We start from the raw sequence: 72089 nt of genomic DNA on the forward strand, positions 1-72089 counted from the left end.
TCCGAATGAGCGAACGGAAGAAGTCACCGTCCACGAGGCCTTGTGTAAATGCATTCATCATTGTCTCTGAGGTGGCCGTTGGAATGTCCATGGCCACCTGGTTGAATCGCTGAATATAAGCTCTGAGCGGCTCTCTGGGCTCTTGCTTGATGGCGAACAGGCTGACACTTGTCTTCTGATAACGCTGACTGCTTGCAAAGTGGTAGAGGAAGGTCGTGCGGAAGTCTTTGAAACTTGTGATGGATCCGTCCGGCAGCCTCTGAAACCACCGTTGAGCCGATCCCGAGAGGGTGGTAAGGAAAACCCGACACTTCACTCCATCTGTGTATTGATGAAGGGTAGCTGTGTTTTCGAACTTACCCAAATGATCGTCCGGGTCGGTGGTTCCGTTGTATTCACCGATCGCCGGGGGCACATAGTGCTTTGGCAGAGGGCCCCGCAGGATGACCTCTGAGAATTGACGGTTGATCCGCTCAGGGGAGGCGTCCGCTCGGGGGGCCTTGCCTTTTCTGTTGTCTCGTATTGGTATTTCATCTGATGAAAATCCTCGATCACGATTCACTACTGCGGCTTCAGGAGGCGTGCGGAATAGGGCCCGATGAAATGGAATCGTGGCATGCGGTGCTTCCGCTCGGCCCCCTGATGCTGATGTCGCTTGCTGCTCAATCCGCTCGGCTTGCGACTTCTGCCTTTGTTGTTCCACAAGCTTAGCTACTCGTGTCTCGATCAGAGCGTCAAGCTCCTCTGTGGAGAGCATCACCGAGTGCGGTCGTCCAGCTTCGTCTATTGTTCCACTTGGATGCAGGTGCGTTCCCACAGACGGCGCCAAATTGATCCTGTCCGAACGCTGAATCAACGAACGCTGGGCATGTGGCGCTCTCCGAATTACTGACGTGGATCTCCGACCGGTCGTACAGACCTTCGGCGAACCTACAAGGAAGTCGGGTCGGGAAAGGGTTCCCGGCGACGACCCTCCGACGCTCAAGTCAGGCAAGTGGACAACAAAGAAGTGACTCTCAATCTCAGAGAATGCGTACCTCAGGCGAAGTGTGAGGCCCCTTATATAGAGCTGTGAAGAGGCTCACGCACACATACCAAGGTGAATACGTGTCCTCTAACCATACCTCAGTATGGGCTTGTCAGAAGAGCTTACCTGACACCATACTGCTACAGTCCGAGCACATCTCTGATGGGACAGCGGAACCCTCTATCATAAGATCCTGCGTATGGCCTGATCGTCGAACATATCCACTGTCAGAAGATGTTTCCTTGTCCTTTTGTCTCTTCTTACCCCATGCCGAGCGTCAGGCTGGTCGACAGTCTCCTTCGTCCGGCTGGTCGTATATGCTGGTCCGCTCGGGAGATTCCCCGTTGGGTAGCTCTGTGGACTGTTCACAGTATTGCTACTTTATGTCTTCGGCCGACCGGGCTCCCCGATCGGCTCGGCGACCCTGTTCCCCATGAGCATCGGAGACCCGACTCCCCGTCGGGTTGTTTTCGATTCCGCTGAGACCCCGTTCGGCCGACCGGTCCCCCCTTCTCCGGTCAGCCATTTGACCTTTTGACTTCCACATGGCGTTGACTCTGCTTAAAATGGGGGTCCCCCCTCCTTACTGCCGGATCAAGTTTCATGATCATCTCGTTGAGTGTGGGATCATATCTCAACTCAGTCCACCTGAAACACCACAATGGAATGATGTATCAGAAAGGGGAAATTGTATTCTATTAGGTATGGTACGATCGATGATGAGTCATACATATCTAACTACTTCCTTCTGGGGACATGCTCTAGAGATGACCTCTTTCAGACTTAACCGAGTTCCATCCAAGGTCGTCATAAAGACACCATATATGATATGGACAGGGAAGAGCCCCAAGATGTCTTTTATGAAGATTTAGGGTTGTGAGGCTTATATTCAATGACAAATATCAGATAAACTAAGACCCAAATCAGACAAGTTCTACTTTGTTGGATATCCCAAGGAAACAAAGGGATATTACTTCTATAATCCCACACAAGGTAAGGTGTTTGTTGCCAGAACTGGTGTATTTCTAGAAAGGGAATTTATTTCTATAAAAACTAGTGGGAGTGAAGTTGATCTTGAAGAAATTCAAGATATACAAACTAGCACTGACACTTTGATGGAAATTGAATAGGTACCACAAGAAGTTGTGGAACAACAACCTGTTCAAGTAGCACATGCTCTACGTAAATCTAATAGGACTCGTCGTCAACCTGAGATATATTCATTTCTCTTGTCTGATCACGGTGATGTAGTGTTTATTGGTCTTGATGAGCCTGCATCTCATTAGGAAGCTGTACAGGGTCCAGATTCTGAGAAACGGCTAAAGGCCATGAGATCCGAAATGGAATCCATGTACACTAACCAAGTATGGACTTTGGTTGATCCACCTGAAGGGATCAAACCCATTGGGTGTAAGTGGGTCTTCAAAGTGAAGACTGACATGGATGGGCATAAGCATACTGATGGATCGAAAGCGCTAGAGGGGGGGGGGGTGAATAGCGCTCGTGGTTATTTTATCGATTTAAAACACAGAGTAGAAACACAGCGGAAAGTAAAAGCAAACACACAGAGACGCAAGTGTTTTACTTTGTTCGGAGCCTATAGCGACTCCTACTCGAAGGCCCGCGGTCCTTAACCGCTTTCGGTGGGAAACAACTATAATATCGGAATTATTACAAGCTAGAAGCAATTACAGTTAAGTACAAATAAGAAAGTTATACCAACGAACAGGAAGATGAAAGAGCTTTGGAGTTTCGGTTCGTTGTAGCAGCAGGGCGTTGTTGAAGCGTACGGAGCACACAAGAGCGCAAAACTTCTGTTCGAAATTTGATGATCTGGGTTGCACCTCGAGGCCTCCTTTTATAGCTCTGCAAGGTATGATCCAGATCCCCAAGTCTCAGGATCAGTTTTGACCTGAAGCGGATCGGTCGATCGATCCTCACGTTCGGTCGACCGATCAGATGACCTCCACCGCATCTGATCCGTTGATCTGTCGCTCCGCTTCGATCTGGTCAAACTCTATCCCTGCGTTCGGTCGACCGATCCCAGGGTCCGGTCGACCGATCAGTCTCCTCTAACCTGCACACCTCGGCTTGATCCAGTCGACACCTATCCCAGGTTCGGTCGACTGATCCCGAGGTCCGGTCGACCGATCCCTGGTCGAGCCCGGTCCGGCTTATGGAGATCTGATCTGGTAGCTTTGAGGTTCGGTCGACCGAATCCAAGGTTCGGTCGATCGATCCCGGTCAGTTCTAACCCTGCACGAAAATATTAGTTTCCTGCAAAATAGAGTTAGAACACAAAAAGATAATACGATAAATAAAATTGTCAGTCATCGGACTGACCGAGTCTGACTTCAAGTTTCCGACCGGAAATCCTAGGTTGACCCGACGCCTACTGTTCCCTCTACGGGGAACGCGTCCTCACCTACTCCACTTAGAAAATTTAGCTGTTGCCAGTACGATCCTCCAGATCGACTGGACTTTTGCTCAGCGTCCGATGCTTCCGGTCTTCATGCTGGATGTCCGGTCCTCAACACATCCAGACTTCCACCCTGTTCCCGACACCAGGATTTTAACCTAGGGTTACCACCCCCTAGGATTTTTGCCCGAAGCGTCGACCCGCCAAGACTTCCCGCATAGGGTTACCACCCCCTATGACCTAGGGTTACCACCCCCTAGGGTTTTTCCTTGCCTAACTGTAGCTAGGACTTTTCTCCACCTAGGATTACCACCCCCTAGGACCTAGGGTTACCACCCCCTAGGGTTTTCACCTGCCTAACCATAGTTAGGACTTTCCTGACACACTCAATCATACACATCAGATAACAATTAAACTTAACTTTGAATCCCTTTGCCATTATCAAAACTAAGGTTCGATCGTCGGATGCTTTCCGCACCAACACATACCTATAAAGGTAGATTGGTAGCTAAAGGTTTCAAGCAAATTCATGGTATAGACTATGATAAAACTTTTTCGTCAGTTACGATGCTTAAGTTCATTCGAATTTAACTTGCTATTACAACTTACTATGATTATGAGATCTGCCAGATGGATGTCAAAATCGTATTTCTTAACGGAAATCTACTCGAGGATGTGTATATGACACTGTTGGAGGGTATACTGAAAGCCTAAGCTTTGTAAACATTCATTATGAATAAAGAATCACATTTGGTCAAATTGTCTACATTTAGTTGTAGTTGTTCAATTAATTTATACTGTAGATAACATAGTATGTGGTGCCACATGCAGAAGATGATGTTATTAGTACCTTATAAATTATAAACAGTAGCTCCCGACCAAAATGGAAAGGAACAAACCATTAGAAGGTCGTAGTGTAATTAGGTATCAGTTTATCTTGACTGTATAATTACACTAGTACACTTAGAGTGTATTGAGTAGGACCATTTGAGGTCGTTTCTTTTATACTGACTTTATAAAGAAACAAAGACCTCGGTTATTATGGAAGTGTGTGCTCTTAATCCTAATATAATAACAAGCACATATATTTAATATTTATTTCTTTAATTTATCAATGGGTGAGATTTAGTTCGATGAATCAATAAGCCCGATAAGTTGGGAATGATATCACTTATAGTGTGTGTTGTTGATTATAGAAGGAAACTGTGTCCTAGAGATACTAGGTTGATAATGTCCTCAAGAGGAGCTCATAAGGATTGTCATGTTAAACCCTGCAGGTGGACCTAGTTCGACATGATGATAAGGTTGAGTGGTACTACTCTTGGACTAAGATATTAATTAAATGAGTTGTCAGTAACTCACTTAATTAGTGGACATTCGATATCTTAAACATAGGGAGACTAACACACTCATAATAAGAAGGAGCCCAAAAATGTAATTTGGGATTGGTGCGGTAGTTCAATAATAGTTCTCTAGTGGAATGAATTATTATTGATAAAATTAAGTTGTGTGTTCGGGGCGAACACGGGATGCTTAATTTTATCAGGAGACCAAAACTAATTCCTCCTCTCGGTCCCTATCGTAGCCTCTTATTTATAGAGTACTATACCCACCTATACCCACCTTTTATACCCACCTAAAGGGGGCCGGCCAAGCTAGCTTGGGAACCAAGCTAGGGCCGGCCAAGCTAGCTTGGGAACCAAGCTAGTGCCGGCCGGGGTATAGATTGGGTTGGCCGGCCCTAATTTTAATTTTTATTATGTGGAAGATATAATTTATTAAAGAGAATTAAAATTAAATTATCTCTCTTGTAAAAGATCTACAAAAGATTAAAGAAAGAGATTAGATCTCTTTCCTTATTTGTAGATTGGTGAGATATTTTATTTTCTATTTAAAAATTATTCACATGTTGTAAAATTAAAATTATGGAAATTTCTTTTTATCAACTATGAAGAGATTTTGAAGAGAAATTTTAATTTTAAAATTTCCGGAAACAAATTAGGAAGTTTTAATTGTTGATTGAAACTTGTCTAATTTGATTTCATGATGTGGCCGGCCATTAGAATTTAATTGGGGAAATTTTATTTTATTTTTTTCAATTAAATCATGCCAAGGAAATTAAGGAAATTTTATTGTAATTAAATTTCCTAATTTGCTTAGGCCAAGGAATATAAAAGAAGGGGTGAGGGTGCCTTCATGAGATATAACCTCTATTATTTCTCTCCCTCTTTTGTTCCTTGGTGTGGCCGGCCATCATCATCATCCTCTCCCTCTCTTCCTCTTGTGGTGGCCGAACCTCTCTCTCCCCTTGGAGCTCTTGCGGTGGCCGGATACTACTTGGAGAAGAAGAAGAAGAAGGAGAGAAAGCTTGCATCTCTTGGAGCTTGGTTGGTGTTTTGTTCTTCATCCTTGGTAAAACTTCTTTGTGGCCGAACCTAGCTAGGAGGAGAAGAAGGTGTTTGGTGGTTTCTCATCTCAGAAGATCGTTGCCCACACAACGTCCGAGGTTAGAAGAAGAATACGGTAGAAGATCAAGAGGTCTTTCTAGAAGGTATAACTAGTTGTTTTTCCTTTTCCGCATCATACTAGTTATTTATGAAAATAATACCAAATACAAGAGGCTTACGATTCTAGTATTTCGAATACGTTTTTCGATGTTGTGTTCTTTTGTTTTATTTTTCCTTGTGATTTGATTGTTCTTTTCGGTTAACCTAAAGTTATTTTAGGAAATTAAATATTAGCTTTCTATAAAAGGTTTTGTCTAGTCGATGATGGTTGCTCCCATATCCAAGAAGGTCATGTGCCTCACCACGTCAGTACTGGGAACTAATTATGGAAATTAATATTTAATGGAATTAATAATTTAAGGTGATTTGGGTCGAACGTGTTAAGTTCCGCAGGAGACCCAAGTCAAAACCTAAAAGAACGAATAGATTAAGTTTTAGATCAAACGTGTTAAGTTCCGCAGGCGATCCAAAATTTAATTTAAAAGAACACATGGTAGCTAGGAAAAGGTTCAGACCTTTGTACAAAATTTTTGTATAGTGGAACCTCTAGGTTTTCCGAGTAGCAACCAACAATTGGTATTAGAGCTAGGGTTTTGCCTCTGTGTATTTGGTATTAGTTTAATTATGCACATGTCATACACAATTTAGGCAGGTTAATAGTAGGATGTGCTAACTTTGTGGATGCAGGATCCAACTATTATGACTTTTAGTTATTATGTGTGTGATTGGACCCTTGGACATGTCAGGGCATTTATATGTGTGTGCATGATTGTATTAAAATACAGCAGGAGCTGTATTTAGTTTTATTAGGATTTTATTTTTGATCTAGATACATGTACATTCCTTTTATGGAATATAGGATCAAAAATGTAAAATTCTATTTATGTCGTGGATCAAATCTTGCAAAGCGTGGAACCTTCTAAGGACCAGAGGCGCAGCGGAACTAGGAGCAAGATGGATGCGACAGTTAGACCCGGTGGCGGTGGCCAAATATGGCAGCAGCTTGGGATGACAACACACGGAGGACAACTAGAGATAAAAGCCATAATAGTTGAAAATTAGATTTTCTATTTATTGCTTTTATATTGTGATGTGTGTGTATGTTAGTTTACATGTTTAGTAGGCTAGCATAGTTAAAATTCCTCATTTATAAATAACTAAGTGGGAGAGGGATTTTTAAGTAAATCTCATGGTCTCCATTACTGGTTTGTAAGTGATGCAAACAAGCTTACGCGTTGGCTCTGAGTGCCTTCCTCCATAATGGATGAGCTTGTTTGTGGATCACTAGAACAGACTTCCATTTTTGGATGACTATAGGAAGTTAATTAAGAGCGTGTGATCTTCCCCAACGAAAGGGACATAATCTTATTAATGGACTTAGTGTCAAGTAATGGTATACACATAGACACATCTAATAGTATCCTCCCCATCGGAGTCACTGCTATTATTTGTGTGACCAAAAGACACCAACTATTAATTTTATTTGTCAAAAAGTTAGGTTGACAAGATAATAAAATTAATGGGTTAAAACCCTCCTTTTACAAATGTTGAATTTGTATACGTCCACACTAACGTGGCATACAAAATTCACGGTGTTTTGAGGTGTTGGTTAATTTAAAATAGTATTGTTTGAGGAATCAATATTATTCTAAATTTAGAGTTCTGACCAAAAGTTATTTGTGATTCTTAGGATGACTTTCAACCCACTGTCCATCATACTTCAACAGAATAGACTTACTGGACCAAATTACATAGATTGGAAAAGAAACCTGGACATTGTTCTTACTGCTGAGGGCTATAAATTTGTACTGACTGAGGCTTGCCCTGAAGCACCTACTGGTGAATCAACCCAAGAGGAGATTGAATATCATAGGAAATGGGTAAAAGCTGATGAGATGGCACGGTGTTACATTTTGGCTTCAATGTCAAATGTATTGCAACATCATCATCAAGATTTACCGACAGCTTATGATATTATGAACAATCTCAAAGAACTCTTTGGTCATCAGGATAGGGCTTCTAGGAAAGAAGCCATGAGAAAGATAATGACAGCCACCATGCAAGAGGGTACTCCTGTGAGGGATCATATCCTAAAGATGATGGCTTATCTGAACGAAATACAGATCCTAGGAGGAGAAATTAATGGGGAAACCCAGATCGATATGATCCTCCAAACGCTACCTAGAAGTTTTGAGCAGTTCCGCCTGAACTATAATATGAATAAGAGGATTTATTCATTAGCAGAACTACTGACAGAACTTCAAGCAGCAGAAGGATTATTTCATCACAATGCTCAAATTCACTATGCTGAAAATGGTTCTACTTCTAAACCGAGAGGAAAGAAGAAGAAGAAACAAGCTGGTTCAGCAAAAAAAGTGAATAAATCTCAGAGTACGGGATTTAAAGCTGGAGTGAAGAAGCAGAAGGGCAAGTGCTTCATCTATAAGCAGAAGGCGGACTGTCCTCGTAGGAACCAAAACAAAGGTATATCTCATGCTCTAGTTGTTGAAACATGTTTAGCGGAGTTATCTACCAGCACCTGGTGTGTAGATACGGGAGCCACTGATCATGTCTGCAATTCCTTGCAGGGATTCCAGGAAACCCGACGACTATCTGAAGGAGAGATTACCGTCTACATGGGCAATTCTACTAAGGTGGCAGCTGTTGCAGTGGGAGACGTCTACTTATCTTTTAGTAGAAATAGAAATTTGGTTTTAAGAAATTGTCTTTATGTACCCAATTTTAGAAAGAATTTAATTTTAGTTTCTAAACTGCTTTTAGATGGATATTCAGTTTCTTTCAGTAACGATGTAGTTATTAAAAGAAATAAAGTGATTATCTGTTCTGATGCATTGGTTGGTAATTTGTATACTTTAAACCCAATTTCTTCTACAAAGCAAAACATGAAAATTTATAACTTATCTTCTAACTCTAATAAGAGAAAAGAACCTTCGGAAATGAACCAAGCATATCTTTGGCATCTAAGGCTTGGTCATATTAACTTAAGTAGGATTCAGAGGCTTATAGCTGATGGACTTTTGAGTTCGGTAGAGTTGGAAAATTTTCCAACTTGTGAATCTTGCTTGGAAGGTAAAATGACCAAGAGGCCATTCAAGGCCAAGGGGTATAGAGCCAAAGAAGTGTTGGAATTGGTTCATTCTGATTTGTGTGGTCCTATGTCTGTCCAAGCAAGAGGTGGTTTTGAATATTTTGTCTCTTTTATAGACGATTATTCAAGATACGGATATATTTACCTAATGCGCCGCAAGTCCGAGTGCTTTGATAAGTTCAAAGAGTACAAGGCTGATGTGGAGAAACGATTAGGTAAAAGTATCAAGACACTACGATCTGATCGTGGTGGTGAATACCTCTTAGGAGAGTTTAGGAATTACTTATCAGAGGCCGGGATTCAATCCCAATTGTCTGCACCTGGAACGCCCCAACAGAATGGTGTAGCAGAACGAAGGAATAGGACTCTTATGGAGATGGTTAGATCGATGATGAGTTATTCAGAATTACCAAATTCGTTTTGGGGATATGCTCTGGAAACAGCAGTGTATGTTCTGAACTTAGTACCTTCTAAATCAATTTCTTCTACTCCTATAGAATTGTGGAATGGGTGAAAACCCAGTCTAAGACATATTCGGATTTGCGGTAGTCCAGCACATGTGATGAAACCAGATGCTGATAAGTTAGAATCCCGTACAGAAGTTCGCGTGTTTGTAGGATATCCCAAAGGAACGAAAGGTGGTTTATTTTATAGTCCTAAAGACCAGAAGGTTATTGTTAGCACCAATGCCCAGTTTTTAGAAGAAGACTATATAATGGATCACAAGCCCAGTAGTAAAGTTGTTTTAGAAGAATTAAGAGAGGACACGTCTACTTTAGTACCAACAGTACAAGATGAAGTACCACAAGAGACTGCAACACGTGTCACACATGATACACAACCACAAACAGTGCCTCGTCGTAGTGGGAGGGTTGTAAGGCAACCTGAGAGATTCATGTTTTTGGGAGAGTCTTCGGACTTGATCCCAGGTAAACATGAACCTGATCCCCGGACATATGACGAAGCACTCCAAGATAAAGATGCAGTATCTTGGCAAAAGGCGATAAATTCAGAAATAGAGTCTATGTACTTTAATAAGGTCTGGGAGCTTGTAGAACCACCTGATGGTGTAAAAGCCGTTGGATGTAAGTGGATCTACAAAAGGAAAAGAGGGACAGACGGGAAGGTAGAAACCTTCAAAGCTAGGCTTGTTGCGAAAGAGTATACTTAGAAAGAGGGAATCGATTATGAGGAAACCTTTTCACCGGTAGCCATGCTTAAGTCTATCTGGATACTCTTATCCATTGCTGCTCATATGGATTATGAGATTTGGCAAATGGATGTCAAGACAGCTTTCCTTAATGGAAGTCTTGAAGAAAACATCCATATGAAGCAACCAGAAGGGTTCATTGAAAAAGGCAAAGAGCATCTAGTGTGCAAGCTCAATCGGTCCATTTATGGACTGAAGCAAGCTTCAAGATCTTGGAACATCCGGTTTAATGAAGTAATCCAGTCATATGGATTTATTCAAAGTCCGGATGAGTCTTGTGTATATAAGAAGTGTAACAGAAACGTGGTGGTATTTCTTGTACTATACGTAGATGATATTTTGTTAATTGGCAACAATGTCAAGGTATTATCAGACGTAAGGGTATGGTTGTCCAAACAATTTGATATGAAGGACTTAGGAGAATGTGCACACATTATTGGGATCAAAGTTATAAGGGATCGCAAGAAAAGAATGTTGTGTCTATCCCAAGCTTCATATATAGATACAATCCTTGCTCGTTTTAGCATGCAGGATTCCAAGAAAGCTTTCTTACCTTTTAGGCATGGAATAACTCTATCTAAAGAGATGTCTCCAAAGACATCAAAGGAGATAGAAGACATGAAAGCAGTTCCTTATGCTTCGGCTGTAGGAAGCCTTATGTATGCAATGCTATGTACGAGACCTGATATCTGCTTTGCCGTGGGCATGGTCAATAGATATCAGAGTAACCCTAGACAAGGACATTGGACTGCAGTAAAGCATATATTAAAGTACCTGAGAAGGACTAGAGATTATATGCTAGTTTACCAAGCAGACGATTTACTCCCTGTGAGTTACACGGATTCAGATTTCCAATCAGATAAGGACAGTAGTAAGTCTACATCAGGCTATGTGTTTACTTTAGGAGGTGGAGCCATTTCATGGAGGAGTGTTAAGCAGAAATGTGTTTCGGACTCAACCATGGAAGCTGAGTATGTAGCAGCTTTTGAAGCAGCTAAAGAAGCAGTATGGCTCAGGAACTTTCTAATGGACTTAGATGTGATTCCTGGTTTGCCCAAAATCATCACAATTTATTGTGATAATAGCGGTGCAGTTGCAAACTCGAAGGAACCACGAGCTCATAAGGCAAGTAAACATATAGAGCGCAAGTACCACCTGATACGAGATATTGTGAAGCGAGGAGAAGTTGTCATCGCCAAGATTGCATCAGCGGATAACCTGGCAGATCCTTTCACTAAGGCCCTTCCGGCGAAAGCTTTCGATCGGCATGTGGAGGGAATGGGAATCAGATGTATGGTAGAAGATATGACAGCTTAGTCATTAGTATAAGTGGGAGATTGTTGGAGTGTATACTGAAAGCCTAAGCTTTGTAAACATTCATTATGAATAAAGAATCACATTTAGTCAAATTGTCTACATTTAGTTGTAGTTGTTCAATTAATTTATACTGTAGATAACATAGTATGTGGTGCCACATGCAGAAGATGATGTTATCAGTACCTTATAAATTATAAACAGTAGCTCACGACCAAAATGGAAAGGAACAAACCATTAGAAGGTCGTAGTGTAATTAGGTATCAGTTTATCTTGACTGTATAATTACACTAGTACACTTAGAGTGTATTGAGTAGGACCATTTGAGGTCGTTTCTTTTATACTGACTTTATAAAGAAACAAAGACCTCGGTTATTATGGAAGTGTATGCTCTTAATCCTAATATAATAACAAGCACATATATTTGATATTTATTTCTTTAATTTATCAATGGGTGAGATTTAGTTCGATGAATCAATAAGCCCGAAAAGTTGAGAAATGATATCACTTATAGTGTGTGTTGTTGATTATAGAAGGAAACTGTGTCCTAGAGATGCTAGGTTGATAATGTCCTCAAGAGGAGCTCATAAGGATTGTCATGTTAAACCCTACAGGTGGACCTAGTCCGACATGATGATAAGGTTGAGTGGTACTACTCATGGACTAAGATATTAATTAAATGAGTTGTCAGTAACTCACTTAATTAGTGGACATTCGATATCTTAAACACAGGGAAACTAACACACTCATAATAAGAAGGAGCCCAAAAATATAATTTGGGATTGGTGCGGTAGTTCAATAATAGTTCTCTAGTGGAATGAATTATTATTGATAAAATTAAGTTGTGTGTTCGGGGCGAACACGGGATGCTTAATTTTATCGGGAGACCAAAACCAATTCCTCCTCTCGGTCCCTATCGTAGCCTCTTATTTATAGAGTACTATACCCACCTATACCCACCTTTTATACCCACCTAAAGGGGGTCGGCCAAGCTAGCTTGGGAACCAAGCTAGGGTCGGCCTAGGTATAAATTGGGGTGGCCGACCCTAGCTTGAACCCAAGCTAGAGGGGCCGGCCAAATTAAATTAAAAAGAATTTTAATTTTAATTTTTATTATGTGGAAGATATAATTTATTAAAGAGAATTAAAATTAAATTATCTCTCTTGTAAAAGATCTACAAAAGATTAAAGAAAGAGATTAGATCTCTTTCCTTATTTGTAGATTGGTGAGATATTTTATTTTCTATTTAAAAATTATTCACATGTTGTAAAATTAAAATTATGGAAATTTCTTTTTATCAACCATGAAGAGATTTTGAAGAGAAATTTTAATTTTAAAATTTCCGGAAACAAATTAGGAAGTTTAATTGTTGATTGAAACTTGTTTAATTTGATTTCATGATGTGGCCGGCCATTAGAATTTAATTGGGGAAATTTTATTTTATTTTTCTCAATTAAATCATGTCAAGGAAATTAAGGAAATTTTATTGTAATTAAATTTCCTAATTTGCTTAGGCCAAGGAATATAAAAGAAGGGGTGAGGGTGCCTTCATGAGATACAACCTCTATTATTTCTCTCCCTCTTTTGTTCCTTGGTGTGGCCGGCCATCATCATCATCCTCTCCCTCTCTTCCTCTTGTGGTGGCCGAACCTCTCTCTCCCCTTGGAGCTCTTGCAGTGGCCGGATACTACTTGGAGAAGAAGAAGAAGAAGGAGAGAAAGCTTGCATCTCTTGGAGCTTGGTTGGTGTTTTGTTCTTCATCCTTGGTAAAACTTCTTTGTGGCCGAACCTAGCTAGGAGGAGAAGAAGGTGGTTGGTGGTTTCTCATCTCCGAAGATCGTTGCCCACACAACGTCCGAAGTTAGAAGAGGAATACGGTAGAAGATGAAGAGGTCTTTCTAGAAGGTATAACTAGTTATTTTTCCTTTACCGCATCATACTAGTTATTTATAGAAATAATACCAAATACAAGAGGCTTACGATTCTAGTATTTCGAATATGTTTTTCGATGTTGTGTTCTTTTGTTTTATTTTTTCTTGTGATTTGATTGTTCTTTTCGGTTAACCTAAAGTTATTTTAGGAAATTAAATATTAGCTTTCTATAAAAGGTTTTGTCTAGTCGGTGGTGGTTGCTCCCATATCCAAGAAGGTCATGTGCCTCGCCACGTCAGTACTGGGAACCAATTATGGAAATTAATATTTAATGGAATTAATAACTTAAGGTGATTTGGGTCGAACGTGTTAAGTTCCGCAGGAGACCCAAGTCAAAACCTAAAAGAACGAATAGATTAAGTTTTGGATCAAACGTGTTAAGTTCCGTAGGCGATCCAAAATTTAATTTAAAAGAACACATGGTAGCTAGGAAAAGGTTCAGACCTTTGTACAAAATTTTTGTACAGTGGAACCTCTAGGTTTTCCGAGTAGCAACCAACAGACACAACCTGAGGGTTTTGTAAATCCAAAGCATGATGGAAAGGTTTATAAGTTGCAAAGATCCATTTATGGATTAAAGCAAGCTTCTAGAAGCTGGAATCTTCAATTTGATGATGCGATCAAAATGTTTGGTTTCATTAAGAATGAAGATGAACCTTGTGTCTACAAGAAGGTTAGTGGGAGCACAGTCATCTTTCTCATATTGTATGTAGATGATATACTACTCATTAGAAATGATATCCCTACTCTTTAGTCAGTGAAGACTTGGCTTGAGAATTATTTTTCAATGAAAGACTTATGTGAAACAACCTATATTTTAGGCCTTAAGATCTATAGAGATAGATCTAAAAGACTGCTTGGCCTAAGCCAGAGTACATACATTGACTAGGTGCTTAAACATTTTGCCATGGAGAATTTCAAGAAGGGATTCTTGCCTATGTTATATGGTGTGAGTCTTTCGAAGACTCAATGTCCCTCTTCTAAGGAAGAAAGGGACCGCATGGATCAGATTCCTTATACATCTACAATAGGATCTATCATGTACATCATGCTTTGTACTCACCCAGATGTCTCGTATGCGTTAAGCATGACGAACAGATACCAGTCAGATCCAGGTGAAGGTCACTGGACAACAGTCAAGAATATTCTTAAGTACTTGAGAAGGACTCGAGATTATTTCTTGATCTTTGGAGGCGATGAAGAGCTTGTTGTAAAGGGTTACACCGATGCTAGCTTCCAAACATATATGGATGATTACAGATCGCAGTTAGGGTATGTGTTTTGTTTAAATGGTGGTGTTGTGAGCTGGAAGAGTTCAAAGTAGGACACAATGGCTGATTCTACAACAGAGGCTGAGTACATTACTGTTTTAGCTGTAGCAAAGGAGACTGTTTGGATTAGGAAGTTCATTATAGAGCTTGGTGTTGTTTCTAGCATAGCGAGTCCAATAGACCTATATTGTGATAACAATGGAGCTATTACACAAGCTAAGGAACCTCGCTCTCATCAGAGATCTAAACACATATTACGGCGATTCCATCTCATTCGAGAGATCATCGATAGAGGAGATGTGAGAATATGCAGAATACCAACCGATGCTAACATTATGGATCCTTTGATAAGACTTTGGCACAGAGAAAGCATGATGGTCACACTAGGTCATTGGGTATTCGATATCTCAGTGATTGGCACTAGTGCTAGTAGGAGATTGTTAGTATTAGCCCTCATACCAATTATGAGATGATTGTAAATGACTCATTTTGTATCATATATCATTATTAATAAAAAACAAAGTTGGTTATTATATTTATTTCAGTTCAGTGCCAACTGAATAAGTATAATAATATCCTTGGATAGTAGGTTCTTATCTACAGTATATCAATTGGTTGAATTGATAGCGAGATATTGTAGAGAACACTACTCTTAACTGTTCCTAGTCGAGCATTAATATACAAGGACAATATTAATGCATTGAGACCATCATGTAGGTCGATGGATGACTTGATCTCACAAGTCATGGACATGAGATATCAGGTTGATACATGGGTATATATTAGAGAATATATACTGAATGATCCACCATGAGAATGTTTCATGGATCATTATATGAGTGTCATAAACATTCTCATGTGATTATTGGTATGAATAGTCCTTAGACCTGAAGTCGCTACAGTTCCCTACATGAGGAGTTATGTACTTTGGTATCGGCAAACGTCACCTATAATAAGGTGGACAATAAAGTCGATCACTGGGTATGAAATGAATTATGCGGAGGGATGTGAGTGATGTAAATGAGATCTATCCCTGACCCCTTGATTAGTAGGACACAAGAAAGCATGGTCATGCACAAATGAGTCAATATGAGATATTGAGCTTATTTGATTGAGTGTGCCTACTTAGAGATCAAGAAACACAAAGGTTGATAAGAGGATGACACGGTCTATGCCTCATTGATCAACCTAGATATCAAGGATAGAGGGACAAAGTCATACAAGATAATAACCACGGATATGTTAGGTCGGATCTCGACTTTCTCGTCACTTGGGTAGCAATGATGCCTTGCTAGATGTCACTCATTACTTATGTATCTAAATGTTGATTTGGGTACATTGCCAACGTTACGAGAACCTATTGGGTCACACACAAAGAATAAGTAGATTTGAAGATAGGTTCATATGATGAATCATTAGATTAAGTCTTATCTGAATTGGACTTATTGAGTTAGACTCAATTGGATCTAATTGTTGGATTAAGTCCAATTCAAACTAGACTTAAGGAGTCAATTCAAATTAATGAAATGTGAAGTCTATTAGACTTGAGTTAGACTCAAGTGAGGAGACTTGAGTTAGACTCAAGTGAGGCTTAATGGAGAAATTCATTGAATTTCGAATTCAATGAACCATGTAATTTAATTTTCAAAATTTAAAATGAGAGATTTTCAAATGTGTCCTTAATGGAGAGTGAATGATCATTAAGGCTCATTAATAGAATTAATGCACATTAAGTGTTTTCATTAAATGAAAATACTTAAGCCATTTTTCCTCTCATTTTTTGTAACTTCTTCATTGTCTTCTTCCTCTCCTCTCCTCTTGGTCGAACCCCTCTCTAGGTTGCTAGCACAACCTTAGGTGGTTTCATCCCCACTTTGTGAGTTTGTGAGACAAATAAACACTTATTCGTGTGGATACCGTAGAGGCGTGAACGTGAGATCGTGCTATGATCCGAGTTGTCAGGAGTCTGTGAGCATGCTACAACGGTATAATACTATCATGGTAGAAAACTTAGTATATGTAGTAATTCCTCTTTCCCTTTGCATGGATCTTCTGGAGGAACTAGTGTTTTTCGCTGCGCGTTTACGTGTTTAGCACATCTAGTTCCTTACAATATTGTCATATTTTGACATACATATTCTTGGCTATAGGGATAGATATGACGCAGGGTATGCCCACTCCCCTTAACGCATATGACGAGATTGGTCAGCATCAGTTTGTATTAGTGCATATAGACATCACTACTCAGGGGGAGCTAGCTTGGAGAGCGGGACCACAGCTAAATATGCCAGGTGAGGCCGAGGACGATTTCCCACCTATCATTCAGGCCGAGGGGGAGGAGTTGCTGACATTCACCAAGGAGGAGCTCTTTGGACAACCTCTGACTCTGACCCAGTCCTCGACCTCGACCCAACCCTCGACCTCATTATCTGTCGAGGACCTACTAGCATGACTTGAGGAGTCTTCCACATAGCTTCGACAGTCAGTTTCGGACAATTTCAACACTTTTTGAGGAGAGATGACCACCAGACTTCAGCAGATTCTTCGAGTCATGCGAGTATCTGAGCAGTCCCCACCCCCTCCAGCTGATGAGGATCAGACTTGATCATCTTAGGATACTATCGTACTTTGTATATTTTGGTTGACTTGATCTATATAGTTATCTGCTTTTTGTCATCGTATTTGGATAAGTTTGGATAAGCTAGGAATATGTTTCTAGACTAGGTCGGCTATTTTCAAAATATTTTCCAACTAATTTGCAAATTCTAGGAAAAATTTCTTACTTTTATTTTTCTAAAATTTCCCAATTCCTTAGATTTTCAAAAATTGGTTTTAGCCTTAGTCTAGATCAAATCTATAGAAAGCATTATCCTATAGATCTAGGACTCGAGTATCTCATAAACACACTAGGATTCCCTTGATTATGTATTTAAAAATTTGGAATGGTGTGAGATGTGTAGGCAAATTGCCTGGACTTATGATGCTTATTTCAATGCATCAACACAAGTCTAGACGAGAAATATCAAACAGTATAATGATCAGATTAAGTAATTTATTTTTAGTCATACACTAACTGGATGCATTTACTTAATCTGACTAACTAAGTGAACACTACTATCTTCTGGTAGTTAGTCAGTAACTAACGATTAAACATTTAAGGACGATTTTCTAGATGAATATTTTTAAATAAATACCAAGCCCAGAGGGAGGTAATTTGGAACCAACTTTTCAACCTTTCCTTAAAATAAAACAAAAATATCCATTTTGATTTTTTTTAAAAAAAAAGTTTTAAAATATCCTATATATTAAATTGCTTTATTAAATTAATAGTTGAAAATTTTGAAAAATTAATAGTTAAAATATTTTGAAAATTGTGTTTGAAAAACATTGCGAAAATATTTCTAAGCTTTTAGCATTCCAAAAATATTTCTAAGTTAAAAATTCTTAGCATTTCAAAAATATTTTTAAACATTTCAAAAATATCTCTAAGTTAAAAATTCTTAGCATTTCAAAAAAAAAAATTTCTTAGCATTTCGAAAATATTTTGAAGCATTCCAAAAATATTTGTATGTTAAAAACTCTTAGCATTTCGAAAATATTTTTAAGCATTTCAAAAATATTTCTAAGTTAAAAATTCTTAGCATTTCAAAAATAATTTATACACTCTTTGAAAATTTTATTTTGCAAAATCCCGCTTTGTGAAATTTAGCTTTGAAAATATCTTTGTTGTGCTTATAGCTTTGCAAGTGAAATTGGTTACACTGACCACTTCCTCCTATAAGCCTTGAAAGTCTTCATATTGGCAAAATTTTATTACTTTCCATGCCTCATTTGATGAATATCACTTTTCTTCACTTGACTAATTTCTCTGCGCAATTTTTTGCTGAATGTTAAATGGAGAGGGTAAGGGTTTAAGTTAGAGAACCAAAGAGAAAAGTTAGAGAACCAAAAAAAATTTGAAAAACTTAACCCTAAAAATGATCAAGAAACTAACTTAGACTACTCTTAAATCATTTTTCATTTTATCATATTTGTTTTGCATATATTTTCCTAACTTTAACCTAAGTTGTCATTGCATTAAAAAGGGAGAGATTGTTGGTACAGTTTGCACTAACGAACTCTGGTTTTGATAAATGACGAGTTAAGTTATGTGTGTTTGTGATCTGATTACTTTACCAAGTGTGCAGGAATGAATGATCTAAAGGACCTGACACCAGGCAAAAATACAGCTAGTTTCGCGAGACCGGATAGTTGGTGTGAAGTCTAGATGGGTCAACAGATCGACATGAGATCTGGCAGAAAGTCCGGTTGGGTCCACGAGACCTGACAGCCGGTAAAAGTCCAGTTGTTTCTGCGGACCGAACAGTTGGCATGAAGATCTGGTGGGTCAAGAGGCTAGTCAACCGACTGCAAGTTAATAAGTAAAGATAAGTCACTAGAGGAGAGTGACTGAATGAAGACGCCTCCCAATTGAGGAATAGTAGGCGTCGATCTAATTTAGATCAATTTCTGATTTCTAATCCGAGACCTTAACTAGATCCTGGTCTCAGAGGAGACAGGGTCTAATTACTACTCATATTATTATGCTAACACTTGTTTTGTAGGTTATTATTTGGTTTATTGGACTAACACGCTTTGCAAGATAAGAAGGGCACAAAAAACCTCAGGTGAATAGTACTTGAGGCACCTTCAGCAAGATAAAAGTTGACCTCTTTGGTGATAAGCACCAGCAATTCTCAGGATCAAATTTTACACGTTGGAGGCACCTTCAACCCTATGAAAGGCGCCTTCCACGACTTATAAAAGAAGTATCCACCCAAAGCTTTCAAAACAACTTCTGTACGAGCTTCCACATGATCCTTTGGGCTTCCGAGTGCTGCTATTTCATTCTCCTGTTGTGTTGCGAAGTTGTTGTGCTCGACAACCATTCTGAGGACTTCTGATCACAAATGATAGACTGACATCGACAAACAAGCATTCGGACTTCAATTCTAACTTGTCGATAATGAAGCTATTTTGTTTTACTTAATTTTGCATAAAGGAAAATGTAGCCTATTACATTTTTTTCTATTTCTTTTCTTTGTACTCGATTCCCTCTTTCGGAGGTACCGGAAGAGGTATTTTAGTGGATTACCCATCGATAGGTCCGTAGGGCTTGGGTATTAGAGTAGAAGTCGCTGAAAGCTCCGAACTAAGTAAAATCGAACGCATGCTTTCTTGCCTACTTTTCTACTTTACTTTCTAAATTCTTTTTTCGCTGCGTACTTCACTTTAGTTTTTAAAAGTAAAAATAAGTTTTCAAAAACCACATGATTCACCCCCACCCCCTCCTCTATCTCTCGTGCGTCTCAATCCAACAACAAGTACAAGTCCAAAAAAAAGGACACCATAAGGCTAAATCCATGAATGAAACAAAGTGTAAATACAAACAACAAGACACAGCGGGAAAAATATGATCTAGACTAGTGTGATGTGGGACTAGCAGCCATGATCTATGAACGACGCACACATTCTCTATTTACTAACTTGGAAGGTCAAAGAAAACAATGGATAGTGAGTATAAAATACTCATCATGTATAAGAAGATAGTGCATGATACTAAAATATAAGGAGATCAAAGGATGCAGTCTCAGGAAGGTTACTCACTATAAAAGTAAGAGTGTCACTATAATCATCTATTAGTCAAATCATAAACAATATCATAACCCTTTAACTTGCTCAACTAGATGTAACCCATAATCGGGAGTATATACTGTATATCTAAACATGCATGAATAAATAGGTAACCAGAATATAACAAGCATATAACAAGTCTTGATTAGCACATGTGCTAACATGAATAAGTATCATGGGTAGTCAGGATATATAACTAGTTACTATCACAGGATAACACTCTACTATGGATGGTTCCATGGGCGGATAGGATGAGATAGATATCTAACTCTCTGGCAATTGACTATAGGAGAACGCTCTACCACAGATGGTCCCATGAGTAGTCCGAGTATGTAAACATTCACTATCTGTAGGAGAACACTCTATCATAGATGGTCTCGTGGACATACGAGATATATAAATAGTCCTTGTCTACAGGAGAATGCTCAACCACGGATGGTCTAATGGGCAGACAGGATATATAAGTGTACAACGAAAAAATGATAAGTAAGCAGTGACAATCACATTCAAGAGTGAACTCTACTAGCTATCCTATGGTATGGTCTCACTAGCATATAACAAGTATAACAGCCGCAAGCAAAATAATCAACCAATCTTATTAAGAGAAGACTAGTCATATAGTCGTAATATCTCAGCTAACTCTATGGTAATCTGTAAGTACGCCAAAGTAGTTTTGATGTGATCAACTAAGTCAGGTTAGGTCCTATTGATATTTAACCCCTATGTCTAAGTGTGCAGGAACTTAAGAGCATAAGAAGTCGAGTGAAAGACACATCTAGCAAGAAGGACGGCACGGAAGAGAACCGACGAGCTGGATGCGTCTGAGAGACAAGGTGTTGCAAAAGAGTATGTCGGCGGACGAGAAGGAGGCGTGGGGTGTTTCTGAGAGACGAGAAGCCAGAGCGAAAGATTGCTCGAAGGCTAGAAGTTAGATTCGGATGAACCCTATTCCGAATAGTCGAGATCACCCAAGCGAGCAAAGCCGGAGCGGAAGATCCAGACTAGTGCGAGCGAAAATGGAGCGGAAGATCGGGACCAAAAATCAACAAAATTTTGATTTTTTGGTTTGAGACAACCTGAGCTGGTTCAGGGCGCTTGGACCTGTTCGGGGCGCCCGGAACCCTTCTGAGTGCCCGAAGCAGGATTTTATCCGGAATGTGACATGACACGTTTCGTTGCAACGGGGATAAAAGTTTATCCCCTCAGGCGCCTGGAACCCTTTCAAGCACCCCGACCAGAGCTATAAATACAGTCTTGGTCCCAAAAGGTCAGAACATCACTTGTGATTGATTCCTATTCAGTTCTGTTATGTAACCTAGTGCTTTAATTGTTGTAAAGAGGCTTCTTCGCTTGAAAGAGAGTTTAGTGAGCGCTCAACTTCCTTAGATTAACAATCTCCCCGGTTATAACCAAGTAAATCGTTTGTGCCTTTTCCTTTCTTTATTTAAGTCTCTTAATTCTTTTATGCAAGTGTTAATTTATTAAGCTGTAAAGTTCAAGTAAGGTTCGTTTTATTTTATAGGGTTATTCATCTCCCTCTAGCCGGCCGCCAAGGGTCTAAAATCATCATTAACACACTAAAACAATGAGGTCATGATCAAATAGTCCCAGATGGTAGTCCGAACCAGATAAATTAATAGAATACTCCACCACTTACTACAGAATAATATTTAACACATATAGCACGAGCCTAAGTATATAACCATATTGTACAGTATGAATGCACAAGCATATGTCCACAAATACACTATGGTATGGTAATATCTTATATGTATAACCAACCCAAGCAGGAATAACAATTTAGACTGCATAGATATCAAAATAGATCAACATACAAGATCAAGCAATAAAAGGTAAGCTCAAGAAGTAACATAGAGTAGATGTCAAGATAAATAACTACTACACAATCAATGCAAATAACAAGATCATGCACTAGGGTCAAAGACTAAAAGAAGGCAAGCAGGAACTACCCACCTTTAATTGTAGATCATCCTGAGTTGTCTTCACATTGGAATGCTTGCCTCGTGTCAGAGTATTGTAACACAGCGTACATATCAACACCTAGATCTAACATAGATTGAATAACGCAAAACAACCCCTAAACTTGATTAGGAATACTAATGTCTCACAATTACCTAATTGAAACAACCTAATCATCTCACACACCTTTCACAGCTATACCTTCTCCTTCATCATGTTTTAATTTAACCCAAGAAGCTTTAATTCCATAACTAGTTAACCTTACAATCCAATTATTAACACATTACAATAAACCCTAACTCCAATTACCTCTTCTCTCCAAGGTGGTTTCTAGGGGTTGGCGATGGCACTAGTCAAGGCTACGGTGGCTAGAGGTGACCCCAACCATGGCGGCAATAGCAAGGCATGCAACTGTGCCCGACAATGTCCCGTGGAGGTCGTCGGTTGCTCGTAGCCGAAAAGGGGTTGGCAGAGGTGACTCGTGCTTGCAATAGGAGCTAATTGGAATGAACGACTAGTGGTGGTGCAGGAGCCTCTGAACTGTGGCATCATCGAAGGGTAGTGGCATCATCGGAGATAGAATAAGGATCATCGGTGATGCCAAGATGTGACCGCGACAGTCGACGCAATGGCAACAAAGGTGGTGGCTAGCAGCACAAGGCGCCGACGTCTGTCTTGCTATCGGACCAACACGATGACTAGACAGTTGCTACTTGCTGCGATCGGGATAGCGGTGGCCATGGGCTGGTCGCGCCTAACTACGATGGCCTAACCGGAGGTGAGGCAATGATGGCACAGGGCGACAGGATCGGCCAGCGACAGTGGATCGAGGAAGAAAGAAGTGCGCAAGAGGGGGAAAGAGGGAATTGACAAACTTTTAAGGTTAAGGAAAATAAAAATATTTTTGGAAAATAAACATTTCCTAAAACAAGCTTCCCTTCTATTCGGTTTATCACTGTAAAATATAAAGACTCCTACAAATTCTAAAAAGAAAATTTGAAAATTCTATAAGGTAATTTCTTAATCAACCTTAATTTTATTTAATTGGCGTATCTCACATAGGCAAAGGAAAGTCCAAGTGAGTCAAGGAGGACCGTATGTTGGCAAGAGGAAAGCCCTTACTGCGGTTAGGCAAGAGAAAAATCTAAGTGGATCAAGGCAAACTGCACTTGGTGATCGGAAGTCCAACAGGAAATTAGCAAAGAGAAAATCCAAGTGGATTATAAGAGAAAGTTCAAGTGGGTCAAAAAGTTAATCGGACACTTAGTGGGAAAGACCCAATAGGTATGATTGACCCGATGTTGGCCATGTTAAACCCTAGACTCGAATCAAGTGAGTTAGGGTTGGTCAATCGATTAGTCAATCAATTAAGGGACATTTCAAATAAATTGTTTTGTATGTGTTGTGTTTGAAATTAATTCTTATTTTTTCCATGGAAAAGGATTTTATATTCTACCTGTAACAAAAATTTTGAAATTTTTTGACTGATAGATTATTTTTTATGAATATTTTAACAAAATTCATATATTTTAATTTAAAATTATTTTATAGAGTTATTTTTGAAAAAAATTCTATGATAAAATCTTATGTTCTTTATCAAAGAAAATATTTTTAAAATTTTTTAACCATTATTAAATTTTCTATGAATTATTTATAAAAATATTAATTTTTAATTCTCAAACAGTCCATCTTTAAAATTTAATTTTTCTAAAGATATAACTTATATTTTACATATTGAGAAAAAATTGCAAGAATTTTTGAGCTCAAAATCTATTTGTTAATCATTTTTTTTTAAAATACATCTTTCTATAGAAAATAATTTATTACTATTTATATTAATTTTTTTTATTCATAAAAATTTTATCACTATTTTAGATATGTCTTCTTAACCGTTACAAAATTTTTTAGAATTTTTCAACAATTAAATATAATTTTAAAATTATTTTTTTCTAAAACTGGTTTATAAATTGCAAAAATTTAGATTTTCGAAATATAAACTTGATAATCTCTCTAAATGTTAGTCACTATTTTTGTATCCCTTATAATTTATTTCAAATTTATTTTCAGAGAATACCTCTATTTTTAATATTATCAAAGGAGGAGAATTATAGATTAAGTCTAGGGGGAGATACAATTTTTTTTACATTGCATAATATGTTTATTAATTACAATTTATTAATCTATTATTCTACGATTTTTTGTTTTATTTTTCCCTAACTAAACTTGGGTTACTCACATCTGGGTTACTCCCATCAAATAGGGAAAGATTGTAAGTACCCCGTAGTAGTTTTGGTATGATCAACCAAATTAAATTAGGTCCTATTATGTTTGAGTCTTGTGTCTAAGTATGCAGGAGCTTAGAAACACAAGAAGTCGAGTGAAAGACACAGCTAGTGAGAAGGGTGGTATGGGAAGGAAGTCGATGGGCTCGGTGCATCCGAGTGACGAGGTGTTGCAGAACAGTACACCTTGACCTGGTGGATAAGAAGGATGTACACGACATTCGAGGGACGAGAAGCTGGGAAGGAAGTTTACTCGAGGAGAAGGTCGAAGTAGGGTTTGGGTGGACTAACTCCGATTAACCGGAGCATCACCCACGCGAAGAAAATCAGCTAAGAAGTCGATGTGCCTTAGGGAATGCGCTTTCCATGAATAGTGTCGAAGGCCCCTTCCAGTGACCATTAGTCGAAGATAAAGTTTTATCTTTGACGATAAAACTTCTTTGATTGAAGGCACCTTGAACCCTATTGAAGGTGTCTTCCAGCTTCAGGTAGAGTTTTCCAAAGGCTACAAAAAAACCCTTGGAGTTAAGAAATAAATAACAACTCAAGTATTCATTTCTTAGTTTATTTCTAAGCTTTCAAAAAGTGTAAGAGGCTTCTTCGTCTTCAACGAAGGTAATTTTTTTAATGCTTTAATCTTCCTTAGACTAACAACCATCTAAGTTGTAACTAAGTAAATTTTGACCTTCTTACTTATTTCTTTTTAAGTTGTTCAGTTTATTTCTGCTTTAATTTAATTATGCTTTCTAACGAAGTTAAAAGATCAAGAAAGGGGGTTATTTTTATTTTACAAGCAATTCACCCCCCCCCCTCCCTCCCTCCTGCTGGCTGCATCAGGACCAACACTAAGATATTGAAAACCGAGTCCCGAGAGATTCAATCAGTACTTTAAGTCGATCGTACATATGCTTGAGACTTGCCCCTGAAGTGAGAACCTGAGATCTAGAAGTTTGGCTAAGTTTATAAGAAGAATTACTTTTCTATATGTACAAGCGGTTGCCATGCTGAGCTGTATAAACCTGACTAGAGTTATTACCAACCGACTATGTGAAGGAGGACTGACATGTGAGAAAGCCCATAGGATCGACCGGTAATCGAGTCAACCGGTCATATGCTGAAAGACTTGTACTGAGTGGGAAGCTGAGTCCCCTTACTCCGGCTAGACGTATGACCGGCCAGATCTGTGGTAGGTCAAATATCCTTTAATCTTGATCAGTTATCGAACGATTGGATATATGATAGATGTCTTAACATAGGAATGGAGCACTAAGTACCCTAGGTCCGACTGGCTCATAGGTCAATCATCCTTGTAGTAAAGGTCTTAACGCTGGGTGACAAGCAAAGCCCCGTGGAGAATGACACACTAGCTACCACGCCTCCTTAACTTTGACTGTCACACCACCTTTACTTTGACTGGCACGTCATACATGGGTCCGCCCTTAACATCCCGTATCATTACTAAAACTTAAGTGTCATAAAAAATAAACTATAAGGGCATTTATGTATGCCCTTAAAGACCATTATTCTTGTAGTGAGTGTTGTCTTTGACAAAAAAATACTAATAGATAACGGTTATTTGAAAAAATATTGTCTTTTATAAGAAAAATAACATAGACAACGATTTTCACTAAAAGTGTTGTAAAAAAAAAGACAACGCTTTTTAGAAAAAAACATTGTCTTTTAAGTATTGTGTATGAGTTTTTTTTTTCTTGTAGTGGTTTAAGTTTAGCATGGTTTATTTTTTATGAACTTGAACTTGGTTCAAACTTGGCTTGAGCTTGGTTCATTTAGATATTATCGAGCTCTCAATTCAAGTTTAGCTTGAGCTTAGTTTGTTTAAACGTTATTAAGCTCTCAATTCAAAATTATTTGATTATTTAAAACTTTTACTTGTTTGGTTGGTTATTGAGTTTGATAATTTAAACTTATTTATTCATTTTAAAAGTTTTTTTTATTGATTTAGTATTTTGATAAAAGTTTTATTAACGACATGGTTTACAAATATTGTTCATGAACGTTGTTCACGAATATTGTTCATGAACATCATATATGTGTCCAAACTTATTTATTTAGCTTAATGAGTTGTTTAACCTTGTTAATTTAATTTAATTGATATTGTGTGTATTGAACGAACATAAATAAATTTTCTTACCAAGTCGAACATCAAATTTATTCACGAACGTACAGTTCATTTACAACCCTATTTTCAAGTAGTCTTTTAAGAATTTTACTAAACTCTAGAAGATTGTAGAAAGATCTAGCAAGTTCTAGAGAATTCTAGATCCTTCCATAGGCATATGCACTCCATGTGTTTTTGTTTTGGCATGAAACACTAAATACTAGCTGAATTGCTGCCGATTAGTTATCGCAAAAATTCCACTGGCTACTCACGTGGCTTGATCAAGTCTTCCATTAGTTGCATTATTCAAGTGGTTTCTTGGGCTGCCGCACTCTACTTTCTAGTGGATATAAGGACTTACGGGTTGTCTCTCGTTGCACCACAATATTATTCCTGATATAAGTTAAAGATTAGATCACCTCGTGTCATGATCACCAACGTAACATAATCGACATTACTAGAATTCAAGTTTCTTTTGGTTCAAAGACTTGAGGAAGTAATTAAGGTGCATGGCAAGTAGAGAGAAGCTTATTACTGATGAGCTTTCATATAGTGTCGAATGGAAATCATCTCTTGTTCTGGAAGCCGGAAGGGGTCGAGCTAGCAGCCAAGGAGAATATTCTTGCCTCTTGATTTGACTTCACATTTCACTGACTGCATGGATGGATGGGCACCACTCCACCTACCCTTTCCCTTTCATTAGCTCCGTCTACTTTTAGTGATCGATCATCTTGGCAAGTTGCTTGCTTTTCTTGATGAATGATTAAGTTGGTGCGGGTTTTCACTGTAAAACAGGCCCTCCGACAAGGAGGAGTACAGCCTCCTATCTTCCTTTCTTTCTATTATCCTTGGGGATGCTTTTGCTCATAGGGTCCATTCTTGAGGGCGAGCTTTGGGCATCACAGAGGGAGTGGCTAAGGACCGTCATCCATTTGGATTTTAGATTCTTCAATCTCTGCAGTCTCATCCTTGTCTTATATATCGGGCCCTTGAACGCTGGAGGTGCCCATTTAAATAGTTGTCACTTTCACATCTCAGTTACCAACTTGTCTTTAATTGGGACAAGAATTCATCATTGGAAAGGTATCCACTTGATCCTTGGCAGAATTCCTTCCTTTCCAAATGTATTTACTTCCCATATTCAAAATTCATCAATCCAAAATAAGTGTAATTTGATATATATATATAGCACTCTGGAAATTAAACAGCTAATCACCAATCCAAAATTCATATATAGTTTGATCGCCAATTATTCAATGGATTGACAAGCTTGTAGCAGCAGCCCTGGGACCAGTCATGCATTAGCACTTTTGCCTTGACCCAACACAATTCTTATAAGCTAGGCTCATTATTGAGGCAGCCACAGTCCACACGTTTAGTGAGTGGCGAATCTAAGAAGATAAACAGATCCTGCGTTGTTTAGCATGGAAGGGAGCTGTCAAGACATATATCGTCGTTACTCTCTCTCTCTCTCTCTCTTTTTGCCACGTGGAGGACCGTAGAAACAAGTATTCGCACGTGTTGTTATGTAATATGTGCAAAATACATCACAGGTTATTTGACTCTATATAAAGTGCCGCTATATTTACCTTCATTTCAAATAATTTTAGAGGGATCTCAAACATGATTTATTTCCTTTTACAGAAAACAGACGTGTAACTGGCCCCGTATAAAAAGATTATCAATCAACTTTTGAGGACCACTATAAGTGAACATGCATGAGCCTTTTCACGTGGCCTAGTGAGATGGAAACGTGACAGCTCCCTCTCTGCACGGGGCTGGTCCACGTGAACAGGGCGTTCCAGGCTTGTGCCCGACGCGTGGAGGCGGCAGCGGCCGCTACTCCACGAGATTTAGTTATTGTCAACGCAGCTTTAGTTATTGTCATCTATAATCCGATTTTTTTTTTTTTTTACTTTTATTTTTTAAAGGAAAAAAAAGAATATTAAAAGATACACGAAATAGTGAAAGAGATAAGGTATTAAGTATATATCCGATAATTCCTTTTAAAAAAAATTATGCTCAAGCAACGGCCGATGACAGAGATATATAGCTTAGTTAATTAAATTGGATTATCCAGACACGGTGCTGCACCACATCCACATGTCTACTGATATATGATTAAGTTTTAATTATAAAGAAAAATGATGCCCCTAAACGATCCCGGACCACTTCGGGTATAATGAGTTTTGATACGAGTGCATATGGAAATTAAACAATTAATATCCTCTGCAAAGGTAATAATAATTAAAGGCAGCACTTTACTTATTTTAAATTTATAAAAGCGCATAGATATTTTTGCAGATTTCTCAGAATGCCTTTTCATCCAATCAGCTTTGCCCAATTTATAAAAGCGCATAGATATTAACTAAGTGATTCTAGGGAATTATTCCTCAAACGCAGTTAGTTAAAGTGATTAATCTCTCAGGGACTCGCGCGGCGGCCTTGCTGCAGTCTGGAACAATCTAGAAGCGCTCTCCTCCCTCCCTGCTAAAATCTTGGAGGAAATTTTACCAATAGATCCTGCAGATTCCCTCTATCTAAGCACGTTGTCCTTTCCCGCCCGATCTTCGCCGTCAATATTGTTAATTAGACACGCATCAGCCGTCTTCGGGAGCAGCTAGCGTAATCCTTAATCTGTGCGCCGGAACAGCGACAGTTTGAATACGAGGCTCCTGGTCTTCACACACGATGACAAAAGATAAATACGTTCGTTCCTAATATTTTCGTCAATCCATCTTAAGCCCAACATGAAAAAGATAAATACGACTGAGACCTTTGGTTCATATTCCCAGCTTCAACTTCCTAAAATAGAAATTTTCTTCTGCAGGCTCAAAATCAGCCCTCGATAATTTAATTCAAATTGTGCGAATGGAAGCAAGAGGTCCGCATTCCAACTGCAGGGCCCCACCCTACAAATGTGAACCTGCCACGGAATCCTCTTGGGGGCCACCTTAGCCACCAAGCTTCCTGCTCACGCTAGTTAATTACTGCCTTAGTCACGTGCACGCCCACCGGTATATATAATAAACGGAAACGCCTCCTGATCCAGTACCACCACTCCCACTGAGCTTTCCGGCGATCGATCGATCGATCGATCGGTAGTAGAGTGATCATCTGCATCGGTCGTTATGTCGGGAGTGTGGGTGTTCAAGAACGGGGTGGTGCGGCTGGAGAACCCCGGAGGCAGTGGAGAGGGAAGCAGCGGAGGAGGAGGAGGAGGAGGCAGCAGTCGGCGGCGGAAGGTGTTGGTCCACCTGCCGACGGAGGAGGTGATTTCGTCGCACGAGGTGCTGGAGAGGTATCTGAGGGAGCTCGGGTGGGAGCACTACCCCAGCACGCCCGAACTCATCCAGTACCACCGGCGCTCCTCCGTCCACCTCATCTCCCTCCCCAGGGACTTCTCCCGCGTCTCCTCCGTCCACATGTACGACATTGTCGTCAAGTGCAGGAACGTCTTCGAGGTGCGTGATGCATGAGAGCCTGCAGGGCTACTTATCGATTACTTTCCCAGTAAACGTTATTTTGTACATTAGCTGTACGTGCTCGATCGATCTCTGAATTAACTACTCTTGTAGTCTAGCTAGTTCTAGTGCTTTAATGGAGATGATCGATTGCTTCAATGGTACAGTAATGTTGGTTGGCATTTTAACATCTCAATTAGTCCGTTTACCACAGGACAACTAAGAAGACTACCCGCTAATAGTTGAGTTATCCCGCTAATGGTTAGATTTCAATTCCTAGTTATGCTCGTTTTAAATCTTATGTGTTAATTTATTACCAGAGGGATAATTATATGTCATGTAGTTATTATACATATATAAATGTTAAATATATGATCAGTAATTGTTTAGTGTAATGGTTAGTGACTAAATATAAATATAAATATGAAAGACTTTTAGCTAAAAGTAAAGTTTAAACTTGTTTAATTAATAACATCGTTAGGAGGATGCCTAATATAATATATTATGTATTATCCAATATAATCCTTTTGTCTTCCATGCATGATATCTCAAGTTGCCTCTTCTTCCATGTCAACAATAACACAAATAATTCTAGAGTTTGAATTAAATTCCTTTTGTTTCTTGAAAAAAAATCATGATTTTGTGTGAGTTTACAGGGGGGAAAAAATATATATCTGAGTTAAAAATCTAGAATTTCCAAAAGAAAATAAAATCCAACAAAAAATTAGCTATTGGGATTTAGTCAATAAATGTTAAGCTACAAAACATTACGAGTGTAAAAGGTGTGCGATAACTTAGACATAATAAGCATTTATGTTGCTGACAACAAACTGTTATCTAAAGTAAAGTTGACATCATTTTGAAAGGGGAGACCGCTTTCACAAACGTGCCGTTTTGAACACTCTCCTCTATCTGTTCTTGCCTCTACGGCTCTCTACATTGTTGTGTGCTGTAGCGATGGTCGCCTTGACAGGGGAGACATCACGCAACAGTCCTCCACGACCTGCAAATTAAGTCTATGTCTGTTACTTTGATAGGGAGGATCAAGTGATGAACAGTGGGACTTTATGATGATCGATGAGTGCCAAAATGAAGTAAAGTGTGTCATTTATTTAGATTCAAATATGCCCACTAAAATCGACTGAATTCTAAAATTATAGACTACTGGAAAACCTGTAACAGAATATAAAGTAAAAAAGGAAAATGTTAAAGAGTGACATTTCGAATACCCAAAGTCACGCCAGAATGAGCCGCCCACACTGTCCGAATGGAATGTAAAACGGCAACGAGAGATATCTGCAAGTTTCAAGAAATAGCAGCTCGTCTCCGGCTATGAAAACATCATACCTTCAAGTTACGAGAAATGGCGGCAGCATCTCCTGATGTTGGGATACAACATGAAAACCATCCACAACCATACTTTCGCCAGTAGCAGGAGCCGACTTATCATCTGCTTCAAGTAGTCACAACTTGCCGAGGAAATAAATAGTTAGCATGTGTCACACTATCTCAGGCTATTATAATTTCTGATGATATTATTACATATATCTAACCATAAAAGTTCTTTCAAGTTTAACTTGTTGATTATTAGATTATACAACTATTAGTAAAAATAACTAATTTTTTGATATCCATATCACATTTCTCAAACTCTCTGCCATATTTTATCTTTTTTTTCTTTTCATATGCGTTTTTCTTTGAAAAAGTAGACAATTCTACCAAGCCTAAAACACTCAGACAAAGTAGCTCATTTTAAATTAAATAAAATGTTATCATTTGGTCTGGTTCTCTGATGAGTTGATTTATTTTTATTTGCACATTCTCCTACTTTGGACCATTTTCTTACTAAACAATTAGTATTATGGATAATGTCGACCCATATGGTTCATCTAAGGCTAATGCATGCTTCTAAGTTGTATTGCAGACCTCGTTAAAATTCTCAAACTGTTCCTACAAGCATAAATTTCTCAAATTGAGCTATGTCATACAGTCAAATGAGTCTTCTGTATACTTGATAGACTATGGATCTAGTTTACCATTAAATCTAGGAACTTTGGGTCCAACAATATGCTTTCTGATCTCCTCAAAATTATTAAGTCTTCTATAATATTGGCCCCGTAATTTTGTTATAATGTCTAGAGAATTTACATGAAGTTTTTCTAAGACTATTGCTCAATTGTGATTCAAAATGTGCATTAGGGGTACGTGATGTTCTTGTTAGCTTTGACACCAGTGGTGGTGTAACTTGTGAAGACTCTTTCTAACAAACCTTCTGGTGGCAAAAGACGAATACGCTCGCCCCCCAACGCCCCCGCCAACCCATCCCAGGGCCAACACGGAGAAGGTAAATTACGGACGGCTACTAACCTTTGGAATAGTGACTAATTATATCATCTAATTAAAGCTAACCAACCTTCTAATTTTATTGGTATTATTATTTCCTCATGATATTTAATATAGACGAAATATTAATAAAAATTAAAGAAATTATAAGAATACTTTTACTGAAAAATAGAGCACAAAATGATATTGTTCAACTGTGATGCAGCTAAGAGAGCTAATATGATTATTTGAGCTAAGATAACATGAAAGGTTTTTCTTGTGAACAAGTAATTAAATTAAAGAAGCAAAATTAAACAAAAGTAATTTGCTTAAGAGGTTGTGAATATACACTGGGTTGACGCTAGCTGGTGATGAAATTGCCTCAAGTACGATGCTTGATGAATTTGACAAAATTTGCATTTGTAGGTTAGTTCATTTTGACTACTCTTCATGTGCTGCCATATTGAATGGCGGATGGTGGTCAGGCCTACCTTCTGCTCATTGTTGGTTAAGTGGCTGGTGGAAGCCAAAGAGTGGTATTTGTTGTTACATCAAAGAGCTGGATGCACCAATGGAGGCTGAAAAACAAAAGGGCAAGAAGGCTATTAACCTTCAATATGAAGTATAAAACAAGAGATAGATCTTTGAAAACATTTGTTACCTTTCTGATGAGAAAGTCTCATTGGAGCATTAAGAGTTATCCACCAAACTGCAGATTGATGGAGAGCAAATTCTCCGTCAAGACCTAACTTTCAAGACAAACTTCAATGGGAAATAAAACAAGGAAAATACATATACCTCCTGATTATTTGAATGCAGGAAGCATTAGCAGGTCAAGAAAAATAATCTATCATGGTATAATGTTTCAGTTACACCATTTTATCACAAAAAAAAGGCCAAGAAATGAATCTAGGAAAAAGGAAAAAAAAGTTTCGAGGAAAGAGAACATATAAATAGTTTACAAACTTGTTCATAATTGCAACATGTTAAATACAAGCAGACATGGAGCATTGAATAGAAACAGCTTTTCCAACAGAATAAAATGGTATTTTATCAGATGTCGTACATAAACATTTAGCAACTAAATGACCTAATTAAACACTGCTGCAGATACTTACTCTAACTAGTCCCATGAAACTGCAAGAAATGAATCTTAAAGAAACAAAACATGATTTCAGAGAAAATTAACATGTTAATAGAAGAAACATGTTAGATCGAAGCAGATATTTTACATCGAATGGAAAATAAGCTTTTCAGAAAATATAGAAGTGGAATTTTATGATGTCAGCATAAGTATATAGAACAGTTAGCATAAAAAAGAATCAATCAAACAATGCTATACATAAATCTGGAAATCCTGCGTAGTTGTAAGAAGACCAATTATGCTGTTTAAGCTACAAAACTGTGTAATAGCACCTAAAATTGAGAAACAATGTTAATGGACATGGTGAATGAAAAAAACTTGTTTGCACTTTCAGAGTAGCTATCCATGGTGGAAAAGCATATTGGATAGGTAACTCATCACAATCGAAACAACAACCAAAAACAATGTCCAAAAGATTCTGTTGCCAGATCAATCCCAATATTATTAACCACTTTTAACTCTGCCTAAATGAAATAAGGATCTTTCCAAGATGCACACAATTCTACACCGTGGAATCCCCTTTCCTATCACCCAACTGGTTCATTCCCCTTTTCTTCTGATTTCACATCTGGACCAACAGAAAGATTGCCATTATCCTAATTTGACCGTGCATGTCAGAAGGATAAAAGACTCACATTTGTCACAACCTTTGTGCTTCATCTTCCTAGCATTCATATTAGAGGGCAATGGCAACTGTATCTGAAAACAGTACGCAAATAATCAGGTGAAGGTATTAATTTTAGACATTTCTTTGCAGTGAAAACCATGAGATACATTATCTCTAAGTGTAAGGGAGGGCATGACGACTCGAGTCAGGTTTTAAGAATATCCAACAACTGATTTCATATGGGTATTCAAAGATCCCTGAACTTGAATCAGACCTAATTATATCAAAAATCTTAAAACCCAAAATTTTTTAGTTGGTTCTTTTGTATGGGTCAGCTTTCCAGTTTCCTTTTTTTTAATGAAATTTTTAGATCTTATAAGTAGTAACTATATAGTGTACAAGTATATAAAACCTAACTGGGGAGCTTAGCAGCAACAAAAAGAAGGATTAGAAGGAAGAACGAGTATCGAAAGTAGACATGTTAAAGCCTAAAGGGAGTAAGAACTGAGAAGGATAGACTCCAAGCTGTATACTTTGAGATTCAAGAGATGGTTTGTAGAAATCAACCAATATAAAGTTGGAAGAATTTCTGAGTCACACCTCTTAATTTGTAAACTGATGGCATTCTCCAGTGATAATGCATATGCTAACAAACCACAGCAAAACTTGGGTGAATGGATAAAGACAAGATTTTACATAGCATGCAAAAGAAGCTTAATCTATTTAGTTAGTTAAGATTTATCGAAGAGATCATTGCTCTAGGTAAGTCAGCTATTGCGAAGTGGAGGTGAACAGAAAGAAGATTGACACTCTTTTAAGATTTGCATTGTGTTCAAACATGAAACCTGAATTACTAAATTGCTATATATTAAAACACTAAAGGTTTCCATACAAACAAAAGTAGAGTGCCTGACTTAACCTAAATAAGCTATCTAAGCTTGTTGGATAGACAAAGAGAACCTTGCAGCACATAGAGAATCAAATTGCAAGAGGTCAGATGTTGTTGAAGTTGACTCTGGATCGGTTCCTACTGTAATGAGAAATCGAGAACTTAGCTAGTAAAATCTATGATACTATTTGGTAGCATAAGAAAGTGTCATATAGCATGTATCAGAAAGAAAATTGTAGCTGATGGGAGCTTATTAAAAGGACTTCCCTTGGAAACATCAATTTGGTAGCATAAGAAAGTGTCATATAGCATGTATCAGAAAGAAAATTGTAGCTGATGGGAGCTTATTAAAAGGACTTCCCTTGGAAACATCAATTTACTGGTGCTGCAGCAAAATTATTTGCTTTTCCAGGAGTGATATGACCAGCTGAATAAACTTTTTCTTTGTATTAGCAAGATATGAAACAGTTACTCAAACCACAGTTGCAACTTAATTCAGTGACAGCAACTTATATTGAAGCAACAAGAACATAAGTAATGAAAATTTGAAGTAATCAAGAAAAGTTCTATTAGCAAATGGTGATTATGCTCACATAACTACAATAAATAACTACCATAAGAAATGCACATGAACATGGGAATTAACCATCAAACTCAGGACTAGAGTGATAAATCCAGAATCAATCAAATGATAATTCAAAATTTGAAAAAAAAAATAATAATAACCAATTTGATAATAAAATATTTTTGAGCTAGTAAGCTTACAAAAAATGATTGTATAAAATTCAGAAAAAAAAGATGTTACAGCAGAACCCTCTTCAGAGTTTTCAATGATGTTTATTATATGAACTGGATACCTTGTTTGTGCTACTGTCAAAAGGTTATGACATCAAGGATGATGAACTAAAAAAATAAGCCAATCAGAGATCCATCCCTTGGAACAGGCTGCATAAAGAATGTGTTATTATTTCAAGTTCTCCATAGAAGGATCTTGCAGAATTCTTCTTGTCAGATCCCCATGAAGCCTAGCTACAAGGCATAGATTTTAACTGAGTAGCTTGAATTGGAAAATTACAGTCCCGGATAGACTGTCCTAGCAGTTGAGCACAACCAGAAGTAAATACTTTGGCAGAACACAGAATATATATGCATTCCTTCTACTCAAATTAATGAAGACAAAATTTCTCAAGGAGCAAGGGCCAATCCTCCCCAAGTAGTTGTGGGTTTAGCTCCATCACTACCTTAAAGTCCAGCATATTCAACACATGTTTGCCTTCTGAAGCCCCAATGCTACCTTGTACTTGGGTGTTATTTCCTACCCGACCACTAGAATAAGACATTGAATGAGGAGGCAGATTGTGAATTTGCTGCTTTACAGGTAAATGACTATTTCTTTCTCCTACTAGCTCAACGCATGACCTAATCAGCCGCTTCAAATATGCATCCAATGCCATATTCAACAAGTTGGCACAGTCCAGTGTGACTCGTTCCAAGCCCTGTGCCTGAGTTATTTTCTCAATTCTCTTCTTCAATGCCTCAGTTGGATACAGTGCACTATAATCATAACTACTACAAAAGCTATTACATGTACCACTACCTGATGAAAACCGTGACCTTTTAGCCCCACCAATCCTTTCTGAACATAAATGAATTCCAAGTGGAGCTTGAATTGGCGCCTTAAAAAAATCCATATCAATTCTGTAGTTCTTGCCATGTTTATGTACCAAGGGAACTACTCCAGCAATAAACTTCCTGTCTAAGGAAACCTGTTTCCTTAGAGATGTTTGTTGGATTCTTGCTCTCTTTGGTGGAAGCTCATAAGCCCCACAATATTGCTTCTGCATTGATCCTTTTGAATCGCCATTCTCACTGAAAACCGCGACATCCGAGATTTCCACCATCCCATTTTGTCCAAGGTTACTGGAGTGATCTTTGATCCAATAATTTTCGGTTCCATGACTGATCTTGTGGGGCAGTTTCTGCAACATATCACAATCAAACGCAGTTTGCTGCTTTGCATTTGGATCTTGTGAAAAAGCAAGTATATCATCTACTTGAGATGATTTCTTCATTAACAAAATTTGTGGGAACTTATCATAACTACGTTCTTTGGCATGACAGGCATTGTGAAAGATCAAACGAATTAACTGATTGTGCAAAGGTATATTCTCATGGCCAAGTGTCAAAATGCAAAGCTTGTTAAACTCTCGCTTGCTCAGCTTTTGTAACAGAAAATGATTCAAATAGCTGAAGTACTGTTGCGCCTGCTCCTGACCAAGCCGCTTGAATATCTGCGATTTCAGGTCACCAAGATTACTCGAATGCCTCGGCACTGGTGCTGCCATCAGCGGTATCTGCGGCTGCAGCATTGGAGGCTGCGGCATCTTCAAAAGGTTCCTTAGAATAAGAACCAAGTCGAGTAGATCAAACCCTCGTCGACAGCTCTTAAATCTATCTAGATTTGAATAAGGACTAGGATTTGAACCTTCTCTTACTTGCAACCAGAGCTTCACATAATTCCAAACTATTCAGAGACAGCAAAGAAAGCACAAATGTCATTTTCCACGACCAATACCCTCAGGAAAACTGGAAAAGTAAGCCTCCGCGCCAAAGATGCAATCTTGAAAACAGATTTCTAACGACAACCCAAAACAAAGGGAAATAATTAGAATACAGAACCATATGGAAACATCTAACTTTCAATGTTTCCGTTGCTCAATCCTCTCTCCGATCTGCGATCTAGGAACTCGCAATTTAGCAAAGCGGATCGCACCAGACCCGCGACGAATCCAAGCAAGACGGATCAATAAAACAGAGAGCGACGGAGAAGAGATGCCAATCATAACGGAAAGGTCGACGGCGAAGCAGAAAGAGAACGGGAGGTTGGTGCCGACCTTGGAGCAGCGGGAGCCGGCTTGATTCGGGCAGAAGCAGAAAGCTTTAACCTTTACTCCTCTCCCTCAAGTTCCTATCTCTTCCTCTTCTTCGACTACTCCACTGTACTTCACGTTGAGCTGGGACAGATCGAGCAAAATAGTGCTTTTTGTTCTCTCGTCTACTGCAACCTTCGCTCACTTCTTGGAGTTTTCTTTTCTCATTTTTCCTACTTTTGCTTTTCTGAATAACCTAATTTGGGAGTAAATATTATGATGTAATCGAGCTGAGCCGGGCTACATTCTTGAATATTTGAACTTGACTCGTTTATAATCGAGTCGAGCTCGAGTTTTATTTAATAAATGTATTCATGACTCACAAGTTCATTCGAACTTTTATTGAGCCTAAACGAGTTTAATAAATATAAATTATAAATTTAAATATTTATTAAAAACTAAATTATATATTTAGAGAAAATTATAATATTCTTATTAAAATTTATAATTTTATTCTAATAAATAAATTTAATATATTTATTTATATTTTTCATAAGTAGATTATAAAATCTATAAATTTAATATCAAAATTATTATTATTTTATTTAAAAGTTGATTCATGAGCTTAACGAATGTGTTCACGAGCTAACGAACCGAGCATTACAAAGTTTGAACTTGGTTTGTTTATCTTAATGAGCTTCATTAAACGAGCTCAAATGAGCTTTTATCAAATCGAATTTCGAATAGTTCACGAGCGGCTTGATTCATTTATACCCCTATCAAATATCGCGGAAAATGATAATAAATAATTTAAACATTTCATAATTACTTTTTTTTTCAATGCTAGGGGATAACTAAATTACGTACCCAAGTTTTAAAATTATTAAATTAGGTATCTAATTCTATTGTTGCTCAAAATGTAGCAATCAATTCAGACATAGTATCAGCACAGTAATATCCTGAATCGATTGATACATTGTAATAATTGATTAAAAAATCTAATTCGCACTAAAAAAATATATTACTCTTAATATGACAAATGGAAATGATATTTAAAACATGAATATAATTGAGAGATATAGACAAACATATAGTTCAAAATTTCATGTCATTCTGAGCTCTCTAACTCAATCAATCGATTTCGACCAAAATCGATTGATGGACCTAGAGAGCTCAGAATGACATAAAACTAAATTTTATGTATTCGTCTAGTTCTCCTAATTATATTCATACCCTCAAACATTATTTTCATATGTTATATTGAGAGTAATAATTTTTTAAATATGAATTAAATTTTCAGACACATTCGTGTTCAAACAATTGTTGCCTCACGAAAATGATATTTAAAAATATAAATAAATTAGTAGAACTAAATGAACACTTAAGGTCTGGTTTCATGTCATTCTGAGCTCTTTAGGTCTATCAATGGTTGCTTCGTATTTAAAAAATTATTGCTCTCAATATGGTGTATCTGAATGATGTTTAAAGGCATGAATATAATCAGGAGAAGATGAACATAAAGAATCTAGTTTCATGTCATTCCTAGCTCTCTATGTCCATCAACTTATTTTAACCGACATTGGGCTAAAACAAGCTGATGGACCTAAAGAGCTCGAAATGACATGAAATCAAGTCATATGTTTTAGCCGGAATTCTGTTTTTAACTTCTCAAAAGCCTCAGTGTAGAATTTCAGCCGAACATTATTTATTTCGAAAGTACGTACCTTAGAGTTGTTGGGTCTCCAATTGGAAATCCAAGTGGATAAGGACTCGAGTGGCTCCCATATATCTTGTTGCTTGCAGGCCGACGATCAGTGCTTCATACTCTACCTTGTTGTTTGTAGCTCGGTAGTCCAACTGAACAGACAGCCGCATCTGATCCTCTCATGGCGATATCAAAAGTATCCCCATTCTATTGCCTTGCCGAGTGGCCAACCCGTCCATATATTGTTGGTGCAATATCCCTCAGGTCAAGGTTGACCTGGGTAACCAAGCTGAGTCTTGGTTTGGGTTTAGATGTTTGACAATAAGATATTGATTGAAGAAGAGTCAAGTAGGTCAAGGTTGACCGGATACTTGACCGGGAAATCCTAACTGGGATGTTAGGCAAAATGGAAGTCCTAGTGAGTGAAGCTAGGCAGATGGAAATCCTGGTGAGTGAAGCCAGGTGAAAGTCCTAGTGAGTGAAGCTAGGCAGATGGAAATCCTGGTGAGTGAAGCCAGGTGAAAGTCCTAGTGAGTGAAGCTAGGCAGACGGAAAACCCTAGTGAGTGAAGCTAGGTGAAAGTCCTAGTGAGTGAAGCTAGGCAGATGGAAATTCTGGTGAGTGAAGCCAGGTGAAAGTCCTAGTGAGTGAAGCTAGGCAGATGGAAAATCCTGGTGAGTGAAGCCAGGTGAAAGTCCTAGTGAGTGAAGCTAGGCAGACGGAAAACCCTAGTGAGTGAAGCTAGGTGAAAGTCCTGGTGAGTGAAGCCAGGCAAGGGAAAATTCAGATGGATCAAGGACGATCGGACATCTGGTGCTGGGAAGTCCAAGTAGGTCAAAGGATTGACTGGATACTTGGCATGAAAGAAAAGTCCAAGTAGGTCAAAGGGATTGACCGGATACTTGGCACAGAGAAAAGTCCAAGTGGGTCAAAGGAATTGACCGGACACTTGGTAAGGGAGTCCTAGCAGGTCAAGGGAGTGACTAGATGCTAGGCATGACATACCAACAGGTCAAGGTTGACCGGATGTTGGTTTAGGAGGTTTGGGACTTGGTTTGGACAAAATCAACGTCGGATCGATCGATGGATCGATCCAGTCTGGATCGATCGCTGGATCGATCCGACTGCGAACAGAGAGCCTCCGGATCGATCCGTGGATCGATTCAGAGGTCCCAATCGATCGCTGGATCGATTGACCAGCTGCTCGCGCGATAAGCGCCGGATCGATCCGTGGATCGATCCAGCGCTTTTGGAGGCGCCTGGATCGATCCATGGATCGATCCAAAGCCTCCCCGATCGATTGGGAACATTCGAATCGATCGGGATCCGACCGTTGGCGTCGTTTATAGCTGCAGGCGTTCGATGGCTGCGGAAATCGCTTCTCCGATTCACTCCAGAGCTCTCGCCAACTCCTCCACAGCGCTCACAAAGCTCAGATCGTCAGTTCTTGAAGGATCTTGGAAGCTCTCCAAGTCAAGAGGCGGATCAAAGCCAAGAAGAGAAGCTAGGGTTAGGGTTTTGTACTCATTGTAAGCTTGTAAGCTTGTATTTCTTGTATCCTTTCCCTCTCTTCTTGTATTGAGTCTTGTAGGGCTTCTCCGCCCTTGGTAGTTACCATAAAGGAGAGTTTTATTTAGTGGAGGGTGCGTGCGTGGTGTGGATCCTTGGACTAGTCACCTCTTGTGAGGTGGATACCAAGTAAACCAACCGTGTTAGCGTTGTTGTATTTGTTTCTGTATTTTCCGCTGCACATCTTTGAAGGAACAAGCAACGCCGAGCGACGAGCGCACGCGACGAGCTATTCACCCCCCCCCCTCTAGCTACTTTTGGTTCTAACAAGTGGTATCAGAGCAAGGCCGCTCTTCACCGGAATCATCGCCGGAAGGGTCAAGCATAACAAGAAAAGCTAGAGGGTGAAGAAGTTGGAGCAAATTCTTCAAGTTCAAGACTTTATCAAGCTCAACTTCAAAATGCAATTCCAAGATGGGCTTGGATTTGACACAAGGGTGGCTCCACCATACACTTCTACGAGTTTCGATTCTTGGAAATCAAGAATCGAAAATTTTCTTATGATGGAGATAGAGCAATGGTTTGCTCTCATGGAAGGTTTTGAAGCTCCCACAAATTCCAAGGGCAAAGTACTCAAAAGGAGCAAGTGGAGCAAAGACCAAATCCAAAGATGTGAGGCCAATGACAAAGTGACCAAGCTTTTGGTCAATTTATTGCCAAGCAACATCTTGGAACAAATTGGAGAGTTTGAAGATGCCAAGGAGCTTTGGAGCAAATTGGCAAGAATTCATGAGATCCCCTCCACTGTATCAAATCAAGGAGAATCCAAAGAGGGCGACTCATTGGATCAAGACCAAGAGGAGGACTCCGAGGTTGAGAGATGCTCAACCTCCGAAGAAGAGGAAATCCAAGAAGCTTCATCCTCAAGGGAATGCACCGAAGGGAACGAGGAGGGAGCATACTCCTTGTTTCACGTTCAAAATGATGAAGCCTCCACCTCTAGGATTGAGGGGGAGCAATTCTTGGTGACGCCGGATCAAGAAGAAGGAGAAGCTTCTACATCCGGGTCAAGTGAAGAAGAAGAAGATTGTGCCACCTCCGAAATTCAAGAAATATCAAATGGAGGAGCAAGTGCCATCCCTATACAAGAAGGTATAAATGTTTCAATTAAAAATAAAAATCATATAATATGTTTTGAGTGTAGGGAAAGTGGGCACTACAAGAGCAAATGCCCTAAATTGGCCAAGAAGAAGGGCCAAGTGGCACAAAAGGGCAAGGAGAAGCTCAAGGAGACCACCCCCGGGACAAAGAAGAGCAAGGAGCACATTGTGTGCTTCTTGTGTCAACAAAAAGGGCATTACCGAAGTCAATGCCCCAAGGGGAAGAAGATGGTCAAGGCTCAAGGAGGCACTAGTCAAGGGGGAGCCTCCAAGGTAAAAAGGAAGGTAACTCTCATTGAGCCTATTCCCTTGCAAAATGGTAAAAAGCATGCTAGGTCAAATTTTTATCATTTTAATGCGATTTACCATAAGAATAGGAAGCATGAGGGCCTTAAGGAAAAACATGTGGCCCTACATGCCAAAACTACCCAACCTAAGGTTAGGAAGGTAGATAGACACTTGGGCAATAACTCTACAGATTTTAGATACAAGCCCAAAAACAAATATGCTCATGAATCAAATGAAAAATCTAAAACTAAGGACTTAGTGATAGAAAATCAAGTCTTGAGGTCAAGACTTGATAAAATGGAAAAGACCCTAAAAAGGATGGAGAATATCCTATTAGGGCAAAATGAGCATAACCTAGGTTTAGGGGTACAAAAGACATCCAATGGCCATAGAGGTTTGGGATACAAACCAAAGGCTAAGAAGGATGTGCCCTCTTACCATAGAGTTCCATATAGTTATGGAACGAACCCTAAGTCTAGAGGTCAAGTCAAGGATACTAGGGAAGTCATCCCTAAGAGTATTTTTGCAACAAATGTGACTAAGACTTCTAAGAAGTCTAAGAAAGTCACAAACAAGGTCACAAGGGAGGTTATCCCTAGAGTTGACCTAGAAAGTGTGACCAAGGCTTCTAAGAAGCCCAACAAGGTCACTAGGAAGGTATCTAGGGAAGTTATCCCTAGTGAGTACCTAGAGCATCCAAGGAGCACCAATAGGTGTTGGGTTCCTAGGAGCATCTTCTCTACCCCATAGATGGGTTAGAGAGTGTCAACTCCGATTAGAAGGGTAGTTAACCCAACTTTGAGGAATTTGACACTCAAGGAGCATTTTCAAGGTTTTAGTTAACCTTTGAAAATGAAATGGAATTATTATTTACTCCTTGAAAGAGTAAAATGTGCCAAATTGGAGAAGTATTGATTTTATTTTAAAGTGGCACAAATTTGAGAAAACACAAGAACTACCAAGTTGGGATTTTGGTATGTTCTTAGGAATTTAAAGGCAAACTAAGCCTTAATTTAAAAGTGCTACTCTTGTGGAAAAATGGAATATGCCAACATTTGAGGACATGTTTATTTTCAATTGGCATACATTAAATCAAGGAAATTAGAAATGCCAAATTTAGGCTTTGGCATTCTCTTGTAGCACTTTAGGGCAGTCTAGGTTTAAGTTGTAAGTTTAGCTAAGACTTTAAGGATACTTAGATAGTTAATCTAGGTATATTTTATTAATGCTAAATTTTGTCATGATTGTTTGCCCATCATATGCCATGACATCATGTCTAGTTTTTGCATTCATGTTTTATTATGAAAAAAAAACTCAAAAATACCATGTCATGACATTCATACATCATGTAGTTATAGGAATCTTTCTTTTGAAAGTTATTTTAGTTTGATGTATGCCATAACATTATCATGCATTAGTTTAATTCCTTGTAATTAAGGACAAATGGCATTTAACAACACTTATTAACAAGTGACATCCTAGGTGGATGTTTAATATCTCTAAAATGCCTAGATAGATATGCATGATCCCTAGATTAGGGCAAAACCAAAATCTACATCTCACAAAGACTATAAGGTGACTTGTATGTGTTTTAGTGCACATTAGATACAAGTGAGATGTTAGGATGATGAACAAAACTCAAGATGTTGATTTAGTGCATTCCGTTGAGTTTTAAATTCATCAAAACACATAGTTATGTGTTTTCCCATCATTGGGAAAGCTAATGTACAAGTCATGTGCATTATGCCCAAGGAATGTGATGAGATATTGGTTTTGAAAATGTTTTTAAAATGTTTGTGGAAAACCTTGGTGAAGGCTATCTTTTGATAGTAATCACCATTGAATAGTTAGACACAAACTTGAAGAGAAACACTAAAGTTTTTGCAAGTTTTCAAGTTTGTGTCAATCTTTGAAAATATGAAGTATTTTCATAGAAAACTATTTTTCCGTGATAGTAAACGCCCTAAATAATGTCTACACGAAATTTCATAATTTTTGGATTTTGTAGAATTTTCTAGGGGTTTCTGAAGTTGACTGAAATGGAATTTCAGCAACTATCAGAGCTCCGATCGATCCATGGATCGATTGGAGTTCCTGAATCGATCCATGGATCGATTCAAACGGCAATTCCCGCGAGCAGAAGCTCGCTGGATCGATCAGCCGATCGATCCAGGGAGTCTGAATCGATCAGTGGATCGATTCAGAAAGGTTCAATTGATTGGAACCCAACTCCAATCGATCCAAGTTGCTGATTTTGGCTGGGAAGGTTTGATTTCAGCATCTTTGAACCTCTTTGAGTCTAGGTAACCATTCCAAACCCCTTAAATACATTTGTATACATACAAAGGGTGTTTTCATGTTGAAAACAAGGATGGATTGGTTAACGAAGACTAAGTAGAAGTTTAGGTTGAGGTTGTTTCAAATTTTGAATATTTGAACCTCAAAACTTCTAAATTTGGGTTTCCTAATGTTTTAGGGATTCCAAGTCATTGTTGGTGCAATGACAGAAGTTACCACCATGTCTTTAGGGGGAGGGACTCTTTAAAGACATGAAAATTATTTTTCATGAACCTTGGAAGGTGGTTAACCTTCTGTTGTGAACTTGCTCAAGGTTGAGCATTTAAACTTGAAATAGGGAGAAATGGGGAGTGGATATCCTCATTATTTCAAGTGGAAACTCAAGTGGTTGAAAATGCTCAAGGTTGGGTATTTGTCTACATTGAGGGAGAAGTTAAGGATAAATGAAGGGTATGGGACCTTCATTATCGTGTTGATCACAACGAGTGATGTTGTGAACAACGATGAGCAACTCTTCAGGGGGAGAGTCTTCAACAAATGGATTTGTTGGAAGTGTGCCCAGAATTGGAGCATAGGTTGATGTGTGTCCAACGATGGGTTGATGTGTGCCAATAGGGGGAGAATGTATGGTTAAGCTTAGTCCTTCATTACCTATGGGAAGGTCATAGGGGGAGAATGAAAGGACTCATGAAAGGGAGTAAGTTAGGCTTTCATTACCTAGAGGGAGTTTGCCCTCTTAGGGGGAGAATGAAGAGCTTAATTTATGCTTTCATTACCTAGTGGCATGAAGAAGGAGGCTATGGGATTAGCCTAACTTACATGTGGTATTGTAAGTGATAGTGTTGGTATTGTCAAACATCAAAAAGGGGGAGATTGTTGGTGCAATATCCCTCAGGTCAAGGTTGACCTGGGTAACCAAGCTGAGTCTTGGTTTGGGTTTAGATGTTTGACAATAAGATATTGATTGAAGAAGAGTCAAGTAGGTCAAGGTTGACCGGATACTTGACCGGGAAGTCCTAACTGGGATGTTAGGCAAAATGGAAGTCCTAGTGAGTGAAGCTAGGCAGATGGAAATCCTGGTGAGTGAAGCCAGGTGAAAGTCCTAGTGAGTGAAGCTAGGCAGATGGAAAATCCTGGTGAGTGAAGCCAGGTGAAAGTCCTAGTGAGTGAAGCTAGGCAGACGGAAAACCCTAGTGAGTGAAGCTAGGTGAAAGTCCTAGTGAGTGAAGCTAGGCAGATGGAAATCCTGGTGAGTGAAGCCAGGTGAAAGTCCTAGTGAGTGAAGCTAGGCAGATGGAAAATCCTGGTGAGTGAAGCCAGGTGAAAGTCCTAGTGAGTGAAGCTAGGCAGACGGAAAACCCTAGTGAGTGAAGCTAGGTGAAAGTCCTGGTGAGTGAAGCCAGGCAAGGGAAAATCCAGATGGATCAAGGACGATCGGACATCTGGTGCTGGGAAGTCCAAGTAGGTCAAAGGATTGACTGGATACTTGGCATGAAAGAAAAGTCCAAGTAGGTCAAAGGGATTGACCGGATACTTGGCACAGAGAAAAGTCCAAGTGGGTCAAAGGAATTGACCGGACACTTGGTAAGGGAGTCCTAGCAGGTCAAGGGAGTGACTAGATGCTAGGCATGACATACCAACAGGTCAAGGTTGACCGGATGTTGGTTTAGGAGGTTTGGGACTTGGTTTGGACAAAAATCAAGTGCTGGATCGATCAGTGGATCGATTCAGCTCGATCGATCGATGGATCGATCCGGCCATTCCAAAATCAGAGCCTCGGATCGATCCGTGGATCGATCAGAGGTCCCAATCGATCGATGGATCGATTGGGACGCTGCCGCTTAAGCGCTGGATCGATCCGTGGATCGATCCAGCGCGCTTCAGTGCAAGGCGCCTCGGATCGATCCATGGATCGATCCAAAGCCTCCCCGATCGATTGGGAACATTCGAATCGATCGGGATCCGACCGTTGGCGTCGTTTATAGCTGCAGGCGTTCGATGGCTGCGGAAATTGCTTCTCCGATTCACTTCAGAGCTCTCGCCAACTCCTCCACAGCGCTCACAAAGCTCAGATCGCCAGTTCTTGAAGGATCTTGAAAGCTCTCCAAGTCAAGAGGCGGATCAAAGCCAAGAAGAGAAGCTAGGGTTAGGGTTTTGTACTCATTGTAAGCTTGTAAGCTTGTATTTCTTGTATCCTTTCCCTCTCTTCTTGTATTGAGTCTTGTAGGGCTTCTCCGCCCTTGGTAGTTACCATAAAGGAGAGTTTTATTTAGTGGAGGGTGCGTGCGTGGTGTGGATCCTTGGACTAGTCACCTCTTGTGAGGTGGATACCAAGTAAACCAACCGTGTTAGCGTTGTTGTATTTGTTTCTGTATTTTCCGCTGCACATCTTTGAAGGAACAAGCAACGCCGAGCGACGAGCGCACGCGACGAGCTATTCACCCCCCCCCCCTTCTAGCTACTTTTGGTCCTAACATATATATCTTCCAAGTTGCTTCAGGCTCGACGTTCTACACTTTAGTCACAAAATCGGTTAAGGCTTGCACTTTGATCGTCGATTTGGGATTGTACTATATGTCGAATTAGCTCAACTCCGTGGTCCACTTGATTAGCTACCCGGACGCCTCTGGATTGAGGAGGACTCACCCTAATGTGTTGTTAGTTAACACAATTATGGGATGCGATAGAAAGTATGGGCATAACCTCTGAGCAACGAGGACCAACATGTACACTAATTTCTCGAGACATGTGTAACGACATTCAGCATCTTTCAATATGTGGCTCAAAAAGTACACTGACTATTGTTCATCGTCGTTCTATCGCACCAACGTCGAGCTGACCGTTCACTCTGTGGATGACAAGTACATCCAGAGCGGCTCACTAGTGATAGACTTTGCCAGTACATGTAAAGAAGTTAAATAGCTCTTGAGCTTCTCTAGCGCTTTGTCGCATTTAGCGTCCCACTAAAACTTGGTAGCTCGGTGCAGGATTTTGAAGAATGGGTAGCTCTGATTGGACGACTTGGAGATGAATCTTGACAAGGTTGTGATCCATCTGATTAGTCGCGGAGCTTCCTTCAGGTTGTGTGGAGGGGGTATGTCTTAGAGCGCCTTCACTTTACTTGGGTTTGCTTCAATCCCCCGCTTGGTGACGATGTAACCGAGGAAGCATCCGCTCTTTGCTACGAACAGGTACTTGCTATGATTGAGCTTGATTTCATACTTCCTTAGCGTTCGACAAGTCTCCTCTTTATCTGCACAAAGATCAGCAACTTAGAGGGATTTTATCAAAATATCATCGACGTATACCTCCATGTTTTGGCGGATCTGCCTTCAGAACACCTTGTTCATCAACCACTAATAGGTGGTTCCAGCGTTCTTCAGTCTGAACGACATTACATTATAGCAGAAGATCCTGTCAGCCGTGATAAAACTGACATTCTCTTGATCCTCTTTGGCGAGCAGAACTTTGTGGTAGCCCTAGTATGCTTCCAGCATGCAGATTAGCTCACAGCCTGTTGTGGAGTCCACCATTTGATCAATGCGTGACAACGGATAGTAGTCTTTCAGGTAGACTTTGTTCAGATCTCGAAAGTCAATGTAGACCCGTCATTTATTATCTGGCTTGGAGACCAGCACCACGTTGGCTAGCCATCTCAGGAATTGCACTTCGTGTATGTGGTCGGTCTCCAATAACTTTTCCACTTCCGCTTGGATGATTTGATTCTGCTCTAAACTGAAATTTCTTTTCTTTTGCTTCATTGGCCTTGCATCCTGTCAGACGTGCAGTTCGTGCTACGGATAGTCATCAAGATACCCGGAGCTCATGAGTCACCCATGCGAACACATCATGGTTTTGCCTCAGACAGGCAACCAGCTCCGCCTTCTTCTCCATTCCTAGATCGGTCGCGATCAAGGTTGTGGCCTCCGGTTAGATGGGATGCACCTAAACTTCTTCCTTTTCTTCATAGGCCAGCGTGAGAGGCTCTTCTAGGATTGCATTTACCTCTAGTTGTTAGGCTTTACAGGTGGCACGTGCCTCAGTCTATACCATTTCAACGTAGCACTAGTGAGTCGCTAGCTGGTCGCCCTTTACTTCTTCGACCGAGTTCTCCACTAGAAACTTGATTTTTTGACAGAACATAAAGACGACCGCTTAGAATTCATTAAGCGTCGGTCGACCCAATATGACATTCTAAGTGGATGGGGCATCTACCACAATGAAATTAGTCATCCTTGTCGGTTGAGCTGCTCTTCCCCAAGTGATATGGCCAGTCGAGCATGTCCGATAGACAATACTTTATTGCTAGTGAACTTGCATAGGGGAGTTATCATGGGTTGTAGCTCCCTCCGATCGATTTGTATTTGATCAAATGTTTTCTTGAATATGATGTTCACTGAGCTACCTGTATCTACAAAAGTTTGATGAATATTATAGTTACTGATTACCACTTGGATGATCAATGCGTCATTATAAGGGACTTCTATTCCTTCTAAATCCTGAGGATGAAAACCGATCTCTGGCCCCTCTGCTTTCTCTTTGCTGCATCCAACAACATGAATTTCTAGTCGTCGGGCGTGTGACTTCCGAGCCCGGTTGGAATCACCATCGATCGAGCCTCCTACGATCATGCCTATGTCACCCCGAGTGGCATTACTATGATTCTCCTCTTCCCAGGCTGATGGGTGTGACCGCTCAGTAGATGCTCAGGCAGACCTCTCATAATCTCTTCGCTGGTTCTCCTGTCGGTGCTATTCAATCATCGACCTTCTCTCCTAATGATGCCCTCTCAATCGGTGGTGATGGTGTCGCTCAGGAGATGGGGATCGACAGCAGAATCTTGGCAGAGTTGGTCTGCGTGGCTTCTGCTTGAACTAGAGAAATCTCTAGTGTTATGGGTTGGTAATTGATGATAAAAACAGAAGAGTGGCGTCCACGGTCTAGACTCGGTGAACTTCATCCTCTCGGCCTCCACATGCTGGACCGGATGGGTTTGGGGATCGGACTGTTGCAGTGCTACTCCCGCTCGAGGTCCCCTTGGTGGTTGGTGTGTATGAGCCTCTCGAAACTCCGGGGGCAGCGACCGGCTCGGGGATCACTTCCTTCTTCTAAGTTGCCTAGGCTTTCTCGATGTTGATGTATTCGATAATCCACCTTAGCAGGTGATCAAATTCTCTCGGGGGCTTTCGGATGAGCGAACGAAAGAAATCGCCATCTATAAGTCTTTGGGAGAAAGAACTCGCCAATGCTTCCTTGGGCCTTTGTTTCATCGTGAACAGGTTGACATTCATCTTCTGATAGCGATGGCTGCTCGCAAAGTGATGGAGGAACACCATTTGGAAGTCTTTAAAGTTGCATATGGATCCAATCGGCAATCGCCTGAACCATCTCTGCGCTGACCCGGAGAGCATGGTGAGGAATACTTGGCACTTAACTCCATCGGTATACTAGTGGAGCGTAGCCATGTTATCAAATTTGATCAGATGATCCTCCCGGTTGGTTGCTGTTATGTATTCTCCGATCGTCAACGGTCTGTAGTATCGTGGCAGTTAGTCATCCAGGATCTCCTGAGAGAACTATCTATTTAGCCTCTCGGGAGAGTTGTCAAGCCAGGGTGCTTTACCTTTGCGCTCATCTCAGATGGGCACATCTTCTGAAGAGAATCCTTGTGCCCTCTCCGCTCGAACTTGTTCTTCTGAAGGGGTGTGGAATGATGCCTAGTGATAAGGGATCGATGTGCTCGGTGCCTCTCCGAATGCACCGATCAGCTACAGGTAAGTGTCTACAAACGACGCCAAATATGATCCTGTTTGAAAGTGGAGAAGATGGCAAACTGGGGATGTGACTCGAAGTTTGATAGGGCGAAGACTCCACATGGTCCTGTAACACAAGAGGCGTTAGTGCCGTGTTAACCTTCCGACACTCAAGTCAATTTCCAGCACAATAGGGAATAGTTAGAATGTTGTAGCAAAGAACATATAGAATAATTAAGTTATGCATACCTCCGCCTGTAGATGGGAACCCCCTTTTATTGTGTCACTATAGTGTCTGTACACGCATCTCAAAACATGCGCACATTTTCTAAAGCATCATAGGAAAAGACTATTGGAGCAATCTAGGTGTCGTAGGTTTTGATGTTTGGGTAAGTATATAAGTTAGGTTTATTATTGTATGTGATATATATTGTGAGTGTGCAGGATGCAGGTATAACAAGGCAAAGTCCAAGTGTAATCTTGGCAAAGGTGTAAGTTCAAGTGTGACTTGGAAATGGTTAAAATCCTAGAGGTGAGGAGCCTCTTGATAAAGGAAGACCCGATAACTAGGACGTGTAGGATCGTAAAGCGCTAGAAAGGGGGGGGGGGGTGAATAGCCTCGTGGCTAATTTATTTTTCGAGTAAACACGCAGCGGAATAAATAGAAATCAATCACAAACACTAAGAAATTACTTGGTTCGGAGCCTGTGGCGACTCCTACTCCAAGGCCCGCACATAAGAGTGCTTTCGATGGCCAATCACTATGAATTCGCAGAATTACAAGTACAATGGTTTATATTTAAAGTGCAACAATAAAAGTATTCCGATGACTTTTCAGATCTAGATGGTCGTGCTTTTGGTCGTCGGAGTCGCATCGCTAGGTAGCCAGAGTCACGTCGCTGGATCATCGGAGTCACGTCACCCAGTTGTCGAAGTCACGTTACTGAGTAGCATGTTAGTCTTGTAGAGCAGTGCATAGTAGAAAGATCACAATTGGAAGTGTTGTATGCATCAATTTGTGACCTGCTTATATAGGGTCGTTGAAGGCGCCTTCAAGTTCCTTGGAAGGCGCCTTCAAAGAATTTTTATCCCCCAAATCTCGATCGTCGATAAGCTCTGCTGCGGTCACTGATTATCCATCCGAAGGCGCCTTCAAGCTCCATGGAAGACGCCTTCCATCAGCTGTCCAAGGCACCTTCAAGTCCTTTGAAGGTGCCTTCGCTCGCTGGCACGTGGATCCTTCGACTAGCGTGCTCAAGGCGCCTTCTAGCCCCATGGAGGCACCTTGAGCACTGTTCATTCGAGACAAAAATGCCTAATTCACTTCCTGCAATATATGTTAGTCCAAGAAACCAACCATACCCTGCAAAATAAAGTTAGCACAATATAGACATGAATAATAAAACATTTGACAGTCTTCGGACTGTCTGATTCTGACTTAGAGTTTCTCGGAAACCCTAGGTCGAACCGATGTCTACTGTTCCCTCATTGGGGAATGTGTTCTCACCTACTCCTATCAGAAGAATTTACCTGTTGCCAAATTGATTTTCCAGACCAACTGGACTTTGGCTCAGCTCCGAAGCTTCCAGTCTTCATGCTGGACGTCCGCTCCACGACCCGCCCAGACTTCCACCCAGTTCGTGACACCAGGATTCCAACCTAGAGTCCCCGACTCTAGGATTTTTACCCCAAGCTCTCGACCCGTCAAGACTTTCCGCTAGGGTTACCTCCCCCTAGGACCTAGGGTTACCACCCCTAGGATTTTCCACCTGCCTAACCGTAGCTAGGACTTTTGCTTAAGAATACTTAGGACTTTTTTGCAATCTCATTCAAACTTGTTAGACCACAAATAACCTTAACTTTGAACCTTTTGCTATTATCAAAACTCAGATTCGATCATCTTATGCTTCTTGCACCAACAATCTCTCCCTTTTTTATTATGACAATAAAATTCAAAGTTAGTAAAACATAACTCAATTATAAAAAAATTAATTTGTAGAACATAAATGCGCACAAGTTAAAAGGATGCAATATCATAAAAGATGCAATATCAAGTGCAATTAAAAAGATGCAATATTTAAAACAACTTGTTATAGCTCCCCCTTAATCACTTAACTTTCACTTTTCTCTCTCCTTTTGCCATATATCAAAAATAGTTGAAATAATCTAAACCAGATAGAAATTTGAGAAAACTCATAGTTAAAAAATTTAATTCCTGATAAAAATTTAGTTTTAAACAAATGTAGCTTAAGTACTTAGCTTAAAAAAAATTATGATAAAAGGTTATGTTGGTGTGGGAAGCATCGACGATCGAACCTATATTTTGATTATGTCAAAGGGTTCAAAATTAAGATATTTTGTTATCTTATATGTTGAATGAGCTTTGCAGGAAAAGTCCTAAGTGTACTTAGGCAAAAGCTCTAATTGCGGTTAGGCAGATGGAAAACCCTAGGGGGTTGTAACCCTAGATCCTAGGGGGTGGTAACCCTAAGTGAAGAAAAGTCCTAGCTGCGGTTAGACAAAGGGAAAACCCTAGGTCCTAGGGAGTGGTAACCCTAGGCGGGAAGTCTTAGCGGGTCGAAGCTTGGGGCAAAAATCCTAAGGGGCGGTAACCCTAGGTTGAAATCCTGGTGTCGCGAACCAGGTGGAAGTCTGGACTGGTCGTGAAGCGGACGCCCAGCATGAAGACCAGAAGCTTCGGACGTTGAGCAAAAGTCCAGTCGGTCTGGAGGACCGGATTGACAACAGTTATACTCTCCTGAGTGGAGTAGGTGAGGACGCGTTCCCCAGAAGAGGGAACAGTAGGCGTCGATTCGACCTAGGATTTTCGATCAAAAATCTAAAGTTAGAATCGGATAGTTCGGTGACTGTCAAACATCTTTTTATATTCATTATTATGTGTTAAATTTGTGTTGCAGGGTATTTTTGAGACTAACATATCTTGCAGGGACAAAGGAGCAAGCTTTGCCTCGGATAAACAGTACCCGAGGCGCCCTCCATGGAGCTTGGAGGCGCCTCGGGTGCAAGGCAGAAGGAGCGCACGCAGCAGAGCTAGAGGCACCCTCCAAAGGAGCTGGAGGCGCCTCGGATAGCCTTGAAGGCGTCCTCTAGGAGGTTGGAGGCGCCTTCAACAGGATAGGCTGTGACCTGTTCAACCCTTATCTTTGTTGCGGAATCGGCGGAGTTGAAGACGCCCTCAAGGAGGTTGAAGGCTCCCCTCAACGACCTTTATAAGGAGGTCTTGATCAGTAGCTGAGGATATCATGTTCTAAGCGATCGTACAACTGTTTGCTGCTAACGAGACGTTCTGGCTGAGCCATAACACGACCCCGACAACTCGGAGCTGTGAATTTCAAATTCCTGTTGTCGGTATAATTTTTTAATGCATTTAAATTGTAATACCTGATTGTACTATTTTTTGAAATTATAGTTGTTGCTCAAAGTAAACGCTCAATGAGCGTGGGCCTTGGAGTAGGAGTTGCCCTAGGCTCCGAACCAAGTAAATCTTAGCGTCTTCTCTGTGTGTATTTTATTTAAATTTTCACTACATTTACTCGATTGTTTTAAATACGAAAAGTGAAAGCCACGAGCGCTATTCACCCCCCCCCCCTTTAGTGCATCTCGATCCAACAAGTTATGCTTTAAACAAATTTAGATTTAGTACTTAGCTTTTTCACCAAACAATTTAGCTAAACTTAGTTTTGAAAATAATTGCTTTGAGAAACACCTAGCTAAATTAGAAATACTTTGAAAATACTTAGTTTTTTCAAAAAAAAAAAACTTAAAATTTAAGTTTTGAAAACACTTAGGTTTAGAACAATTTGATAAACACTTAGCTTTAAGATAATTTTGTAAACACTTATCTTAGAAATAATTTTGCTTAAACCAAAAGACTGTCTCTAAAAAAATAAAAACTGAACTTTCTTTTTCAAAAACACTTTTAACTTTTAATGAAAAATATAGCTTTGAAATTTTGAAAAAGAATAATTTAACTTTTAAAGATATTTAACTTGGCTCCTTTCATTCCCCCTTGATTATTGCCAAAAACTTTTTTAAGTTTTTAGAGTCCTAGAGTCCAAGCATGAGTGTTAAAAATTCAACATAAACATCTTTCTTAACAAAATATCTAACCTTTAGCTACTAGATGTTTACCATTAAGTAGTAACTTTCATTTGGTTAGTCAAATTAAGTAGATAATCCAGTTGGTTTAACTAAGCATAGATAACTTAACTTGATTAATTTGACGTGGTATTTATTGCCCAGACTTATGTTGATGCACAAACATAAGCACTCTAAAGTCCAGGCAGTTCTATGCATCTCACACAATTCTAAGTTTTTTCATACACAAGCAAGGTAAACCTAGTATGCTTGTGAGATGCTCTGGATGAAACCTAGGGGAATATGCTTTCTAGGGGGTAAATACCTAGGCTAAGTCCAATTTTTTTGAAAATTTAATAAAATTAGAATTTTAAAAATATTTTTCCTAGAATTTTAAAATCAAGAAAAAAGTATAACTTTTGAAATAGTAAAGAGGAATATTTTGAAAGTAAACTCTATTCTACTAAACATATCCCTATTTGTCTTCTAAGTGCACTGAACTCAAGTTCAGGTAAGGGTTTTGTGAAAATGATAGCCAGGTTTGACTTGAACTCAACATAGTTAAGTACAATGTCACTCTTAGCTACATGATCCCTTAAATGTGATGTTTCACTTCTATGTGTTTAGTCCTTGAGTGTTGGATTGGATTTTTGGTTAAGTTAATTGAACTTATATTATTAATTGAAATTTTTATATTTTTATATTCTAATTAATAGTCCTTTAAAGTATGCATCATCCATAATAGTTGAGATGCATATTCTCCCATGGCTATGTACTCTTCTTCAGTAGTGGATAAAGCAACACAGTGTTGCTTTCTGCTTGACCAACTTACTAGGCACTGACCTAGAAATTCACAGCTTTCACTTGTGTTTTTTCTATCTAGTTTACACCCAGCATAGTCTGAGTCAGAATAGCCAACTAGGTTAAAGGTGCTAATCCTAGGGTACCACAGTCCTACATTTAAGGCTCCCTTAATGTATCTAAGTATTCTTTTAACATTTGTTAAGTGTGATTCTTTTGCACAAGATTGGTACCTAGCACACATACCTACTACAAACAGAATATTAGGTGACCTTGCAGTTAGGTATAGTAGAATCCCTATTACACTTTGATAATATTTTAAGTCTACTAGTGTTCCTTCTAAATCAGAATCAATTTTAACATTAGTTGTCATTAAGGTATTTATATTTTTAGAAATTTCCATGCCAAATTTTTTAATTAATTCCTTAGCATAATTTGTTTGAAAAATATAAATTCTTTATTTGGTTTATTTAATTTGTAAGCCTAATAAAAAGTTAAGTTCTCCTACTAAGCTCATTTTAAATTCACTTTTCATTAAATTAGTAAAGTCTTTTAAAATCTTAGTGTTGGTTGAGCAAAAAATTATGTCATCTACGTAAATTTGGGCTATAAAGATGCATTTTTCTAAGGTTTTTACAAATAAAGTTTGATCTATTCGACCTTGGTTAAACCCTTTGGATATTAGATAAGTTGATAGACGTTCATACCAAGCCCTAGGTGCTTGTTTTAGTCCATATAGGACTTTCTTTAACCTAAAGACATGATTTGGGTGGTCTAAATCCTCAAATCCTAGGGGTTGACTAATATACACTTCTTCCTTGATGAGCCCATTTAAGAATATAGATTTACATCTATTTGGTATAACTTGAATCATTTATGTGCTGCATAGGCTAGCAGAATCCTTATGGATTCAAGTCTGGCTATGGGTGCATAGGTTTCATCATAGTCTAACCCTTCTACTTGGCTGAACCCTTTTGCTACTAGTCTAGTTTTATTTCTTACTATTTCACCCTTATTATCTAATTTATTTCTAAATACCCATTTAGTGTCAATTATGGTTTTACTTATGGGTTTAGGTACAAGTTGTTGGACCCCGTGATAGTTTTGATGTGATCAACCAAGTTAGTTAGGTCCTGCTGTGTTTGATCCCTGTGTCTGAGTGTGCAGGAGCTTAGGAGCACAGGAAGTCGAGCGAAAGACGCAGCTAGCGAGAAGGACGGCACGGGAAGGGAGCCGACGGGCTCGGTGCGTCCGAAGGACGAGAGAGCTGCGGAAGAGTACTCCGGTGGGCGTGAAGAGCGTGCGCGGCGTTCGAGGGACGTTAAGCCGGGACGGAAGGCTGCTCGAGGAAAAGGCCGAGAATCGGGTTCGGGTGAGCCCTATTCCGGTTGGTCGCAATCACCCAAAAGAACTGAGCGTCGGAAGCTGAAGAAACCAGGCTGAAAAATAGGCCGCCAGCTTGGAGGTGCCTCCAGCAGGCTTGGAGGCGCCTCCATCATGAAGGCGCCTTCAACAGGTCAAAATGACCGTTTGCGTTCGGATAGAGTTCTATCCGCTGACCGAGCTGTGGAGGCGCCTTGGACCCTTGGGATAGAATTTCCAGAGGCTATTTAAAGGCCCCTGGAGCTAGGAATTGAACAACAACTCAAGCATTCAATCTGTAGTGTTTCCTAGCAATAGTTCTGAGCTTTTGATAGTGTAAAAGGCTTCTCCGCCTTCAGCAAAGGAGAGTTTCTTTTAGTGCGCTTCTACTGCCCTGGATTAACAACCTCCTTGGTTGTAACCAGGTTAATTCTTCTATGTCTTTCTTTTACTGTTTTATTATTTTGTTAACTATTGCACTAACTGAGTTGAAAGTATGAGGAGAGTATAGTTACTTTTTGTTTTCAGCAATTCACCCCCCTCTTGCCGGCCTCCGCTGCGCCAACAAGTGGTATCAGAGCCAGATCGCCTCAGAAGGACTAACCGCCAACTAAAGCACTACGATCAAGACGATGGCCGGAGCGAACATCCATCCCCCGAAGTTCGACGGAGACTTCGCCACATGGAAGCGCAAAATGGAGGTATTTTTTAAAACGAATTTTGATATTCTTATTACAATGAAATATGATTTTGCAGCGCCGAAAGACAAAGAAGAAAACACATGGAGCAAGAAGGAGCAAGCCGATTTCGTCGCCAACGGAAAGGCAGAGTTCCACCTGCTCAGTGTGCTGCCTCCATAAGAAGTAAATCGGATCGGAAGCTACGACAGAAATTCCTGGAGCTACACGAAGGTACTTCAGAAGCGAAGCTAGCGAAGCGCGACATCCTCCGAAACCAGTTAACGAACCTCCGGATGAACCAAGGCGAGAAGGTAGCGCAACTCCAAGCGAGAATCAAGGAGCTGATAACGCAACTAACGAACCTTGGAGAAGAGGTAACCAACCGGGATTCTATCCGATACGTGCTCAATGCCTTCCCGAGAACTCCAGAGTGGGCCTCCTTAGTAGATGCGTACTACATCTCTAAGGACCTCGAGGTAAGTACGTTAGAACAATTATTTTCCACTTTCGAACTTCACGAGTCTCGAGTTTCAGAACCCAACGGAGCAGAGAAGACAAGTCAGAATATTGCCTTAAAGGCAAAGATGAACAGTTCTGACTCCGAAGCCTCAGTCGACGAATCCGAAGCGGCACTACTGGTAAGACACTTCAATAAGTTTTTCAGTACTAATAAATTTAAATCGCAGAGACATCATCGAAAGAAGAGGACGATTCGCTGCTATAACTGCAACGAAGAGGGGCACATCAAAGATGACTGCCCAAAGCTAAAGAGAAAGGAGAAAGAAAGGGAAAAGCCAAAATACAAGAAGCCAGAACCCTCCAAACACAAGAACCTAAAGGCAACGTGGGATGATTCGTCATCCTCCGAATCGGAAGTCGAAGAATTCTCGGGACTAGCACTGATGGCCAACCATCAGCAAGAAGAAACGTCCAGCTCAGAGATGAGCATCGACGAAGGGGGAGGAACATCAGAAGAAAGTAGCAGTGAAGGGGGAGCGTCACCTGATCAGGTAAGTAAGGTACGCAATCTAACCTCGTCTCAGTCATTTCGATTTATTAAATCGCTTTCTAAAGATTTATTCGAATTAGAAAAAGAAAATAAAAAATTAAAAATAAAATTAGCAAAAGCATGTCCACTTGAAATGTACGATAGTATGAAATCAGAAAATGAAAATTTAAAATTAGAAATTAAAAAATTGAAAAATGATGCATGCTTAAAGAAATTTCCAAAGTCAAAAATTAGAATTTATGGCAAATTAAATTGGTATATAAGGAAGCATCAAGGTCAACTTAGGAAAATACTAAGAAACTATGTACCCCCTAGATTTTTGAATAATCCTGTAGGAAGGAGCCTCTATTGGGTTCCAAAATCTGTACTTAATTAATCTTTCAAAAATTAAAAGCTTACAGTGAGAAAATTAAATATTGAAATTCTTTGTGGAAGCTTTGTCTAAGGAAGTGGTTGTTACTCCAATAACCAAGAAGGCCTAGTGGCTCGCCATGACCTGGAAGCTAAAATATTGAAAGAAAATGTTTAATTAACTTTCTGAAAAAGCATTAAACTATAATTAAATAATGCTTTAAAAGTTTTTAAATATTTTTAGAATTCTAAAAAGTCAGATTGTGAAAATTCAAAAATTTAAATTTAACTTAGAAATTTTTTTTATTGACGTAGAAAAAAAAAATTTCTAAAAATTCAAAAATTTGACTTAGAATTTTTCTTTGTTTGGAAAAATTCGTTTTGACTTAGAATTTTTTTTTAAAAAAATCATATTAACTTTAAAAAAAAATCTAAAAATTCAAAAATTTGAGTTAGAAGTTTTCTTTGTTTGGAAAAATTCGTTTTGACTTAGAATTTTTTTTAAAAAAAAATCATATTGACTTAGAAAATTTTTTTCTGAAAATTCAAAAATTTGACTTAGAATTTTTTTTTTTTTGTTTTTTGTTTGGGATTTTTTTTTCTATTAACCCCATTTTTGCTGTGATCAAAGGGGGAGAGAAAAGTACAAGTTTAGGGGGAGTTAGAAAATTTTAAAATTTCTGTTATTATTTAAAATTTCTGTTATTATTTTTATAAAAAGTGTTGCAATTTTACTAATTGAAAAAATTATGCTTAATTTGTTAGTTTAGTAATTTTTTCTTTAAAATTACTCTTTATGTCTATTTTAAACCCTAACTTGAACTTGGGTTGATGCACATCAAAAAGAGGGAGATTGTTGGACCCCGTGATAGTTTTGATGTGATCAACCAAGTTAGTTAGGTCCTGCTGTGTTTGATCCATGTGTCTGAGTGTGCAGGAGCTTAGGAGCACAGGAAGTCGAGCGGAAGACGCAGCTAGCGAGAAGGACGGCACGGGAAGGGAGCCGACGGGCTCGGTGCGTCCGAAGGACGAGAGAGCTGCGGAAGAGTACTCCGGTGGGCGTGAAGAGCATGCGCGGCATTCGAGGGACGTTAAGCCGGGATGGAAGGCTGCTCGAGGAAAAGGCCGAGAATCGGATTCGGGTGAGCCCTATTCCGGTTGGTCGTAATCACCCAAAAGAACGGAGCGTCGGAAGCTGAAGAAACCAGGCTGAAAAATAGGCTGCCAGCTTGGAGGCGCCTCCAGCAGGCTTGGAGGCACCTCCATCATGAAGGCGCCTTCAACCCTGTTGAAGGCGCCTTCAACAGGTCAAAATGACCGTTTGCGTTCGGATAGAGTTCTATCCGCTGACCGAGCTGTGGAGGCGCCTTGAACCTTGTTGGAGGCACCTTGGACCCTCGGGATAGAATTTCCAGAGGCTATTTAAAGGCCCCTGGAGCTAGGAATTTAACAACAACTCAAGCATTCAATCTGTAGTGTTTCCTAGCAATAGTTCTGAGCTTTTGAAAGTGTAAAAGGCTTCTCCGCCTTCAGCAAAGGAGAGTTTCTTTTAGTGCGCTTCTACTGCCCTGGATTAACAACCTCCTTGGTTGTAACCAGGTTAATTCTTCTGTGTCTTTCTTTTACTGTTTTATTATTTTGTTAACTATTGCACTAACTGAGTTGAAAGTACTAGGAGGGTATAGTTACTTTTTGTTTTCAGCAATTCACCCCCCTCTTGCCGGCCTCCGCTGCACCAACAAGACAAGTTCCCAGACTTGGTTTCTTTCAAATTGGGCTAACTACTCTTGCATTGCTAAGATTCAGTCTGGGTCAAGTAAAGCTTCTTCTATAGTCTTGGGTTTAATTTTAGAAATAAGGGCTATCTGACTCAAGTTTCTATATGATGATCTAGTTCGGACTCCTAGAGTTGGGTCACCCAAAACTTGGTCAGATAGGTGGTTGAAACTTATTTTTGAAGGTCTTATATTAGGATCAACAACTGATTCTTGTGAATTTCTAGGTTTAATTTGAATTTCTTCATCATCTTTTATGTTTTCTTGTTTTAATATTTTCTGTATTTTGATTGATATTTTCATTTGTTGGATTAGGTAAGTTATTTTTTTCATAAAAAATCACATTAGTTATTTCTTCAACTTTTAGGGTATCTTTGTTATAGACTCTATAAGCCTTACTGGTTGTAGAGTAACCTAAAAAAATTCCTATTGTTGATTTTGATGTAAATTTTCCTAAGTAGTCTTTAGTGTTTAGAATATGGACTTTACAACCAAACACCTTTAAATAATTTAAGTTAGGGATTTTATTATAATATATTTCATATGGAGTTTTATTTTAAAATTTATTGATTAGTATTCTATTTTGAATGTAACATGTCGAATTTATCGCTTCAACCCAAAATTGATTATTTAGGTTGTATTTGTTTAACATAGTTCTAGCGGCTTCTTGTAGTGTTCTATTTTTTCATTCTACTAGACCATTTTGTTGGGGGGTTGTAGGATATGAAAATTCATGATTATAGCCATTTGATTGGCAAAATTCATTAAACTTATGATTGTCAAATTCCCCTCTATGATCACTTCTAATTCTTTTAATTTTAGTATATTTTTCATTTTCTATTAACTTGCAAAATGATTCAAAGATTTTGTAAGTTTCTTCTTTTGTTTTTAAAAATTTTATCCAAGTAAATCTTAAGTAATCATCAATTATAACTAAGCAATATTGGTTTTTGCTTAATGACTTGGCTCCATGTGAATCAAATAGGTCTAAATGTAGGAGCTCAAGTATTGAATTAGTTTTATTTAGGTTGGTTAACTTGTGGGTCAACTTGGTTTGTTTACCCTGTTGACAAGCATTACAGATTGCATTTTTAAAATTTTTTTAACTTGGGTAAATCTTTAACTAGGACATTTTGACTCATTTTTTAAATGAGTCTGATATGAGTATGACCCAGTTTTCTGTGCCACAACTTAGTTTCCTCTTATTGTGTCAGGAGACACTTTAGTGAGGAGGTTGGTATGTCAATTGTATAGATGTTCTTTTTCCTAATTTCCTTAAGTGTAATTTCAGGGTTTTTAACATTTTTAATAAAACACTTAGAGTTTGAAAATGTGACTAAGTACCCAAAGTCACATAATTGACTAATGCTAAGTAAGTTAAAATTAAATTGATTAACTAATAAAACTTTTCGAATATAAAAATTGGAACTCAGTTTGAGATTACCTGTTCTGATTACTTTAAGTGTTCCGTCGTTGCTGAATGCAATAGATTTTAGATTTTTGAATTTTAAGTTGGTGAACTTCGATTGGTCTCCAGTCATGTGTCTGAAGCATCTACTATCCAACATCCATTGGTCCAAATCGTTATGTTCCTATACATAAAGTATTGATTTGGATCCAATTTTAAAGGATTGTAAGATATATTGGATTGGGTTCAGCCCCTTATTTTTTATCTCACCCAATCTAGATTTTCAATCATGTTTTTCCTATGGGTGACTGTGAGATGGTTGATTGAGTTTTAAGTTTAATTTAATTGCTTAAGATTGATTAATTTATTAATTGAGATTTATTTATTGATTTATTTGATTAAGATTGATTAATTAAGATATTTTAATTGATTAATTTAATTAAGATATTTTAATTTTGATTAAGATATTTTAATTGGTTAATTTAATTAAGATATTTTAATTGAATTAATTTAATTTGGATTGATTAATTTTGATTAAGATATTTTAATTAATTAATTTAATTTGGGATTTATTCTAAATTTTACTTAAGACCATCTCACCCTTTTCTAAATTATCAATCAGGGAACCTTATAGGTTTTTATGAGATGATTAATTTTATCTTTAATTTAGATTACCATCTATGGATTGATTTACAATTGAGTTAGACTAAGGTTTTATAATTAGTCAATTAAATATTCATTTCAATAATTGACTTCCAAGCTGTGGGAAGGCACTAGGCCTTCTTGGGTATGTGATCATCCACCACTTCTAGACAAAGCCTTTCAAAGAAATTGGATATTTAATTTCCTTTTTGAAGCCCCTAGGTCTAACTAGTCAAGTGTAAACCAAGCCTAGGTCCTTATCTAGCCTAGTTTAAGCATGTATAATGAAAGTAGTAAGGCAAGTATCAAACAAATCTATTTATTGATAAAAATAATTTTTCTATTGGCTCCCCCTAGATCATAGCCTCGATAAGATCTATCAAGGTAATGAATTTGATCCTTGGAGACCTAATATTGACCAAGTCCAACTTGATTAATCAAGTTTGACTTGGGGACCCATTCTTGGACTAACTTTCTATTTATTCTATTTACAAGTGATAAATAAGATTTGTATTTTTGTTTAGCCTTAAATCCAAGTCTGGATCGGTTGTAAACGACTCTTTATTTTCCAAGAATCAGATCCAAATTCTTGAAACCCAAGGTGAATCGTTCCAACGTGTCCTTAAGTTGGAGTTTTCTTCCTCGAGTTGTTGGACTTGAGTTGAACTTCCATTTTGAACTGGCTCAGTCAAAGAACTTAGGTTAGTCTCCTCCTTAAGGATTGTTACCTCCTTTTGGAGTGACTTGACTCGGAGGTTGGATTTAGCTAACTTACGCATGAGATAATTAACTAAATTATATAATTTATCTATTTGAGAAATTCTTACAGTGGAGTTAGGCCCTTCGGAAACGGATACGGATCCGTGGCTTCTCTCAGATTCAGTTTCTGACTCGCTCTCGGTTTCAGATTCGTCGATTTGTTCTTTGGTCGTAAGCGCGAGAAAGCTCATCTATCCGAGTTCTTCGTCAGAATCTTCTGAAGAAGACTCATCCCATGTCTCCTGCAGTGCTTTCTTCTTCCTTTGCTTCTTTGTTTCCTTTTGGTTCAGACAGTTGGCTTTGATGTGGCCCTTTTTGTTGCAGTTGTAGTAGGTTACTTCAGACTTCACTTTAGGACTTGATTGCACCGTCTTGGATTGAATCACTTTCTTGATGTCTTTCTTGGTGAACCCTTTCTTCTTTTTGTAAAGTCTTCATACAAGGTTGACGAGTTCGGCTGTTATCTCGTCATTGTCATCTTTTGAGTCTGGTTCATCTTCGAACTTGGGTTCGGTTCTGCGCTTTGCTTTTGATTCCCGCGTTTTGCTCGTTCCTGCAATCAAAGCAATACCTTTCTCGGTTGGAGTAGTATTAGTTTGTTCATCAAGCTCGAATTGAGAAAATAATTCGTCTAATTTGATTAATGACAAATCCTTAGACACTTTGTAAGCATCTACCATGGATGCCCACAAGGTGTTCCTTGGAAATGCATTTGATGCATACCTTATGACGTCGCGGTTCTCCACTTTCTGTCCGATTGCATGAAGGCCATTCAGAAGGTCCTGAATCTACGCGTGAAGCTGGATTGCCATTTCATCTTCCTGCATTTTTATGTTATATAGTTTGTTCAAAATTAGATCTCTTTTACTTACCTTAGTATCGGAGGTCCCTTCATGCAGCTCAATTAACTTCTCCCGCAAGTCTTTCGCACTTGAGAACGGGTCAACTCGGTTTAGTTCCTCCTTTGTTAATCCACATTGGAGAGTGCATGTCTCTTTGGCATTTACCTCGATCTTCTTCATCAAACTTGTGTCCTAGTTCTCACATGATATTGGTTTTCCTGCGCCGTCATGTGGGAGTGAGAGGCCAGTTTTGACGATCATCCACATCTCAACTTGTATCTGGAGGCGATACTCCATTCGACTCTTCTAGTAGCTGAAGTCTTTACCGGAGAAGAGGGGCGGGCAAGCTGTGTTATAGTCTTCTTGATGGGCCATTGAAATAGAATCTCGAACACAAGAAAAAAGAGAGCAAAGGTTTTAAGACTTGGTCTTGGATTAGTAGTACGGGAACAAGAGAATATAATAAAAACCCAAGAGGTGTTTGCACCAACTTCGAGAAACGAAAGAACTCGTTTGATAAAACAGATCGGAAGGCAACAATTTTACCAATTCCAATTGACTCCGAAAATTAAAAAATTACCACGAAAAAAATTACTTGAATGGCGATTTCACCAATTCGAAGTGACCCTGCTCTGATACCAATTATATGATCATAAAGCGCTAGAGGGGGTGAATATCGCTCGTGGCTAATTCATTTTTCGAGTAAACATGCAGCGGAATAAATAGAAATCAATCGCAAACACCAAGAAATTACTTGGTTTGGAGCTTTTGGTGACTCTTACTCCAAAAGCCGCATGTAAGAGTGCTTCGATGGACAATCACTATGAATTCGCAAAATTATAAGTATAATGGTTTATATTTTAAGTGCAACAACAAAAGTATACCGACGACTTTTCAGATCTGGATGGTCGTGCTTTTGGTCGTCGGAGTCACATCGCTAGGTAGCCGGATTCACGTCGGTCGATCATCGGAGTCGCATCGCCCAGTTGCCGGAGTTGCGTTATTAAGTAGCAGGTTTGTCTTGTAGAGCAGTGCACAGTAGAAAGATCACAATTAAAAGTGTTGTATGCATCAATTTGTGACCTGCTTATATAGGGTTGTTGAAGGCGCCTTCAAGCTCCTTGGAAGGCAGCTTCACCGAATTTTTATCCCCCAAAGCTTGGTCGTTGATAAGCTCCATTGCGGTCACTAATTATCCACTCGAAGGCGCCTTCAAGCTCTATGGAGGCGCCTTCCATCAGCTGTCCAAGGCGTCTTCAAGTCCTTTAAAGGCGCCTTCATTCACTACCGCGCAGATCCTTTGACCAGCGTGCTCAAGGCATCTTCCAGTCCCATGGAGGCGCCTTGAGCACTGTTCATTCGAGACAAAAATGCCCAATTTGCTTCCTGCAACATACATTAGTCTAAGAAACCAACCATACCGTGTAAAATAAAGTTAGCACAATATAGACATGAATAATAAAGCATTTGATAGTTTTCGGACTATCCGGTTCTGACTTCGAGTTTCTCAGAAATCGTAGGTCGAATCGACGCCTACTATTTCCTCACTGGGGAACGCGTCCTCACCTACTCCTATCAGGAGAATTTACCTGTTCCCAGATTGATCCTCCAGACCAACTGGACTTTTGCTCAGGGTCTAAGCGTCCAGTTTTCATGCTGGACACCCGCTCCACGACCTGCCCAGACTTCCACCCGGATCGCGACACTAGGATTTCAACCTAGAGTCCCCGACTCTAGGATTTTTGCCCAAAGCTCTCGACCCGACAAGACTTTCCGCCTAGGGTTACCTCCCCCTAGGACCTAGGGTTACCGCTCTCTAGGATTTTCCACCTGCCTAACCGCAGTTAGGACTTTTGCCTAAGAACACTTAGGACTTTCCTTCAATCTCATTCAAACTCATTAGACCACAAATAACCTTAACTTTGAACCCTTTTCCATTATCAAAACTCTGGTTCGATCATCTGATGCTTCCCGCACCAACAGGACGAGACTGAAGGAAGCTCTAAAAGACAAGGTGTGAAGAATGGGGAGACATCTGAAGGACGCGAGGTTGATGGAGGAGGTTAGAAGGCTAGGTCTAGGTTAATCGGGTGAGGACGAGTGATGAGTGAACGTATTCGGGAGTTAAATCCTAAGGTTAGGGTTTGACTAGTCAACTGGTATTTGTATCAGTCGATTGGTACGGAGCACTCGACTGGTCAATCGACTGGAGAGTGAACAGAATGCTTATGTTCGCTAAACTCATGTGGAGCAGTCAATTGGTGCTTCCATCAGTCGACTGGTATCAAGTCGTTAGTATGTAATAGTCAAATTCCATAGAGGATTAGTCGACTGGTGATTTTACCAGTCGATTAGTGGCAAGAAACACAGTTAGGTGGTTTCTCCCAAGTTCTATTTAAGAGAGCTCGGGGAGCTTGTCCAAGGTTAACCAAATAGACTTGGTTAAAGTTTATTAGAAGTCTCCTAAGTGCTCCAAGCTCTTCTTGTGATCTAAGTATTTTTGGATCAAGGTTGTGGTGAGGTTCCTCTACCAAGGAAGTTTGAGCTAGCCGAGGTTTTCCCGGGAGTCATCCACCGATGGATCAGAATCATCCACCGATGGATCGGAATTATCCATCTTATGAACAAGCTGTGGAGTAGGAGTAAGTTATCTCTGAACCACGTTACATAAACGTATTAGGTTTGTGTGTTTTCTTCTTGTTCATTGTCTTGTAGATTAACTTTCTTCTTGTTAGTGTTGTTTGTATTTCCGTTGAGTCCTAACAAGTTATAAGAAGCGATCGAAGTGGGTGATCAGCTATTCATCCTCCTCTAGCCGAGCATCAAGGTCCCAACAATTGATATCAGAGCGAGGTCACTCTTTATTAAACTAATCACCAAAGGAGCAAGTGCTAGAGGAAGAAGATGGAGTCGGAAGGTCCGTTAGGATGGGATATCCGAATCCCACCTCCATGTGATCGAGAAGACTTCGAGTATTGTAGGAAGCGGTTGGAGACTTGGTTCCAAATGGATTAGGACCATTGGACCGCATTAGAAGTTCCGTTCGAAGCTCCCACGGACAAGAAGGGAAAGCGTCTTCAACCTAGACATTGGACCAAGGAGAAAAGGGAGCAATCGAAGACGGATAAGAAGGTAACTAGAATTGTATTAAATTTATTACCTTCTAATATTGTGTCACGTGTAAGTAAATACAAGTGTGCTCATTGTTGGAGCAATTTAGGTACCCTAAGTTTTGATGTTTGGACAAATATTTAAGTTAGGTTTATTGTTGTATTTGATATGTATTGTGAGTGTATAGGATATAGGTACAACAAGAAAAGTCCAAGGATGATCTTGGCAAAAGAGGAAAGTCCAAGGATGAGTCTTGGCGGTGTAAGTCCAAGTGTGTAGTCTTGGCAATGTAAGTTCAAGTGTGACTTGATAATAGATGAAGTCCCGGAGGCGTGACCTCTTGGTAAAGGAAGACCTGACAACAATGATAAGACCGATGGAAGCTCCAAAAGGAAGAGCGTGAAGGATGAGGAGACATCTGAGGGACACAAGGCTGATGGAGGAGGCTAGAAGGCTAGGTCTAGGTTGGTCGGGCGAGGATGAGTGATGAGTGAATGTACTCGGGGGTTAAATCCTAGGATTAGGGTTTTACTGTAGCATCACCGTAGCAGTACCGTAGCGTTACTGTAGCAGTACTGAAGTGTTACTGTAGAAGCACTATAGCAATCGACTGGCATTTTTATTAGTCGACTGGTAGTCGATCGTTGACTTGTAACGCTCAAATTTCACTTAGGACCACTCGACTGGTAGTTGTACTAGTCGACTGGTGGCGGGGAAAACAATAGGTGTTTTCCTCCCGAGCTCTATTTAATAGAGCTTGGGGTGCTTGCCCAAGGTTGACAAAATTAGTGGTGATTAACCCTAATTAGAGTCTCCAAGTGCCCAAGTGATCTAGCGTGCTTGTACGAGGTTGTGGCGAGGTTTCTCCACCTACAAGGAGCTACGCAAGCTAGCCGGAAGTTCTCCGAGGAATCATCTACCGATGGATCTAGATCGTCCACCTTACGAACAGCCGTGGAGTAGGAGCTTTATCTCCGAACCACGTTAAATCAACGTGTTAGGTTTTCTATTATTAGTATTTATTTTTATATTCCACTGTGTGTACTAACCATTGTAGGAAGAGACATTTTGGGTGAGCGCTATTCACCCCCCCCCCCTCTCTAGCGGACGTCAAGGTCCCAACAATTGGTATAAGAGCGGGTCGCTCTTCTACGGACTAATCACTGAGGGAGCAAAGCGCTAGAGGAAGATGGAATCTGAAGGACCTCTAGGATGGGATATTCGAATCCCACCTCCATACGATCAAGATGATTTCGAGTATTGGAGGAAGCGGTTGGAGACTTGGTTCCAAATGGATTAGAACCAATGGATTGTGTTGGAGGAACCATTTGAAGCTCCAAGGGACAAGAAGGGGAAATGCATCCGGCCTCAATATTGGACTAAGAAGCAAAGGGAGCAATCGGAGGTAGACAAGGAGTTAACTAGAATTTTGATTAATTTATTATCTTTTAATTTGGTATTGAATGTAGGTGAATACAAGAACGCAAGTAGCCTTTGGAAAAAGGTAATTGCGCTTCATGAGGATCCTACAAAACTCTAAATAGTGGAGGAGCCCAAGGAGAATGGCTCATTGGTTCAAAAGGAGAAATACCAATCAATTGTTGACACGTGCTCAACATCCGAGGAGGAGAAGGAAGATGAGGAGGTATCATCTACATCTTCAAGGGAGGAAGAAGTGGAACCGTCCACATCATCAAGTGAAGAGGAAGAAGAGAAATCTAAGGAAGAGGAGATCATGGAAGCTCAACCCTCTACCTCAACTATCAAGAAGAGCACAAAGGACCACATCAAATGCTTTGAGTGTGGTAAGATGGGGTACTACAAGAGTGGGTGCCCTTCGCTCAAGAAGGTAAAGGAGGTAAACCCTAAACTCAGTAAAATTAATTTAGAAACTAATGTGAGTTGTAGGAAGAAGAAGAAGGAGAAGAAGCACATTAGGTGCTTTATATGTGGTGAGTAGGGTCACTACCACACAAAGTGGCCAAGGAGAGGAGAGCTCAAGAAATTGGCGCACTTGAAAAAATGGGAAAATAAGAGGAGCTCAAGTCAAGGAGGAGCTTCAAAGGTAAAAGGGAAGGTAATCCCTATTTTAAAGTTTAATCCAAGCTCTAATTCTTATATTCTTGTTAGAAATAATGTATTGGATCAAAAGCGCTAGAGGGGGGGTGAATAACGTTCATGACTTTCACTTTCGTTTCAAAAAATTCAATGTGAAATGCAGCGGAAATAATAAACAAACAAACACACGAACTCCAAGATTTACTTAGTTCGGAGTCTGGGGTGACTCCTACTCCAAGGCCAACACTCGTTGAGCGTTTACTTTGGGCAATCACTATAAGAAAGTGAATATTACAGTTTGAAGTACAATTAAAGCAGTAATAAAGTGTATACCGACAACATAAAATAATAAGTTTGAAGCTCCTGGTTGTCGGTCTTGCTATAACTTTTCTGGATCATCTTTTGAGAAGCACGGAGAAGACAGATAGTGATTTCATTATTGTTTTTGCTACTGCTCGAAGATGCCTTATAAAGCCCATTGAGGGTGCCTCCAACACCATGGAGGGCACCCTCATCCGCGCCGAATCCGCAGCATGGATGAGCTCTGACCACTTCATAGCTTATTCGCCTGAGGGTGCCCTCCACCTACGTCCAGGGTGCCCTCAAGCTCCATGAGGGTGCCCTCTGCTTAGCGTCCATGGTGCCTTCAAGCTCATGAGGGTGCCCTCTTCCCTACTGCGCAGAGGTCATCAACCAGTGACCTGAGACGCCTCCAAGCTCCATGGAGGGCGCCTCAGGATTGTTCATCCGAGGCTTTTGCTACTTTTTTACCCATACAAGATGGGTTAGTCCAAAACACAAAACACATCCTGCAAGATAGAGTTTAGCACAACAAAATAAGTTAAACAGAATATTTTGGTAGTTACCGGACTGTCCGGTTCTAACTTCAGATTTCCAACCGGAAATCCTAGGTCGAACTGACGCATACTGTTCCTTTATCGGGGAACGCGTCCTCACCTACTCCACTCAGGAGAATATACCTGTTGCAGTTGATGCTCCAGACCAACTGGACTTTTGCTCAACGTCTGAAGCTTCAGGACTTTCCGCTGGACGCCCGCTCCACAACCCGCCAGTTTTTCACCTAGTTCGCAACACCGGGACTTTCCACCTAGAGTCCTCGATTCTAGGACTTTTGCTTGAAGCCCTCGACCCACCAAGACTTCCTGCCTAGGGTTACCACCCCCTAGGACCTAGGGTTACCTCCCCCTAGGGTTTTCCACCTACCTAATCGTAGCTAGGACTTTTACCTAAGTACACTTAGGACTTTCTTGCAAGCTCATTCAAACATGTTAGATAACAAATAACCTTAACTTTGAACCCTTTTCCATTATCAAAACTTAGGTTCGATCATCGAATGCTTCCCGTACCAACATAATGTAGATTATTTACCCAAGCATAATCATGGATTTAGGTACAATGATAGGAATAGGGTTAATGTAGGTGATTGTTGGTTCCTTTGGAGGCCGGCAAGAGGGAAGGAGTGAATTGCCCTACAAAATAAAAACAACCTTTTCTCAGATTTTCAACTTAAATAAAAGCACTTGTAATTAAAATAAAGAGACTAATAAAAAGCAAACAGACACAAGGAAGTTACTTGGTTTGCAATCAGGAGATTGCCAATCCAAGGGAAATATGATGCACTATCTGATGTCTCCTTCGGACAGAGTAGCCTCTTACAGCGTTTACAGCACAGATAGAAAAGTAAAGCACAAAGAAATAGATTACAAGTGAATTCAATAAACTGTGTAGAACAGTGTTATATTTATAGTACTGTTCGGGGCGCCCTGAAGGGTCCCGACGTCCTGAGGGGATAAAATTTTATCTCCCAACATACAGATAGCGGTTTGACTGCGATCTAGAAAATATCCAGGTCTGAGCGCCCAGACCAAGAAAGTCAACAGGGTTGACTTTTCTCGGTCCGAGATCTTTGCTCCTTCCAGTTCAGCTCGTCTCGGTTCGGGCTTCTCGCTCCGGCTCCACTAGCTTGGGTGATCTCGACCATCTGGAATAGGGCTCACCCGAACCCAAGTTCCGGCCTTCTCCTCGAGCAGCCTTCCTCCTCGATTTCTCGTCCCTCAAATGTCATGTACGTTCTTCTCATCCACCGGTGTACTCTTCTGCGGTCACCTCATCCTTCAGACGCACCGAGCTCGTCGGCTCTCTCCCGTGTTGTCCTTCTCGTTAGCCTCGTCTTCCGCTCGACTTCCTGTGCTTCTAAGCTCCTGCACACTTAGACACAAGGATTAAAACAAACATGACCTAACTTAACTTGTTTAATCACATCAAAACACCTTGGGGTTCCAACAGTGATAACCCTAGGAGACTTATTCATGCTAAATC

The 72089-nt window shown here is 39.7% G+C and overlaps 2 protein-coding genes across 10 annotated transcripts; one reads left to right on the forward strand and one right to left on the reverse strand.

The window, feature by feature from the left end:
• Positions 1 to 29975: 29975 nt before the first annotated feature.
• LOC122052956 (flowering-promoting factor 1-like protein 3) lies at positions 29976 to 30323 on the forward strand. Its single transcript, XM_042614737.1, has one exon. The coding sequence runs from the start codon at positions 29976 to 29978 to the stop codon at positions 30321 to 30323; it is 348 nt and encodes a 115-aa protein (XP_042470671.1).
• Positions 30324 to 31015: 692 nt separating this feature from the next.
• LOC122052955 lies at positions 31016 to 38383 on the reverse strand. Of its 9 annotated transcripts, none has more exons than XM_042614728.1 (5): positions 36128 to 38383; positions 33292 to 33339; positions 32980 to 33208; positions 31538 to 31777; positions 31016 to 31311 (listed from the first exon to the last, which is right to left on the reverse strand). In XM_042614728.1, exon 1 carries the CDS (start codon positions 37652 to 37654, stop codon positions 36437 to 36439), a length of 1218 nt encoding a protein of 405 aa, XP_042470662.1. In that variant the 5' UTR covers positions 37655 to 38383; the 3' UTR covers positions 31016 to 31311; positions 31538 to 31777; positions 32980 to 33208; positions 33292 to 33339; positions 36128 to 36436. The 9 variants fall into 9 exon arrangements, with proteins under 9 accessions (XP_042470662.1, XP_042470670.1, XP_042470665.1 ...); XM_042614736.1 differs by adding an exon at positions 34410 to 34473 and having other exon boundaries at positions 31538 to 33208; XM_042614731.1 differs by having other exon boundaries at positions 31538 to 33208; positions 33292 to 37905; positions 38165 to 38383.
• Positions 38384 to 72089: the final 33706 nt, after the last annotated feature.

Source organism: Zingiber officinale, chromosome 3A, assembly GCF_018446385.1.
Source record: "Zingiber officinale cultivar Zhangliang chromosome 3A, Zo_v1.1, whole genome shotgun sequence".
Taxonomy (NCBI): domain Eukaryota; kingdom Viridiplantae; phylum Streptophyta; class Magnoliopsida; order Zingiberales; family Zingiberaceae; genus Zingiber; species Zingiber officinale.

Excerpts from the sequence above, each read along its gene's own strand:
- LOC122052956 (XM_042614737.1), top strand. The coding sequence starts at position 29,976 with ATGTCGGGAGTGTGGGTGTTCAAGAACGGGGTGGTGCGGCTGGAGAAC.
- LOC122052955 (XM_042614731.1), bottom strand. The coding sequence starts at position 37,654 with ATGCCGCAGCCTCCAATGCTGCAGCCGCAGATACCGCTGATGGCAGCA.